This window comes from Pygocentrus nattereri, chromosome 14 (genome assembly GCF_015220715.1).
Source record: "Pygocentrus nattereri isolate fPygNat1 chromosome 14, fPygNat1.pri, whole genome shotgun sequence".
Lineage (NCBI taxonomy): Eukaryota > Metazoa > Chordata > Actinopteri > Characiformes > Serrasalmidae > Pygocentrus > Pygocentrus nattereri.
This window is the reverse complement of record NC_051224.1, coordinates 24,377,029-24,437,976: the sequence shown is the minus strand read 5'-3', so window position 1 is coordinate 24,437,976 and position 60,948 is coordinate 24,377,029. Positions and strand designations below refer to the sequence as shown.

At 41.2% G+C, this 60,948-nt stretch overlaps 2 protein-coding genes across 4 annotated transcripts; both read left to right on the top strand.

The window, feature by feature from the left end:
- Positions 1 to 305: 305 nt before the first annotated feature.
- Positions 306 to 37,418, top strand: LOC108437998 (TBC1 domain family member 10A). Of its 2 annotated transcripts, XM_017715470.2 has the most exons (11): positions 306 to 737; positions 6,253 to 6,416; positions 17,070 to 18,011; positions 20,005 to 20,104; positions 20,552 to 20,659; positions 22,609 to 22,715; positions 22,940 to 23,054; positions 25,090 to 25,155; positions 25,929 to 26,118; positions 29,701 to 29,855; positions 32,874 to 37,418. In XM_017715470.2, the coding sequence occupies exons 3-11, from the start codon at positions 17,092 to 17,094 to the stop codon at positions 33,777 to 33,779; spliced, it is 2,667 nt and encodes an 888-aa protein (XP_017570959.1). In that variant the 5' UTR covers positions 306 to 737; positions 6,253 to 6,416; positions 17,070 to 17,091; the 3' UTR covers positions 33,780 to 37,418. The 2 variants fall into 2 exon arrangements, with proteins under 2 accessions (XP_017570959.1, XP_017570958.1); XM_017715469.2 differs by lacking the exon at positions 6,253 to 6,416.
- A 12,048-nt stretch (positions 37,419 to 49,466) lies between these two features.
- zgc:153733 (uncharacterized protein LOC556313 homolog) lies at positions 49,467 to 55,519 on the top strand. 2 transcript variants are annotated; one of them, XM_017715503.2, is made up of 4 exons: positions 49,467 to 49,609; positions 51,288 to 51,379; positions 53,687 to 53,990; positions 54,710 to 55,519. In XM_017715503.2, exons 2-4 carry the CDS (start codon positions 51,299 to 51,301, stop codon positions 55,150 to 55,152), a joined length of 828 nt encoding a protein of 275 aa, XP_017570992.1. In that variant the 5' UTR covers positions 49,467 to 49,609; positions 51,288 to 51,298; the 3' UTR covers positions 55,153 to 55,519. The 2 variants fall into 2 exon arrangements, with proteins under 2 accessions (XP_017570992.1, XP_017570993.1); XM_017715504.2 differs by having other exon boundaries at positions 51,238 to 51,379.
- The last annotated feature ends 5,429 nt before the right edge of the window (positions 55,520 to 60,948 follow it).

The following is a 60,948-nucleotide window of genomic DNA, read 5'->3' as shown; positions in this document are numbered from 1 at the left end:
ATATTTATTGCTTAAGTATAGTCTGTATTTAAATACTACCTCTGACTTCTAACCTACAGGTACTGTTCATACACGTATCCTGTATATACTCGCCCTGCACCTATTTTCTCTGTGTTTTTGTCTTTGCACTGTTTTTTCACTCTATTCTCAATCAGTGCACCGGAGAAGCAGCCAGTGTTTTGTTATACTGTACAACCTCGACTGGTATAATAACACTAAAGTGTAATTGAATTGAATTACGCTTGTGAATCGGTCCGAATGATTCTTCGAAAAGAGCCGACTCGTGCGAACGAGTGGTTCATGACTCGGTCATCGCTATAGGAACTGAGTTTTTCGGGCGGGAGGTTAGAGATACACAAACCGGCTAACATCCACTTTTGGTGGATTTTTTTGTGTTTCGGCAGAATAAACAAACTGGGGATAAGTTATACGTTCATATTTAACGGCCATTAGTTTGTTTTCCTGTTAAAACCGAGCGGAACGAGAGAATTTACACCGATGCCAACCGGAACCCGCAGACGTGCTAAGCTAAGTTAGGATAAGCTAACCTGCAAACAACACTACGGCAGCGAAGCCGCGCGGAGGAGACTCGCGTGTTTACTCCGGATTTGTTGCCTTTTCCTCGGCTGAATTTCCATTTCGAGGAAGAAGGGAGACTTGCTAGCCGGAGCTGTGGCGGGGGAAAGCGGATAAACCCCCCCCGCTGGGCGGAGCTCACGGAACCAGCAGGACTGCGGGTGAGTTTCGAGGGCGAGTAACGGGAGGAGATCCCGCGGTCTGGGCCTGGTACTCAGACCAGCAGCTCATTAAGAAAACTGGGGCTTACTGGGTCTCTGGCTGTCACGGGTCTGCTCATTATTCAGTGAGTCTGTAGTCAATCTGTAGTTTGGAGGCTGTGTATGGATAGATAACTGACTAAGCCCCACGTTGTCCAGCCAGACAGGCAGGTATTAAGCCGGAGGCTGGCGGAGTGCCAATTTACCACCTATCACAGTCTTAAAAAAAGAAGGTTCTTCAAGGGTTCTTTAGTAAAGGAAGTTGGTCTGTTTAGATCGAGTTCTGCGTGGAACCATTTCACACCTAAATGGTTCTTTGCATTGGTAACTGGATTTTCAGATTGATGGAGAATGTGTTGCATGTAGATCTGTGTAGAACCTTTTTTGAAAATGGTTCCAAGAGACACCAAAAAGCTATTATTACGATGGCTCTATTTAGCAACAAAAAGGGGCTCTTTCATTGTTTTGATGGATCGATATGGCCCAATACTGCACCAAAAAGGGATCTTCTACTGTTATAATGGCACTGTGTAGCACCAAAAGCAGCACTTTTGTTGTATTGATGGATCAGTATGGGTCAATACAGCACCAAAAAGGGTTCTACTGTTATAATGGTTCTGTGCAGCACCAAAAGAGGCTATTTTATTGTTTTGATGGATCAATATGGGTTTATACAGCACCAAAAGGTTCTAATACTGTTTTACTTGCTCTGTATAGCGGCCAAAGGGGCTCTTTTATTTGTTATGATTTACATTTGCGGCATTTGGCTAACGCTCTTATCCAGAGCGACTTACAATTGGATCATTTTACACAGGTAGTCCAAGGCAGCGTTAGGAGTCTTGCCCAAGGACTCTTATTGGTATAGTGTAAGATGTTTGCCCAGGTGGGGATTGACAGTGTAGGAGGCAGAGGTGTTAACCACTACACTATCCCAACCACATGATGGTTGTGATGGTTCTGAATGGGTCTATATTGCACCAAAAATTATTTCTGTTGTTATAACAGTTATGTATAACATCAAAAAGAGTTCCAGTGTCATTTGAGATCATGAGATTTGGACCATTTTATATAGAACAATATACGACAGGTTCTCAATGAATCCGAATAACTGTTCCACCAAGTAAAGAACAGTTTAAGCAAGAAATGCTTGAATAACATTTACACTTTACAAAATAATCCTTGAAGAACCATGTTTTTGAAGGTTGTCGTTTAGTTAAATAGCAGTTATTATAAGTAGTTATTCTACCTCATATGTACTGTTCTAAGCTGGTGCTCAGCTCAGCCCTGTTACTTCCTCTTGGATCAACGTTGTACACTGCCTGTCCAAAAGTTTGTAGACGCTTCTTCTGAAATGAATGGTTTTAATAGTGAGTTTGTCCCCCTTTTGCTGCAGCAACAGCCTATACTCTTCTGGGAAGGGATTACACTGGAAATTGCTGTGAGGATTTGATAGAGCATTAGTCAGTATTGGAGACTTAGTTCTCGATCCCAGCCCATCCTAAAGGTGTTTGAGCTCCATCACTCCAGAGAACACTGCTCCACTGCTCCACAGCCCAATGCTTTATACCCCTCTAGCCCATGCTTGGCATTGGTGACCTATCTGCTGCTGCTCCAAAGAATCCCATTCTATTGGTCAGTGCTCTCCTATGGATTCAAGCTGTGTTGTCAACATTGGCTGCACCACGAAGGAGTTTAATTCACTCACTGGAGGCTGTGGCTAGCATAGCTCGGATGCATTGGGTGAAGCAGTATTGCTAGTTTTTGTGCTCTTTCATTATGTTTACTTATATAAACTAGGGCAATATAGAGATGACATCATGAAGCGGCACCTTGATGCTGCTTCGCCCAATTCCTTACATCTCAACTAGGGCTGAACGATTTGGGGAAAATATCTAACTGCGATTATTCTGACTAATGTTGTGGCTGCAATTTAAATTGCAATATTTTAAAAATTGAGATTCAGGCTTGATTTATTTTAACCAAGAACAGCAGAATAACCACCTATTTTGGCTTGAGGCTCGAGCCCTGAACATAGTGAGCCAGACTGCCAGTAAGTTGTGGTTGTGATGTCACAACACATGGAGGTTTGATTGCCTCTGATTGGTCTAACTCACCTACAGGCATTTCACAAACTGTCATTAGGCTCTGTTTCCCCTCTTAAAACTTCAGTTTTGCTGGTGTTCACACACACAAAGGGTTTTATAGTAAAGAAAATGGTTCTGTACAGAACCATTAACTCTCCACGACCCATGTGCACGCTTAAAAAGTTATTTGCATGGTGAAATGGTTCATTAGATTTATGGAGAACGTGCTGTACATGATTCTATATAGCACCTTTTGAAAAGGGTTCTACATAGCACCAATAAGTTCTTCTATTGTTACAGGCTTGATGTCGTAGCAGTAGCAGAACCTTTTCTGGTGCTTTATAGAACCCTATGCAACACAATCTCCATCATTCTGAGGAACTATTTCACCATGCAAAGAGCCATTTAAGTAAATGGGTCTTTTAGTGTTTTTGGTTCCATATAGAACCACTGTCTTTACTGAAGAACCATCTTTTTTAAGAGTGTAGGTTTTATTGAAAAAAATTTGCAGTTCTAGCGATTTGAAAATTGCACTTAAACTGCAATTTCGATATATAAATGTTTCATTTCGGTCCTAATCTCAACTAGCCTCGTCTCAGGCTTATGAGCTTGGAGACCACAGCCTACACCAATGAATGAGTGCTGTCACAGTGGTAAGACTCTTTTTAAACGCTTCTACTTCCATCTAAACCCCCCTTTACTTGTCATTTAGTCTGCCAGTATTGTCTTCATTAGAAGAGCTTTGGTGATGACTGCACTCAGGCAGCTCTAACTTGGGTGGAGTCGCATTGAAGGCTGACCACAAAGTGCTTGTACTGCCATTACGCAGCTTATGAGAATTTTCAAAGCTCTTAGTGTAGTTTGTTTGTTTTTTTTTTAATACCAAAAAAACACTGTCTTGCACCCGCAAAACGTACATACTATCTCATCTGTCAAGGAACTACTTCCTCTTCACTTCTTTCAGACAGTTATATTTGTCATGGGGAAGTTCAGGAGACAGATGCTAAAGGGGAAATAATAGTAAAAAAAAAAAAGTGACTCTGTTGCTTTTTTTTTTTTTTTTTTTTTTTTGCGGTACTGCCTTGAAGGTTGTAGAGCTGTCCTCCTTGTGTAGTGGTGAGGTCACTCTCGATAGTTGCTTCCATCTAAGTCAGATTACTAAACATACAGTTGACAGTTGTTTTCAATTCGTCTTTAAACTCAATCATTAAGGATGTAGTGATTTCAATCAGGGCTGTCCGATATGATCATGTTTTTTGTATCGTGATCAATAATGTCCCAGTAATCCTTTCTAAGCATATTGTGGATTTTATCTGTACTTAAACACTGAGCTTAATTGGTCCTGTGTAATTAGATTCAGTGAAATGTGTTGAACACAAAGCTACTCTGTCCTGGTTAGCAGCACTGTTTAATGTTGAGGAAGTGGTGTTAGATTGAAGCTTTGATGTTTATGAAATGGTGTAATTAAATTTGCACTTTCATATTTGGCATCCATGTAAACAAATCAAACCTCTTTGGTTGTTTTTGAGTTTTAAATAGCGCAGCAGGATGCAGTGGAACAATATCGACATAAACATAGAACCAATCAGTGAATAGCGACCTCGTTACATCATCCAACTGAGTGGTTCTGTGGCCCCAAGTATCAGTCTGAACCCGGTTTTTAAGTGTTTTATGTCAAACCATGTCTATGTAGCAAAACCCTCAGTAATGATTACCCTCCGTGCTCAGAACCGTTTGGCACTGCCGTGGAAAAGACGCCAAACCTGAAAATATGGCCTCTCTTCCACTGTCGAGCCTGTAGTTTCTCAAGGCCATACTGGGCCGTTCCTCACTGGATTCGTGAGATTGGTTACGGTTTCCTTTTCCATGTTGTGCTGCTAAATCAGAACCAGGAAATACCCAAGAAAACTGCACAAATGAGTGGCTGACTGCTAACACTCATGTTAGCTTAGCTTAGCAGGCTACAGCTTAAAGCACTACAGAACACTACAGTACTGGTCTGATTTCGGTTTTCTGTCACTTCAGCACCGATCCGTCAACTTTGGCTCTTGCTGTTATAAGGTTTGATCATCTATACCTGTGATAGCAGAACAGTTAGTCGAATCGGACCTGCACTAGGGTGTTTGGGTCTCTTCAGCTAAGCTAAGTTAACTAGGAGAGAGGAGCTGGTTAGCGTTAGCTTAGCTAGGAGGCTCCAAGTCCAGACGCCAGAGAAGAGGTTTGATTTCTAAACAAAATAGCTAAGCTAATGCTAACCAGCTGCTCTCTCCCAGTTAGCAGCACTATTAAACATTTAAACAGTTGTTGGCCAGAAGCTCAGATGTTTAATGAGTGGTTTATTAAACTTGTGCACTGTTTTCATTTATTTGGGCTGTTTTGGGGTTTGAAATGTGCCACAGCTGCCTGCTGCACTAATATAAACAGTAGTCAGAGAACATCTAGACTGTTGCATCATCCCTCCGAACTGTTCTGTGGCCCTGAGTACAGTTAGCAAAGCACTCTATGTTGAACCTGCTGTGGAAAAGTGACCTGTGCATGTTGTCAATAGTCTTTTGTGAGAAAAGACGGAAGATACGACTCATTTCTCTCTGCTGTGAAGAGTTTTTATAGCAGCAGTTTGACGAAAGAAATGTGTTGAAATTAAGGCTGTACAGTAATGTGTCCTTTGTTAAGTGTCATTGTGACATGCTTTGCAATACTGAAATCTAGAGTGAAACTGCAGATTATCACTGTAATTAATTAATCAACTAATCTAACGATTATATATGTTTCAATGTGAAACATTTAATGGCACAGGGAGCCTGATTTTGGATCATTAAACTGTCATTGCCTTTGCTTACTGTGCTTCTTACTAAGAAAGAAAATAGAAACACATAAAAAATTTTTTACTATCCAGAACCACCAGAGAACACCTACACGAGTCTTTTGAGTTTATATGGAATGTTGATAATAATGAAAAATATAATGAAAATAGGAAAATCTGAAAAGTTTTCTTTTGGGATGATTTTATCTCAGGACCCTGCATATTATGTATCCCTCCACCATGAATGGAGTTCTCAAAACTATCATAAAACAGCGTCTCAGTCATCAGGCAGTGAATTTATAACCATTTCATGTAGGAACTTTCAGTGAGGGAGCTTTTAGAGGTGGACGTCTGGTTCCTATCACCACCACTGCTAACAATTCTGCCTCACATTTCACACCAAACCGCTTTGAATGACTCTGTTTACATCATAACCACTTAATTATGCTGAACATTTTACAGGAAAGATGAAATTCCCCTTTAATGCTGTATATGAAAAAGCTTGTTTGTTTTAACTTTGATGGTTTAGTGAAAGTAAATGAGCTGCGTAGATCTGAGGTCTGTGTTTATTTTTTGCTCCTCTGCACAGGCTAAATCTGAGTGAACGCCTGCTGAGCTGAAGGGAATGAACTGAGTAGCCTTTTATCGCTCGTCCTCGTTTTCTCCTTTCCCCTCTGCTGAGTCACCGAGTCATCAGGAGCAGCTCTGTGATTAAGCGAGATAATTTCTCTTACGGCGTAAAAGTGCTGCGCGGTACGTAGTTTGTTAATGGTTTTGTGTTATTGGCCTGTTCAGTCCTAATATTGCACTGAGCTTTAACATGCAAATAAGCCCTTCAGTCCAACTCAGAGAGCTGTGAGCATCCTGGGCTCTCGAGATGTGTTTCTGTGGGTGTTTTGATGAGTCAAGGTATTCATGTAATCCAACAAAAGGAAATCATTAATTTAACGTAACACAGGCCAGTGTTTAACTGTGTTACATTATTGATTCACTGTTGTTTTTAATATATTGATTCACAGTATTTAGAAATGTTATTGCAGCATTAGTAATGCACCAGTACTCGTATATAACGGTGTAATTACAGTACAACAGTTTCTCCATATTGTCCAGCTCTATATCTAACCATTTCACTTAAAGGGCCAGTATTGTAAAATTTTCTTGTATTGAAATTTATCTAATATCTTTTCCTTTAACACCACTTACACCTGATTCACATGTGCTACATTTGCGTGGCATAAGCGATGCAGCAGTGCGAGCACTGCAGCTCGAACACGCCAGTTTTGCATAGGTACAGTGTTTGCGTTGCAGAACAAAGCAGCTAGAAAGTAATACAAACATTCACTTTTTCAGATGGATGGATGGTCACATCATTCACACTGCTAAAAAATGTAATTTATGAAAGTGCACGATATATTTGTTTATCCTCGACAGCCTTCAGATTTCTGATTAGGCAAACGTTTTAAGCCTGGTAGGCCAACTGGAAAATCTGCAGCATAGAGTGCTTAAATAGTATATTGTCTCAAATGAAATTACAAAATACAGTTGTTGAGGTTTTATTCAGTCTGCTGTTCAATTTTGGTTGAGTTTCACTGTGTTTTGCTGCTAAAATCACGCCGTTCCGCGTCACTCACGCCACATAGAGGTCACAAGTGCGAGTCGGGCTTTATGATGTTTGTGTGATTTTATGTACAAAAAACACTTTTCCCTTCTGATCATTACTGTTTTTTCTTATTTGCTGTCGCACTCATGAAATTTTAGCTATCAATCAATTGCCACATAAATAGTTGTGATTAACAATTTAATTGTCTCTTCTTGGTCATTGGTCAACTTAAATAATGTCAGTTCTCTCAAATCACTGCGATTAGGAAGTCATGTAATAATTGTGACAACCTGGTGGAAATAAACGCAGGTAACTCAACGTTCATGTAGTGCAAATATACTAAGGTCGCACTTTATTTTGGATGGTTCCAAAATTGCACTGAAAGAGCCGTGAGGGCAGTGACACCCAACATGCTCAGTCGAGTGTGGGATGAGTTTGACTGTGGTGCTGATGTTGTCCTTACAGCTGGAGGAGGTTCATACTAAGCACTTGTAAAATTACATAATAAACTTTATGCTCATTTAAACCATTAACAGTTTATTGCATTGATCTGTAACGATTTACAAGTGAAATGAATAATTTTGAAATCAGGTGAATCTTTTTTAATCACCCTGTATGTGTATTATTAGAGATAAAAAAATAAGATATAAATGTTAGCTCTATCCTGCACATAAACTCTTTTTACAAAAATGAACAATATTAACATTATGAATAAACAAAATGGTGCTTCTTGCTCAGCCATCTGCTTCAGGTGACACAGCGGTCCAGGACTACAAACCAAGAGGCTTCACAGCTTCTCAGCTAATACTGACAGTGAAAGTAATATTTAACAAACTTCAGCAGCATCTGATGGCCATAAGGTTGAAAACTTGAGTGTAAGACACACACGTGACTTTGAGACGTGAAGTCATTACCATTTTTGCCAAGCTCAGAGAAACCACTATGCACTTTACATGCACTCGCCTTAATCTCTGTAAGATTAGACAGCCCCATTGACATCTATTTATACATTAGCTGTTATTGTTTCGCCCAATAAATATTTCAGTTGCCGTATTACAGAAACGTCCTTTCTCTTGTCGTGAGACCTGACAGCTCGATTGTTCACAAATTTGTGTTACAGAAGTAAATTTGATCTTAATCTATGAATTTTCTTTCTGTGAAATTTCCACTTTTTTTTAAATTTGAACTTACTCGATCGAAATCGACAGTTAAAGGTCATGCCTGTTACCTAGCAACCGACCATACACACACATCTCACAGTGAAAGCTGCATTTTACAGTATAAATAAATGTAGCTCATTATGCTGGTAGTGAACACAGCTGCGTTTGGTTGTTAAACGGTGTTCTAATTAAAAGTAAAGTGAGGTTCCAGAGTAATATGGCATAATATAGCATCCAAAATGGTTTTATTTGATAAAAATATTAATTAAAAAACTATACCATGATTTATGCTGAAAGTGTAAGAAATGTGAGAGAAGTTTTTCACCAAAAACTACGCTATAGGTGCCTTTAATTCTTGATATTTATAACACTTCACTTTTTAAATATTGTATTTTGGTGAAAACATTTTTCTGTGTCTCATAAAAAATACTAAGCTTCAATAAGTGGGTGGATAACTTGACATTTGAATGTTTTCAGAGCTGTCAGGCTGCTCACTGCCCTCTTTCACATGGTTTATCTTTTAATGTTCAGTTCAATTTGATGTATTTAAGCAACCTGGAGCTGAAGCACTTTATATTACTTCAGGCTTAGGCCCAGTCCCTTTTCTGATTTTTACTGGTTTTCAAGTGTCTCCTTGCCTCTTGGAACTGAGTTACGGGGGAGTGGTTTAAATCTTCCCTCTGAAATGAGGCGCTCAAATAAAAAGAGCAACCCTTCATTAACAGCTCCTAGTGCTGCTCTGTAGCCGACCCTGCCAGCCTGCAGTGACGGCAGAGGAGGGTAAAGTTCAGTTCCTTACTGCTGGGCTTTAGTTATTTTTTTGGGTATTGTGTGCCTTTAAAGGGGGGCAATTATTTATTATCACCCCCCGCCCCTCCCCAAATTCTTCAGTGATATGAAGCTGAAGTCAGTTATTCTCCAACTTCTTGTTCGAATTTTCCCATTCCACCTTAAATAGAGCAGCAGTTACATTCTGGCACCTCCAGGCATCAGAACTGCTAGACTATTTAAGGTGGAATGGGAACAGGAGACATCAGCACTACTAATGATTTTCTTATGCTTGTTATGAAGAAAAGGACTATGATGCATTGAAACGACATTAAACTAAGAAAATACAGTGGTATTTTAAAATACAGTGGTAATTTTACAGTTTAAAATACAGAAAATACAGTGGTAATTTTTTTTAACAGAGAAAATTCTCACATTTGTCTCACATTTCTTTGGTCTCTTGTGCTCCATCTTGCCGGTTTTTCTGTTTTTCTCATATCACTCTGTTTGAAGTCTCTGAAAAACCTCTGTTTGGAAGGTCATGTAGCCCAAACACTTCACCCCACCGTTCTATCTGAACAAAAATGGGGACACCCCACCCCTAGATGAGAACACACACAACTTAAAATTTAGGGCTCTGTGGTAGGGGTGAGGGATGAAATGGGACTGGGCCTTAGCTTCCATATGTGGACATTAACCTCTTATTCTCCAGGGTATATTTTGGTTTGTCCATCTGAATTTATGTGACCAAATCATAAGGCCAATTATTCAGTAACTGCATGAAATAAATGCAATTTTTATTAAATTTAATTATTTACCCCCCCCCCCCCAATTTAACAGAAAATGTGTTTATGTTCACACATATTGCTCTATGCTTACAATTTACTGAACGCCAAAAATCTTAGACGCTCTTTGTATTGTTTAATTAAAATAATTTTTACAGAGCAGATCACTGAAGAGACGCCATCTGTTTATAGTTTTTCCCAGATTTGTGGAAAGCTTCAGCTTCTTCTATTATAAGGGTTTAAAATTACATCACCACCTATTTGACTGGAAAGAAGACAGTTAGAAGACCTTTTGAATGTAGCTTATGAAATATGAAAGTTATGAAATATGACCAAGTGCATTTTGGAACCACAGGTGGTCTCAAGGAGTTTAAGAGGCTGCAGGACTGAACAGTGAACAGTATGTTTTATCCCTTAACAATGTCTACATTTACATTTACAGCATTTAGCAGACGTTCTTATCCAGAGCGACTTACAAGAAGTGATTTGTCTATCTAGAGAAAGTATCTTTGCTAGCTACCAATAGCTTAGAGAGAAAGCTTGTCCTGAGCTCAGATACTGCTAGAAACAAAAAGTCACTGTTGATACTCAGAGAAAAAAAAGTTGAAAAAAACATCCTCTGGAAGAGAAATCTGCATGAGAGAGTTAGTTATGCTATGTGAGTCGGGAACGATAACTGGCCATCCAGAATCACACCAAGACTTCTTGCCTCTACAGACAGAACAATCGGAGAGTTCTCGATTGAGATGGCAAGATCATGATGAGGACCTGTAGTTGCAGGGATGAATAGCAGCTCAGTCTTGCTAGGATGGAGCTTCAGGTGGTGAGCTGCCATCCATGAAGAGATGTCAGACAGACATGCCGTGTTGCGACTGGAAACCTGTGTGTCAGAAAGCAGAAAGAAAGCATTAGTTGGGTGTCATCAGCATAACAGTGATAAGAGAAGCCATGAGATGATATTACATCACCAAGAGAGCTAGTGTAAAGAGAAAAGAGAAGAGGACCCAATACCAAGCCTTGTGGAACACCAGTGGAGAGCCTGCATGGAGAGGATGTGAACCCTCTCCATGTTATCTGATATGAGCGATCCTCCAGATAGGACTTGAACCACTTCCATGCATAGCCATTGATTCCATATCAGACTTTTTTTTTATTATTCCAAAAAAGTGAGGACAGTTCATTTTTTTCGTGAATTGTGTTGTTTAAATAAGAGATGGGCCTTGTAGGAGTCCATGCATCGCATGATGTGGTAATGCTGTAAATGCAGGTGCGTGTGAGTGTGAGTGAAATGTGAGAAGAAATAAATAGATCAACCACGACCGCTGTGAACCTGATGCGCTCAGTGTTGCGGCATGAGTCTATTCGCTCTTTGCGTTTACTGAGCTTCTCTGAGTGATCTGGGTGTTTATAAACTGATGATTGTGTTTTATAATAGCTCCCCACAGGTTCTTCATTACTGTAATTTGCTCATGACAGGAACTGTCGAGTTGACATGACACAGTAAAAGTTCGAAAAAAAGCCACAGTGGACTAGTTATAGCTACTCAATAATGTTATATTTAACTAATAACTAAATAGAAACCAACACGTCCTGTAATGTGTTACAGTCTGTCAGAATGGCTGTGTGGATCATATGAACATTATAGAGTGCTTTAAGTAAATGACATGCCACAGTTGTCCCATTATTATGTTCGCTATTCGCTGGTCCTAGTACGAAACCACACGCTTTGGAGTCTCGGCAGATAGTTAATAATTAGCAGTTGATAACTTGTGTTTTCTTTCACAACTGTGCCATGTGTTAGTGACCAGACAGACAACAGCACATGGCCAGTGTTCCTCAGACACACATCTGCCCTCCTATTATGCTTGGTAACTGAGGCATTACTGACTAAATAGGTTTCAATGGAAAGAGGAGATAACAAATCCATAGGCTAGTTAATATAGACTGATTTATAAACATATTATAAATATAGACTTGTTGTGCCATTATTTGTAGTGAATGGCGTTGATGTGTGTCTTAGATGTATAAATGGATTTTAAAAATACATTTATTTAATAAATAATAATAAAATGCAACACATCAACCCCTTTGGTGTAAACCAGGTCAGTCATGAAGGAGGTCATTAATACTGACATGACTTACATAGTGAAGACTCCAGTACAGTCACTCAGAGGACTTCTGGTTCACATTAAAACTATGGTTCTTCATGGGTTCTTTAGTAAAGGCAGTGGTTCTATATAGAGCTATGAACCCTTTGCATGATTAAAGGGTTCTTTGCATCATGAAATGGTTCTTCAGATTGATAGAGAATGAGAAAATATAACCTTTTAGAAAAAGGTACTTCCATTGTAACAGTAGAGGAACCCTCTTTTTTTAAAGGTTATCTATAGAACCATGTACAGCACATTTTTCAATAAGTTAGGAACAGAAATGCTTCTTCAGATTCATGGAGAATGTGTTGTATATGGTGCTATAGAACCATTTTCAAGAAGGTTCTTTCTATGTAAAACCATACGCAACACATTCTCCTTCAATCTGAAGAACCATAAGTTCTACATCGAACCAGTTCATGCGTAAATCTCTGCGTGGTGAATGGTAAATCAGTTTCCCTTTAATAAAGTAAGAACAAAATAATTCTAAATTTAAATGTTAATGTAAACAGTGCAGTCTGTGCTCTGTGCTCTGCTGTCTGTCTAAACTCTGCCGCAACTAAATTCTTACAATCACAGGCCTTTATTGAAACGGAGGAAAGTCAGCGTCTCTCCGTGCTCTGTGAGTCTCGCTGTCCTCTGAGAGCAGATATTCCGCCACAGAGGAGGCGCGCTCTGATGGAGCAAATAGGAAAGTGGTGAACGTTTGTGGCGACCCTCTCTATGAACAGTTAAATGGGAGCGATTTGGTGTAAACACTTCATTTCAACTTTATCCAGCTGCCCTCTGTGTTCAGAGAACTGCCTCCTGAAACTGTTTCCGAGTGGAGCCAAGCGTTCGCATAGAACAGAAACCTGTTTGGAAATGCTCTCCTGTGTTCGCCGAATTTGACCACACCAACGACCTTGATGCCGAGACACAGATGCAGTGTTTAAAACTGTAAGCATTATTTGGAAAGTGAACAGGGTCGCTGTGAATAATAGTTACTTGCTTCTCTGTTCCAACTCCATCAACGATTCAAGAGAACCTGTATTTCGAAATACGAACGTTACAGCTCGGCTCACAACATGAAATCGGACATAATTTAACATTAGCATTAGCTGACTAGCTCGCCAGCACAGCTACCGCCATGTCTCAAACTAAACACTTCTGTACTTCACATAATACACTAATGAGTGCACTTATAATGGTATATTTTTACACACTATTTAGTGAGCAAGAATGCGGTCTGGGACACGCTTATCTTACCGAGATTAATCTTCACCCAGTGAGTTTCCTCTTCACATGCTCCAGCATGGAGGATGTGCTCCGTGCCAGCTGAGCTCGGCTTTACAATTACAGTAATCGGTAATATCAAAACGTTCCTAGAAAGACGTGTAATTACGTCGCCAACTAATCGACTACTTAATTAGTTTGGTTGTCTATTTAATTTGACTAAATCGACTAATCATTGCACCACTACTATATAGAACCATTTTCAAAGTTCTCTCTATGTAGACTTAGACAAGACTTTGTCATTCAAATTAACACGTTTACACTGAGCATGAGAATGAAATTTCGTTGCCTTGGCTCAGAGTAGGTCAGTAATACCATGTAGTGCAAAGTGTAGTGCATATGTAAACATGTAAACATATGTATGTCAGTAGATAAATTATTTTTAAATAAGTATATGTACAAGAGTTTTTTCATGGTGAAATGGTTCTTCAGATTGACGAGGAATGTTGCATATGGTTCTATCTTGAACCATTTTTAAAAAGGTTCTATATGGCACCAGAAATGGTTCTGTGATTCAGTGTCAATGTCAACCCTTTTTACTGCTATATAGAACCATACACAGCACATTCTCAATCAGTCTGTTTTTGCAAATATTCCACACAAATGGTTCCACACAGAACTCATGGTTCCCCACAGAACTCATGGTTCTAAATAGAACCCTTGAAGAACCAACTTTTTGAAGCATGCACTTTGTTTTGTTGAGCAATGTAAACCGTATTAATGTGAATAGCGAAAGCTGCTGCTTTGCTCTTTACTGTTTTAAGACTGCATGCTCTTTTTACTGTTAACGTTCTAAAGGTTTTTGCGTCTCGTATGGAATTTCTATTCTCGTTGTGGTGTTGAATGAGGTCTCAAGAACTCAGGAATCTTTGTCTTTTCTGTTGACCCCTGAGTTTGTTGCTCAAGCCGTTTGACTTCCTTCTCCACCTACAGTTGCTTCAGTCACAAAGATTTTCCATCGTTTATAAAAGTAAACAGGCCCACACCTTCAGGCGTTCGGCTGCTCGGGAGGGTTATTTTTAATGAAATGGGAAGTGTTTGGTGTGACGTGGGCGAACGGGAAGGAGCATCAGCGCCGAAAATCATCTGCTGTCCTTATGTGGATGTGAATGTGGCTGTTTTAAAGCGAAACGCCAGATAAAACTTCCTCTTTGAGGAGTTATTGTTTCAGAAGGTGCCGGATGGCCTGTAGGATTAGTGATGGTGGTGAGAGGCACGACGTCTGAAATAATACTAGCAGTTATTTCTGTCCACGTTAGATTTATTACCTCTTAATCATACACACTTAAAAAGATCGTTCTTCAGTAAAGAAAATGGTTCTGTACAGAGCCATGAACGCTTAAAGAACCCTTTGCATGATTAAATGGTTCTTTGCATCATGAAAGTGTTCTTTAGATTAGTTCTTCTAATATGTCGAGCTTGACATTGTAACAAGAGAAATACCCTTTTTTGTGCTATATGGAACACTCTTCAAAAAAAAAACAAATCTGTAGAACCATCTACAGCAAATTCTGCACATTCCTTTTTAAAAAGTGTTCTATATACACTAGCAAAAAAGGTTCTTCTGTTGTTATGATGTCAAGCTTTTAATAATAAGGGAACCCTTTTTGTATATGGAAGCATATACAGCACATTCTCCACCACCAATGGTTTCAGAGAACTATTTAATCATGCAAAGGGTTCTTTGAGTGTTAATGGTTCTATATAGATCTATCTACTAAAGAACCCTTGAAGAGCCATCTTTTTAAGTGTGGGCTGATATATTTGTGTGTGTGTGTGTGTGTGTGTGTGTGTGCATAGATAGATAGATGTACATTTAATCTATTTGAAGAACACTTTAATCATGCAAAGGGTTCGTGGAGTTTCCATGATTCTATATAGAACCGTTTTCTTTAAAGAACCATTCTTTTTTAAGAGTGTAGAAGAAACACCGACGTACGTTGTAAAAGCTTTGAATGTGGCTGTTTTATTGGTGCAAGAGTGAGATATATTCATGTTCATGTATTGCATTTATAGTAGGTTATTTTGGGGGCATTTTTTGCAGTTGTGATTGAGTTTTAAGAGGCGCAGGCTATAAAGACTAAGGCTTTGTTCAAATCTGATTCTTTTGTTTGACTGTTCCCATTATCTTTTAAATGTGATCTGTATGCGACAGTCTGAACAGATCAGCTCCTAAACTGACCCACGTGAGCAGAGGAGCAGAGCTTCACGCTGCTTCATGCGGCTCATCCAGAGGTAAACAATCACAAACGCCAGTCGCTCCCAGAGGTTCAACTTCATCTTCACCAGCATCAAAGGAGCATCATGAAGCTTCATTGACTGACAGCTGGGCTCATCACCCTGAATTTATTTGAGCTGTAAAAAGGGCACAGTCACTTCTTTGGTTCATGTCCTTGGATTCTTTAAGCTTTGCTTTCCAACCTTTTAACTGTTCTGACGCTGCAGCCTCATTCTCCTATGGCCACGTTCGGACATTTCTTTCAAACACTGAGGTGTTTTAGATGAGTCTGTTCTAGTTTCTGTGCGGAAATATCACCCCAGGTGTTTATGAAATTATGACACATGTGGAGCTGGATTGACTTTAAAAAAAACAACCAAAAAAAACCCATGAATTCCGATCTGGCTGTTCAATCTAAGTCGCATTGCCGCAGATCAGATACGGATCGGATTTCAGTACCACATATGAAAGCGTCTCAAATCTGAATTGAAAATGTCAGATTCAGTGTGTTTGTCTGTTCACACTGACACACAGACACACATCTGTCACATATGAAGAAGAAAATCATATTTGTACCTTTTCAAATGTTTTAAAGCAGAACAGCAAAATAAAAGCCTGGAGGCAAGACGGCGTGTGTGGAGTCAGTACAGCTTGGACAAGATCATTTCAGTGGGTTATGGTACTGTTGGGTTACACCCCAGTGACAGTTTAGTACCTTTTCTGAGAGTGTACTGTTAAAAAATAAATAAATAAATAAATAAATGTAAAATTCATCCCAAAGTTCTTCATAGCCATTTTAAATATGATGCCATAGTTTTGCTGGTGCATTGTGTCTCACCAAATCATAGGAAAACAACATATTGTGTATATAATGGGAAAATATCCAATCAGGACTGTCATCAGGTAATATTTTGCCATATTGCCGACTCTTATTAGTAGCAGCAGCAGCAGCAGCATACCAGCTTCTCCCTTCTCAAAGCGAAAAACGCTCCTGCAGCAATGACTAAATCAAGGCAAATTTTGCAGATTACTTGCTAAGAAGATAATCTGCTAGTTTAATGCATCTGTTACTGCGGCAGTTACTAGGATCGTAGGTCTCTGAGCTCAGTTGAAATTTATTGCGCTTGCTTAAAGAAATGATGCAGTACGTCTTAAAATGTCCCATGACATCATCTCGAGGTTTCACCATGTTTCACTTTGATTATTTTGGTGCAGTTATTTATAGAAATGCGCTAAATATATAAATGGAAGTAGGAACTTAAAGGAATATAGTACTTTTTGAGATTTTTACATCTTGAGAATTTTGTTTTGGCCAGAAATTGAGTGCATGAGTGCTCTTAGAAATTACTGAGTGATGCTTACTTCTCTCTCTCTCTCTCTCTCTCTCTCTCTCTCTCTCTCTCTCTCTCTCTCTCTCTCTCTCTGTCTGTCTTCATCTTTATATCAACAGAGTGTAGTAGCAGAGGGCAGCCATGGCCGAGGTGTCCACCCTCACCCCATCTCCTCCGGCGATGGCAGAGCAGCCAGTTTCCTCGCATTCTCTCCCTTCAGAGTCCCCTAAAACCACCCCCATCCCCAAATCCGCTCTGTATGGGGACCGTGCTGTGATGGGCAACCCCACGTTACCAACTGGACTCAGAGAAACCACTGTTTCTCTGTCGTCCTCTGCAGAGGTCACTGCTGCTCCTGATGCCCCTTTTCCTACAAATTCGGAGAGCGCCGCTGCTTCACAGGCAGAAGTGACCGCAGCTTCTTCTGAGGCATTAAAGCAGCACAGCATTGGAAACGAACCACAAGAAATAGCAAAAGAACAACAGATGCCATCTTCTCCAGGACTTAATCCCAGCCCTAATCTCCACCCCAGTGCACAGGCTAATAATCCAACAGCCTCTTCAGATGGCCCTCCTCATTATCCTCCCCCTCCTGTACCTATGGATTCAGAAAATAAGGAAAATACAGAAAATGGCTCGGGCACAAACCCCGCAATCTCAGATACACCACTAGAGGTCGACAAAACGTCTTCAGAAACACAAATAATAAAGCAGCCGGATCGGAACCCAAACCCTGTTCCATTTCCAGACCCCAAGCCCAGCACCCCAAGCTCCAAAGACCCCCCAGAGTCCCCCTTTACCCCCTCCAAAACAGAGCCACCGTCTCTTATAGTGCACGATTTGGCGGCTTCTCTTGCCCTTCCTCCCGTTCACACTCGCCCGGCTCCAGATACGCTCAGCTACCTGGAGTCGGCCAGCATGATGTCCGGCACGCTGGAGTCACTGTCCGGCCTGGGGGAGGATGGCAGCTCCATCGGCTCTGATTCTGAAATCAATGGGCAGATTCTGAGGCGGACAGATAAATACGGCTTCCTTGGAGGAACGCAGTACACCGAGGGCGGGTAGGTGGCGATATAATTCAGTAACGTTTACCAGCTGAGATTTTATCCATGTTAAGATGAAAAAGTTCAAATTAAAGTGTAAATATCTGACTATCTGTGTCATGATACACATATCAATACTCTTTTTTTCTATATGGAGGTTGTGAGACGAAACATGCTGTGTGCCAGAGTTTTACTTAAGCTTTTAGTTTTATTTCACCCACCCATTATGTTCAAATGTAAGGAACAGCATTATTGTTCCTGTAAAATTTTTATGATGCTATGTTTAACCATCATCAAACATTATCTTTAGCTCAGTTAATATCAATTTAATCAGGTTTCTCACACATTACAGGTCCCTTTACAGACTTCTAATATTTCACTCGTTTTTCATTTAAAAAAATAATAATTTCTGTCAAAAACTAGATGTACAACAGTTTTCGGTTTCTTTGGTTTAGACTTTAACATCTTTGGCATTTTCTATTAAGGGGATTTGTTGATTAATACAAACAAAACATCTCTTTTCTAAGACTAAGAATGCTGAGAATTGAAACAGTATAGCAGTTTTTATGTTGGAAAACAACATCCATCCATCCATTTTCTAAGCCGCTTCTCCGTCAGGGTCGCGGGGGGGGTGCTGGAGCCTATCACAGCAGTCATCAGGCGGAAGGCAGGAAAATAACATCAGAGTTTTATTTTGGTCAAAATGTGAAGACTGACTTTGTTCAATGTTATCGTTATTGATTATAAGCGATTCTGCCATTTCACAATTGATGTGAATTGCTGCTCTCAGATCATGGTCCACTCATGCATTTGCAGTTGTTTCACTTGCCTGTGTTGTCTTTGGCTCACAACACAGGCTTTGTGTAGACCCCACAGGACCCCCCACCCCCACATGAGCATCCAGGTTCAAACACTGTTGTGGCTGCACTAATTGGTAATTACAGATACAGTACAGAGTCTGGCTGTGGCCCCTCAGAGTGACCAGACTGAGATACGTGGAGTTATTAATAGTTTGCACACAATAGATCTCTCTATCTCCTCATCTCTTCATCTCGTCTCTCCATCTTCTCATCTCTCCATCTCATTTCTTCGTCTCTCTCTCTCTCTCCTCATCTCTGCGTCTCATCTCTCCATCTCCTTGTCTCTTCGTCTCTACGTCTTTCCATCTCCTCATCTATTCATGTCCGTCTCTCCATCTCCTCATCTCTTCATCTCATCTCTCCATCTTCTTGTCTCTCCATCTCCTCATCTGTTCATCTGTCTCTCCTCATCTTTCTCTCATCTCTCCATCTCCTCTTCTTTCTATCAGCTTTTCTCTCCTTGTTTCTCCTTCACCTCATCTTTCCATAACCTTGTCTCTCCCACTCTCCATCTTTCCATCTTCTCATCATCTTCACATGTCTTTATTCAGTCTCATGTCTCACTTGCTTTGCTTCTCTCTCTCTCTTGTTCTCTCTCTCACACTCTCTCAAGTATCTCCTGCTCTTCCTCTGTCATCTCTCTCTTTCTGTCCTCTTATCTCCTCTCTGACTCACACATTGCTGAGAGCTGTTTTCTGACTCATCGTCTCTCTCTCTCTCTCTCTCTCTCTCTCTCTCTCTCTCTCTCTCTCTCTCTCTCTCTCTCTCTCTCTCTCTCCTTTATCACACTCTTATCTCTGAGTGAGTGATGAATGTGCTTTCCTGTTTCGCTGTTCCTTTAAGCCTGTTTTATTCCCATAAACCTTTGCTTCATGGTGGTTAAAATTCATGTAATGATTCATTCTGTAATGATTTACACGTTCCTTAAATATCATGCAGTCTGTACAGTTCTGACTTTGTTTTGGTCCCCAATATTAAAACCAAATCTTTGTTTACCCCTCTCTCTCTCTATCTCTATCTCTCTCCCTCTCTCTATCTCTCTCTTTCTCTCTCTCTCTGTCTCTCTCTCTATCTCTCTCCCTCTTTCTCTCTCTTTCTCTCCTGCTTTCTATTTCTCTCTCTCTCCTTCTCTCTCTCCCTCTCTCCCTTAGTGAGAAGGAGATCAGTGTGGACGTGGCGAGGCACAGAGAGATGAAATGGTTGGACATGTTCCGTAACTGGGACAAATGGGTCACTCGACGCTTCCCTAAGGTCTGTTCATTATTAACTCATTAAATTGAAAAAAAGAAAATGATGCATTATTTTGCACGAGAGAGCAGAATAACTGTTGATTCATCTGTCAATTGGTGTTTGTGAGGTCAGAAAGGCTGTATGGATCAACATTATAGAGCTTTTTTAAATGAGACAGTAGAAGCCATATCGCCCCCTACACTTCCTGTAGTTTATTACAGTCTGTCAGAATGACTGTGGATCATATGAACATGGGGGCTTTGTAAGTATATAGCACATCAACAGTAAACATTCACATTTATGTTGTCAGCTTCCTCCGTTAGTGTTTTGGCCATCATTAGCATCATTACTTATCCTCATATCCTCACTGTTTCTTAAGGAAAATCGAGGACACTGACGGTCTGTTTAGGTTGTGTTTCTGTTTTGTTTATTTAGTGTCTGTGTGTGTGAACTTGTCTGTCTGTGTAGGTGAAACTGCGATGTCGTAAAGGCATCCCCTCGTCTCTCAGAGCTAAAGCCTGGCAGCTTCTATCTAACAGTGAGGAGCTTCTAAGGGACAACACTGGGAAGTTTGAGGTATGATCAAGAGGACTCCCATATTCTACATTTGTTTTTTTTTTCCCTGATCTAACACATCTTTCCGTGCTCAATGCAGTCTCAATAGTTAGCTTACACATATAATAATATATGACTCATGTGTCAAACACAAGGCCTACAGGCCAAGTTAGGCTCATGACACAATAAATTCAGCTCGCAAAATTATTTTAATTTTCTGTTAACATTATCCCATTTCACCATGAGCTGCACTGCGGATCCCACCATGCAGTGCAACGTGATGTGTATTCCCACCCCCTTTCCAAACAACGATTTATGGGACACCACCAAAAAAACACACAAAAAGATGCCAGGTCTCTAGTTCAGGCAAACTGGTAGTGTAAAAAAAAACAAAAACCTACTGTACACTGGGAACATTTAAAGGACATTAACAAAGACTACATTAGCTGCAGATCAATAGTTTTATGCAAAACCTTTTGTTTTAATTTAAACATTAATTATTTTTATTTTATTAAACATTTCATTATTTTTGAGTCCTTCAAGTATTCATTGCTTTTTTTTGCCATTGTAGCTTTGGCATATTTATAACTAACAGTGGCCAGTTGGGGTCGTGGCAAAATGTTAAGTAAAAATTAAATAAAAAAACAGCAGGCCCATGAATTTGTTGAGATTTTTAACATGGCCTTTTTAGTGGTTGAGTTTGACCCCCCGATATACAGTGAGTCAGGTGACAGATTGGGCAAAACACAAGATAGGTGTTTTACATTGTGGAAAGTATAGTGATAAAGGACTTGCACTAGACCTGAGGGCGAAACTGTAGTATTCATCAATTTTTTTTGAGATTTTGGCTAAAATCATTATGCCATTCTGTTCTTCAGTCTGCTGTTAGCAGTAAAGGCTTGAACTGTAAATAATTTACTTGCTGCTTAGAGATGGAGAAGCAGTCTAGCCATTCACTCACAACAGCACTAACTGTTTTCAGTGTTGAAATTATAAAAAGTAAAAAAGCCTGGATATGAGGAAAACATCACATGACAGGATGTTATGGTACGAAGGGTACCATATGGCATGAAAAATAGTAATCATTAATAATTAGGGAGGCAGGTGGAAAGGTGAAGATGCAAGGAGTAGAGGTCGTAAAGGTGGATGGCTTCAAATATCTTGGGTCAACCATCCAGAGCAATGGACAGTGCAAAAAAGAGGTGAGGAAGAGGGTGCAGGCAGGATGGAGTGGGTGGAGACGGATGTCAGGGCTGATGTGTGACAGAAGGATAACAGCAAGAGTGAAAGGGAAGGTTTACAAGACAGTAGTGCGTCCTGCTATGATGTATGGTTTGGAGTCTGTGGCTCTCTGAGATTTTCGTTGGGAGTGACAAGGATGGACAAGATTAGAAATGAGCAGATCAGAGGGACAGTGAAGGTGGAGCAGTTTGGAGATAAAGCCAGAGAGGTGCCGGGTAGAAGAAGAGGTAGACCTCAGAGAAGGTTTATGGATGTAGTGAAGGTGGACATGGAGATGGTTGGTGTGAAAGTAGAGGAGGCAGTGGATAGGGCAAGATGGAGGCAGATGATCCGCTGTGGCGACCCCTAAAGGGAGCAGCCAAAAGAAGAAGAAGAATAAGTAACAATACGGATATATATAAGAAATATATCGCTGCTGTCTGAAGAAAATATATCTCCTTTTTTTTTTCTCTCTCTCTCTCTTTTCGACATAATTTGAAAATACCCGTCGCCATTTACATTGTGTGTAAATTTAATGAAGAATGGACTAATAGAATGGCCAAAATGACTTGGAAAAAAATTCTGGTTCCATTGACTTACATTAAAAGTAAAGTATGTTTTTCTTTTTCCTGTCAAGTTACAGTTTTGAAGATGTGAGGTTTTCTTTTGAGAACAGCGATATGGTGCTTATTGGTCATTAATCTGAGATTTGCTAATTTGTTTCACCCCCTTTTCCTCTGATCTTGTAGGAGCTGGAGAGAGAGCAGGGTGATCCGAAGTGGTTGGACATCATAGAGAAAGACCTACACAGACAGTTTCCTTTCCATGAGATGTTTGCTGCTCGCGGGGGCCACGGGTAAAGTGATTTTCTTGTAATGAGAGAGAAGGAAGCATTGTGTACTCCAGTAAGACATGGAGAAAACTGCAATCAAACCCAAAAGAAAAAAAAAAGTTTTTGTTCTGCATTTTTGATCTGAAATGTCTCATCAGCCATATAAAAGCTTTTTGTGTGGTAATTGTGTTGGACTGTTTTCTCCTTTGTTTCATATGTCTTTGCTGTGTGCGTCTATGTGTTAACAGTCAGCAAGACCTGTACCGTATCCTGAAGGCCTACACCATCTACCGGCCGGATGAGGGCTACTGCCAGGCTCAGGCTCCTGTGGCTGCAGTGCTGCTGATGCATATGCCTGCAGAGGTGAGAAACACGCACTGCTCTTCAGAGCAAGGAGTGGGGAAAAAATGGCGAAACAGAATCCTGGAGAATGACAACCTATACAGAAATGGGACAAATAGAAAAACGATCAGGACATGTAAACAAACGGGCAGGAAAAAATATTACAGACAGGCTTTATTACAAATGAGACCGGATTAAATTATAATAATAGCAGACAGGATGATGATTGAGGATATTTGTAGTAAATACTAGGGTAAACATGAACACGCAACTGTACTCAGCACCACAAGGTTATTTGTGAATATATGGCCTGAGTACAAACATAGCAATTTAAACAAGACAACGCAGATTTATCTGTGTATTAGGGATGGAAGGTGTAATGAGGTAAATAGTGATGATGATTTCCTGTGTTGCAGATTTGATCATATTGTAGATATTGTGATGACAACAACAATTAGTTATAATAGTCATCATTATTATTGTCATTATTTTATTAGTCGTTGTTGTTATATCAGGTGCCCTTGATATATACAATATGGATAGTAATAGTAATAATGACAAATATTTAAAAAATTAACCTTATGCATGTTTTTTTGTTTTGTTTTTTTTTGGTTCCCCGTTTCCATTTGTTTGGTTTTATGCAACAATAACAGTCATCATTTTCCAGCCTCTCTTTATTCCTGCATGCACTGCACCTTTAAGATTGATTACATGTAAATGACCTCTCTTTTGATTGGTTGCCCTGTATTGTGATACATTCAAAAAGCTGTGCTGGCTGAAACAGCCTTTACACCCTTGTCATATGTGGGTGTGTATAAGCTGCTTTAGGTAGAATAGGTGAAAACATGCAAATGGGTCGGCTTTGGTACATCACAATAAAAATGAATTCAAAGTGAGCTGTTTTCAAGGTTTCCATATGCGGACTGTGCTTTGTGGACTGTGCTTACATACTACATGAATTTTATTATTTATTTATTTTTTGGGAAAAAAGGAAGTTGTTTTTCCGTGTTATGGGCCTTTTAATTATTTTAGTTTTTTGCTATATTGTGATGTATCTGGATTCTTTTAAGACAGTCGATAATATCTGATAAATTTGAGTTCATGCATCTTACCCTGAGTGTCTAAGGCTGTGTTCACATGGCCAGGCTGAAGTGGTACAAATTTGATCTCTTGCCCTAATGTGACTCAGAGCTGATGTTTTCAGAGCAAATCTGATCTTTTTCAAATCCGACCCGAGCCGCTTCACGTTACAAGCCTTGTGGCTCCAATTTGATTTTTTGCTCAGATCCAATCTCTCTGACTTGATGGTTCACACTCATATAGGTAAGTGATTCAAATCTGTCATTAATGTGAACGAACCGGCGTCCTGAAATGACCCTCATGAGCGCGTCCTACTCAGTAACGTCATATAATGAGTCACGAGCATCATCAGCACAAACTAACGAGCAGAATGAGCTTCGCTGAGAAGATAATGAACTCTGATCAGCTTTGAGCTTCATTATCAGAGCGAGACGAAGGAGAAAAAGGTGAGATGAGCTGCTTTTTCACCGTTTACAGACTTCTGTTCGGTGCTGTTACCATGGTAACGCTGACTGATGTAGCATGCGTGGAAAAAAGCACATGAATTCCGATCTGAGCGTCACATTAAGGACACATGGCCCTGAATCGGATCCGAATACGTATCCAATCTAGGACCACATATGAAAGTGGCTCAGGTCGAATTAGAAAATATCAGATTGTGTGTCACACAGCCCTGAAAACATCAGATCTGAGTCATATTAGGGCAAAAAATCGTATTTGTGTCACTTCAGCCTGGTAATGTGAACGTAGCCTTTAATTTGTTCATATTAATGACAGATTTGAGTCACTTACCTAAACCAATGTGAAGCATCATGTCAGAGAACAAAAACATTTATTTGAGGCTTGTAATGTGAACGTGTCTGCGGTATTTTCACCAAATTTCCCTACTTAGCCTTTGAAAGGTACAGTTAGAGAAAATGTTAGATTTGTGTTCAAAGTTTGTTTTTTAACACTTGTCTTGTTCTGTGTGTATCAGCAAGCCTTCTGGTGTTTAGTGCAGATCTGTGAGAAATACTTGCCTGGGTACTACAGCGCTGGACTGGTGAGTTGTTTTACGTTGATATGTTGATATTATAACAGTGACCACTCTGAGCTGTTACATCCCCCCTCTCTGATGTGCACCACAGTCCAGACTGGGTTTGCTGTTGCTGTGCTAGGCTGTAATCAGTTGTTTGATCTCTTTAATCTGTTGTTTTACACATGTACACCAATCAGGAATAACATCACCTCCCTGTTTCTATGCTCATTGTCCATTTTATCAGCTTCAGAGATGACAACTCATCTGCTGCTGCACATTTTGTGTTAGTCATCCTCTAGTCCTTCATCAGTGGTCACAGGACGCTGCCCACAGGACGCTGTTGGCTGGATATTTTTGGTTGGTGGACTATTCTCAGTCTAGCAGCGACACTGAGGTGTTTAAAAACTCCAGCAGCACTGCTGTGTCTGATCCACTCGCACCACCACGTCAGTGTTACTGCAGTGCTGAGAATGATCCACCACCCAAATAGTACCTGCTCTGTGAGGGTCCATGGTGGTCCTGACCATTGAAGAACAGGGTAAAGGGCTAACAAAGTATCAGAGAAACAGATGGACTACAGTCTGTAACTGTAGAACTACAAAGTGCACCTATATAGTAAGTGGAGCTGATAAAATGGACAATGAGCATAGAAACAAGGATCGGTGTATACTAGCTTTTTAAACACACAGTGGGGACCAACACTGCACACTTGTGTTCTATAATGAAGCAACCTGAATTGAACAGTTAGGAAGCACAGGATCTCATACTGTTCTGTTTCTTTTGTTCTCCGCTCGCAGGAGGCCATCCAGCTGGACGGAGAAATATTTTTCTCTCTTCTGAGGCGCGCGTGTCCCATGGCCTACCGTCACCTGAAGAAATTTAAGATCGACCCCATCCTCTACATGACAGAGTGGTTCATGTGCATCTTCTCGCGGACGCTACCCTGGACCTGTGTTCTCAGAGTCTGGGACATGTTCTTCTGTGAGGGTGAGATAATTATAGTAATATAATCATTGTTATTCATGTGGACAGAAATTTTGATTTAATGCTTTTTTTTTCCTGTTGATAAAAGCTGTAGTTTTAGTGTTGGGGATGGAGTGGCTGCTGGTGGACCGCTTGTTGGTCTATATTTTTTTGCTTTTCGGTACCGTCAGTCCAAAGAAGGAGCACGAGACCCGCATTCACAGCATCCTCAGTGATTCTGTCCAGTCACACAGTTTAACTGTGAGCCCTTAATAGGGTTGGATCTTAACATTTGAGGGCTCTGAGGGACCTCCCACCCACATCAATAAAAAACACAAAAACTAAGGATAACAATAGCCATGTTTAATAAACTGTTAATACCTTATAGCTAATGGCTCAATCAGAATTGTCTAATTGAGGCTGTGCGGAATACAGTTTCTATCTGATTGAACGAGGTGGGTAATCCTGTAAATAATCAGTTAAATAAAAGAATAATATTTGTGTAAATATCTTGTATCTGATTAAATTCATTACATACATGTGCGTCGCGTCATAGTGAAAAATGTATACCTTTCAACATGGTGGAGCAGAGGAGGCGAAGTTTATGCACTGATCTTTAAAAGACGGTGGTGGGACGTATGTCCAGCTTATGTGTCTTAGAACATGACATCTTTCTTTTGGCCTTCTTTAATAAGGACATGTGAAGGACGTTTTCCTGAGTCTGAAATAATTGCAAAGTGATTAAAAAAAACAAGCACTGCTCACTGCTGCTCATCTCACTCTTACTGGACTCACGTGACGTTTGCTGTCATGGTAACGTCTACACTAAGTGGTTCTCTACACATGCACGTCATTTTGGATCACGTTACTTGTAGTGAGCATGTAAATGGAGATTTTCTATCAGATTGTTGCATAGAGTGAGAATAAACACCTCACTCTTAATCTATGATCAGAATGTGTTCAATCAGAGTGGAATCAGTGTTTCATTTAGATCAGGAAAAAAAGTTAACAATGCTAAAGTAAATGCTGTAGAACAATATTTATCTAAGGGGGACTTGACACTTTTAAACAACAAAAAATCTAAATGCATAATGAGAGATAAATATATGTATATAAATACCAATAAAATACATTTTTATGTTTTTTTTTTCTTCTTCTTTAAAATAACCCCTGACTGATTCGGCTATCTTTTTGGCTACTCAGTAGGTTAACTAGCTGGGAAAAAGCTTTCTTAGCTGGATGATGTTTGGAACATGAGAAACATGATTTTTCATTACTTAATCCAAACTAACTAATTTAATAAGCTAGTTTGACAACTGATTCATTCCAATGCCAATCTTCTTTCTAAATTAAGTTACATTCATGCATTGAATGTACAATGTACTTTTTTGCAAAAGAGGTCATTCTATGAAACGTTAGACTATAAAAAAAGAAATGCAAAAGAAAACTTAACTGAAGAGACTGGTGTTAAAGTAAAATCCAATCTGAATGTTTTGGCTTGTTAGGCGCCTCTAAGCTGAGAAAAAGGGAAAGCTCTGGTTTATCAGTTGGATGATCAGTTACACGTTGATGTGGAATTTGGCTCCACAGGTCTCGGCCTCCAGCAGTTTCTACAGCGTTGACTGGATTTAGTGTTGTTTAAAGGGACACTGTGATCAAAATGAAATGATTGCTGTGTCTGCTGTAAACATGCCTACTCGCAACCTACAGTGTTGCTTGCAGGAGCCTCGAGAGAGAGTTTCCAGTTTAAAGGCTAAAACAAGTTAAATTCCCTTCTTGTGTTTTGAAGGTGGGAGGCACTCAAATGCGTTTGTTTGTGGTGTGTTTTTTTTTTTTTTTTTTTTTTTTTTTAAGCTAGATAGTGAATACAGAAGAAAGGTAGGTAGATGAAGCCTTAGATACACTACACTGCTTTTAAAGTCCCGACAGATTATAAAAGACTGGATTTTCCACACTATCTGATTGGTTTTGGCTGATTTTTTTGGTTGACTTTTATTGGGAATTTTGGGAATCTCACACTGAACGACTCAAATCCATTTATTGCTGCTGTTTTGTATGTATTGACCAGGGTAGATTTTGGTTTGTCCATCTGAATTTACATGACCAAATCGTAAGGCAGATTATTCAGTAACTGCATGAAATAAATGTCAATATTTTTTTTCTTTATTTTTTTTTTGTTAAAGCTCCCACAAATTAACAGTAAATGTGTTTTCACACATACTGCTTTACGCTTACAGTTTACTGCTGAAAGCCAAACACACTTTGTATCATTTTATAAAAATAATTTTTACAGAGCAGATCACTGAAGAGATGCCATCTGTTTATAGTTTGTAGTTTGTAGCCCAGATTTGTGGAAAAATGGGTCGACTTTCAGTAGGAAAAAAAATGGTGAGTTAAGCTTCTTTTATTATAAGGGTTTAAAATTACATCGTCTATTTGACTGGATAGAAGACAGTTACAGCCTCAAGGAGTTGAAAAGGTTAAGTGAGGATTGTGGATGTAAAGATGTGATCAATGGGATAGTTTTAGATTTACATGCACTCGATTGTGTTGGCGCCTTAAATTGGAGTTCCACCGATCTATCTATCGATCTATCTATCTATCTATCTATCTATCTATCTATCTATCTATCTATCCACCCCCCCCCCCCCAAATTTCTGTTTGAGATGTATACAGAGTCATTGAGATTGGTTTAATATGAAATGGTTCATTTGTAGAGAAACTTAACCAACTTAGATTTTTTTTACAGTGGTGGTGATGGGGACCAGATATTATGATGTCTACAATGCAAATGTTGCCAGTTTATTTATTTTCCAAAGTCACCAGTGAACCAACACGTCTTCTGATTTTTTAATATGTGCCGTTGATGATTGTAAATTAGTGGTCAATCTGAAAAATAAGTTTAATAACTTTTCTTTGGGCACTGTTTTGCCTTATAGCACACTTCTTGTATAATTCCACCATAAATTGATTAAAAAGTTTAGCATAAAACCAGCTGTGAAAGTGTCTCAGACATCAGGCAGTGAATTCATAACCATTCCTTGTAATGACTTTCTGTAAGGGGGCTTTTAGAGGCATTGAACTCTTCAGACGTCTGTTTCCTATCACCACCACTATAAACACTTGTGCCTCGGTAAGTTTCTCTGAAATGAAGCATTTTACACCAAACCACTCTGAATGATTTTCTTCACATGTAATCAATTTAATAATGCAAAGATTTAGAAAATTTGATGGATTTTCCTTTTAAACTTGATTTGTTAAGAAGCTACATGGCATCAAAAAGGGTTCTTCTGTTGTTACGATGTCAAGCTTTTAACAGTAGACGAACCCTTTTTAGTGCTGTATAGAACTCTTTCAAAAAGGTTCTATTTACAAACATCTACAGCACCCTCTCCACCATTAAATGATTCAGAGAACTCTTTTATCATGCAAAAGGTTCTTTGAATGTTCATGGTTGTAGAACCATTTTTTATTATTAAAGAACCCTTCAAGAACTACTTTTTTTTTATTTAAAGTGTGTACAGAATGCTGCCTAACATGATGAATAACAGGGTGAAGTCTAGTTTTAGGGTGGAACAGCCCTTTCACTGTGAAATGTCTGTGTAGGGGTGAAGATTGTGTTCCGTGTCGGGCTGGTGCTGCTGAAGCAGATGCTGGGCTCAGTGGATAAACTGCGGGAGCTGCAGGGCATGTATGAAACGATGGAGCGCCTCCGAAATATTCCTCCAGAAAGCATCAGAGAAGACCTGCTGGTTCAGGAGGTCAGTACACACACATATCATGCTTTTAGCACATACACACACACACACACGCACACAGAAACATCCTGAGACATAAACCTTATTGGTTAAAATTCACTGTTTTAAATGATATGAAACCAGTTTGATTGTAAGGAAATGTTTAAAAGGAATCAAATATGATGCCCTAATACAGATGGTACAGCTAGGTTTTAAATAATTTGTAAGAGGTTGTTTTGTTTTGTGTAGTCAAATATAGTTAATTATGTTACTTATTTGCCAAGGGAAAAGTTTATATTCTCCAATTAGGCGTAAAATTATGACCACCTCCTTGTTTCTATGCTCATTGTCCATTTTATATAGCTGCACTTTGTAGTTCTACAATAGACTGTAGTCCATCTGCTTCTCTGCATACTTTGTTACCCTGTTCTTCAATGGTCAGGACCCCCACAGAGCAGTTTTTGATGTGTTGCGCTGGTGTAAGTGGATCAGACACAGCAGTGCTGCTGGAGTTTTTAAACAGCTCAGTGTCACTGCTGGACTGAGAATAGTCCACAAACCAAAAATATCTAGCCAACAGCGTCCTGTGGGCAGCGTCCTGTGTCCACTGATGAAGGAATAGAGGATGACCAACACAAACTGTGCAGCAGCAGATGAGCTACAGTCTCTGACTTTACATTTACAAGGTGGACTGACAAGGTAGGGGTGTCTAATAGAGTGGACAGTAAATGGACACAGTGTTTAAAACCTCCAGCAGCACTGCTGTGTCTGATCCACTCAGACCACCATGTCAGTGTTAATGCAGTGCTGAGAATGATCCACCACCCAATAGTACCTGCTCTGTGAGGGTCCATGAGAGTCCTGACCACTGAAGAACAGGGTAAAAGGGGGCTAACAAAGTATCAGAGAAACAGATGGACTACAGTCTGTAACTGTCGAACTACAAAGTGCACCTATATAGTAAGTGGAGCTGATAAAATGGACAATGAGCGTAGAAATGGTTGGGATAGTGTAGTGGTTAACACCTCTGCCTTCTACACTGCAGACTGGGGTTCAATCCCCACCTAGGCAAACACCCTACACTAAACCAATAAGAGTCCTTGGGCAAGACTCCTAACACCTCCTTGGCCTACCTGTGTAAAATTACCAAATTGTAAGTCGCTCTGGATAAGAGCGTCAGCCAAATGCCAGAAATGTAAAATGAAATGAGGCCTGATCTGTGTGTGTCATTCTCATATATATATATATATATATATATATATATATATATATATATATATTCAGGTGTTCCGATCACTTCCATGGCCACAGGTGTATAAAACCAAGCACCTAGGCCTGCAGACTGCTTCTACAAACATTAGTGAAAGAATGGGTCGCTCTCAGGAGCTCAGTGAATTCCAGCATATAGGACCAGTCGTGAAATTTCCTCACTATTAAATATTCCACAGTCAACTGTCAATGGTATTGTAACAAAGTGGAAGCGACTGGGAACGACAGCAACTCAGCCACAAAGTGGTCAGCCACGTAAAATGACACCGTGGGGTCAGCGGGTGCTGAGGCGTGTAGTGCGCAGAGGTTGCCAACTTTCTGCAGAGTCAATCGCTACAGACCTCCACACTTCCTCTGGCCTTCCGATCAACTCAAGAACAGTGCGTAGAGAGCTTCATGGAATGGGTTTCCATGGCCAAGCAGCTGCATCCAAGACGTACATCACCAAGCTCAATGCAAAGCGTCGAATGCAGTGGTGTAAAGAGCAGACTGGACTCTGGTGTGACGAATCACGCTTCTCCGTCTGGTAATCCGTTGGATGAGTCTGGGTTTGCGAAAGGAACTCTCAGTGCTTCAGCAGACCAAGAGATTTTGGACAGTTTTATGCTCCCAACCTTGTGGGAACGGTTTGGGGATGCCCTCTTCCTGTTTCAACATGACTGTGCACCAGTGCACAAAGCAAGGTCCGTACAGACATGGAAGAGCAAGTTTGGTGTGGAAGAACTTAACTAGCTTCAACCCGATAGAACACCTTTGGGATGAGTTAGAGCGGAGACTGCGAGCCAGGCCTTCTCGTCCAACATCAGTGTCTGACCTTACAAATGCGCTTCTGGAAGAATGGTCAGAAATTCCCATAAACACACTCCTAAACCTTGTGGAAAGACTTCCCGGAAGAGTTGAAGCTGTTATAGATACAAAGGGTGGGCCCACATCATATTAAACCCTATGGTTTAAGAATTTGATGTCCCTCAAGTTCAAGTATGCGTGTGAAGGCAGAAGAATACTTTTGGAAATGTAGTGTATATTGTGTGTGTGTGTGTGTGTGTGTGTGTGTGTGTATATACTTGTTTATTTTTTAAATTTATAGTAGTGTTAGACATGGTGAGTTGTATTTAGTTTAAAAATAACGTTATTCTTTCTTTTGGTTGAGTGCAGTTGGGCACAGTGTTCTTATTCGGTCCAGAAGGATTTATTTTTGAAGGACTCTAGGAGCGTAAGGTAGCGAACTTCAGTAACCCAGCTGGCTTGCAGAAAAACAGTAGAGCCCGAGCAGCCTGTGTGCTGCATGTTTTCTCTTTTGTTTTGGAATAAATTTCCATTAAAATGGGAGTTATGGTGATATTTTAAGGTCTCAGAGTGTGTAGATTTGGACACTTTCTTGTGGTATTATTTAAGCTTTAGTTTTTTCTGGCATGAATTTCAGCCTATACACATGCATATATATGTATGCATGCGTGTATGTATGTGTGCGCATGTGCATCCATCCATCCATCTATAAATATGTGTGTGTGTGTGTGTGTGTGTGTGTGTGTGTGTGTGTGTGTGTGTGTGTGTGTGTGTGACTACATGACTACAATTTTGCCACAGCCCTAGCTGTCACACATACATGAAACACTTCCATCCTAGTTGTTTAAAAACCTGGCCTCTCTCTCTCTCTCTCTCTCTCTCTCTCTCTCTCTCTCTCTCTCTCTCTCTCTCTCTCTTTCTCTCTTTCTGTCTGTCTCTCTTTCTGTCTGTCTCTGTCTGTCTGTTTGTCTCTCTCTCTCTCTGCAGGTAATCACTCTCCCGGTGACAGAAGCCCTAATAGAGCGAGAGTGCAGCGTGCAGGTGCGGAAGTGGCGTGAGTCTCGAGGTGAACTGACCCACCAGCCCGGCCGCCGGCTCCATGGTACGAGGGCCATTAATGAACAGAAGCGCCGTGCGGCCTCCATTAGCTCTGGAGGCAGCTTGTCATTCCTGGGCAGCTCTGTGCCGCCTCCCGGTCCCCTGCGTGCCTCCTCCAGCCTGTTGTCCCTGCCCGGCTTCCGCAAGTCCAAAACACCCTTCTCTCATGCCAAGAAGGGCTCTTTTTCAGGGGCTTCAGGCCAGGAAGCCTTTTACCTGCAGGGCTTTGGAGGTGGATCTGCTGCTATGGCTTCGCCGCCTTTACCTGGAGCCTCCAGGCCACCTCCAGCTGCAGCAGCTCCACTTGCTGGTGGATCAACAGCGAGGCCGCTAGTCCATCATGGACCAAGCCCACTAGCGTCAAAACCTGTATCAGCACCACCATCTGAACCATCTGCACCACAGCCAGGGCCAGCAGTGCCCCTACAAGCGCACACTCCAACCCCAAACATGCTACAGCCCACCCCCAAAGTGGTCTCAGAGCAGGTTACCCCCACCATCCCCTCACCCACAGCCAACAACGCCCCTCTACCACCCTGCACGACAGAAGACGAGGGCAAGAAGAAGAAGAAGAGCAAAGAAGACAAGAAGAAGGAGAAAGAGGAGGAGAAGCAGAGGTCTCGGGAGAAGAAGGAGCGGGAGAAAGCCGAGAAGGAGAGAGCGAAGAAGGAGAAGGAAAGAGCAGAGAAGGAGAAGAAAAAGGAGAAAGGTGGGAAGAAGAAAGATAAAGAAAAAGGGGCAGCAGCGGAGCCTGAGGAGAAAAACGGAGCTGCAGCGGCAAAAGATTCAGCGTAGTCTTTGGAGCGTCTTCTTTTTGCTAACGGAGGGAACAAAAGAATCAGGCAAGGGTGATGAAGAGACGGAACAAGTGAGACGGAAGGGGGGGGGGAGGAGAGACGCTCCTGTGTGAGGTCCATTTCATCTCGTGAAAATAACTGGATCCTGCATTATGGACTGTTTTTGGCCCCGGGCTACACCTCCCCCATTGACTCGGCAGCAATCTGTCCACGTTACTGTGGCTTATACAGGGGATATTTCACTATACATGCAGTCCTACTTACATCTCTTGATATTCACATTCAGTTTTATGTTGTTTCTTTTTCTTTTTAGCCTGGTCTTACAGCAGAGCATAAAAGCTCAAGGACAGATCAGCCGTAGCGGAGTGATCGTGTGCTGGTCTGGGTGCTGTAGCTGTGTAAATAGGTCAGTTGCGAATTGACTGAGCATCCCCATTCTGCGCCCATTTCCTCTGTACTGTATGTAATGCTGTAGGTTACCTAGGTAACCTGACAAAGAAAAAAAAGAGAAAACCCTGAAATCTTCACCCTACTAAAGCAGGCAGTGACTATAGTGATTGTACTAGTAATAATAACGTTATTAATGGATGTGGAGGGAGATCTATTTATTGTAGTGTCGTCTTTTAGCGTGTGCGTTTATATGTTTGTGCCTTGGTAGTGTAGTGTAATGTGTCCATGGTGTAACTGCAAACTGCTCTAATCTCTTCTGTCCCCCCTTCACTCCTCCGAGTCTCCTCTATTCATTCTAATGAAAGAAATTGTGAGTGTTAGGTGGTTTGGACACTAGGGGGAGCAGAGGACCTGAAAAGACTGAATGAGGATTGTTAGAAATGGTACTTTGGTCAGATTTGTTGGTATCTTGTCTGATGGAAAAGTGAGAAAATATGCAACAAGAGCCACATTTTTGAGGGTTTTGAGGGACTTTAGATATTTTTGAATATCTTTAAAAGGAGAATTCCACCCAAATCTTTAAAATTTCACTTCATTTCCACTGTTAGGACATACTCAGTCATTCAGAATGGGTCAGTGTTCTTTACAGTGATAGTGATGGGAACTAGGCGTCATTATGTCAGCAACACAAATGTAGTCAGTTATGTGATGTTGGTAATGGTGATAGAGAGGGCTATGTTGCCTTACAACACCCTGTGTGGATTTTAACATGCAATTTAGGCCCACACAGTTTTTTAAATTGCCCTGCATGTGACTTTGCCGTGAATGCATTTTCATAATTAAGATTTAGGCTCAAACTATGATAAAACAATGTCTCAGGGGTAAAAACTTTCTGTGAAAGGTAGCTATTAGAGACCTGGTTCTTATCAGTTTGTTTCCACCCCAATTAAGTCTGCATTCACCCCAAAACCACTTAGCACAAAATATCTCATGGCTGTCCCCAAATTTTCTGGATACAAGTGAAATTATATGACGCCCTGCATGTACTTCTCATCATGAACACATTTTAGCCCGAGATCTTTTTAAAGCTGTTGCAAAACAGAGTCTCAGTCATCAGGCAGTGAACTCATAACCATTTCATGTAGTAACTTTCTGTGAGGGAGCTTTTAGAGGTGGGCGTCTGGTTCCTATCACCACCACTGTGAACAGTTCTGACTTTCTCTAGAATGGAGCATTTCACACCAAACCACTCTGAACAACATCTTGTCAGTATAATTATAGACACTTTACTAAATTGGTGGAGTTCCCCTGTGAGTCTACAGTCGATTTGCATTTCAAGAGGCTTTGATGTCTTCTCACTCACTCACTGTCAGCAAAAATGTCACTAAAAATAAGTACTTTTTTCAACTTCTCTTCCCTTCTTTGTTTCTAAATATGGGCTAAACTGGAACCAGTGTGGAAAAGTAAGAAACGGAGAGGAAATTTTTCGTTTCGTTAAGTATTAAAAGCTTAATCTGTAATGTCACCTTAAAGGGGAGAGTTTAATTTACTTGACTTTGGTTGGTGGAATTTTATTTATTTGCTTATGAAGGATTTTGTCTGATGTTGCACTGAGCTTGTAGAGAACCACTCATTCTAACAGCACCACTAATTTTGACCGCTTCAATGTGTAGTAGTAGAGTCCAGGCCTGTCCAGTCTGGTCTGGAGCACTGTAGCTTTAATCTTCAGAGGCTTTCACCTTTTGGCCTGTAGTGTATTAATGTACAGAGTTTGTTAATTTAACCAGATGAGTGATTATATTATGTACTATTCCAGTTCTTTATCTTATTTTAGACTCGATCGTTATTTTTCTATGCAAGATTGCAGCAGCCTGGTTGACTGGAATATCAGTGGCTTATCGGAATGAGGTTGATTGTGGCGCAGGTTTATTTTTAAATGAATCGTTTTTTTAAGTTTTATTATGGCTCTTCTTTTTATTTTCATGTGCTGAAAGTTGTTTTTGCACATTTTCGTCTCACCCCACATCCTGGAGAACGAAGCCAAGCAGTACTTATTTATTTTAGTATTTTTAAAATCACAACTTTTATTTTTTCCAACTGTAGAAGCTTTTCAAGGTAAGGTTGGTTTACTTCTTTCTCACCTGAAGTATGGTGATTATTTAAGGTGGGCAGTAGGAGGCTATGGTCCAAATCTGTACTGTAAAAAGATCTGGGAGGCATTTTCTGTGTTTAAAGGAAAGGGGGACTCGCTAAAGGGGGATGCCCTAAAACAGCCCTAAATCCAGTCTCATTGAACCACTGGACTGTTTTGAGTTTTGAGTTGCCAGCAGTTTCTGATGTGATTTAAACATTAATACGCACTGTAGTTGATTGTGTAACTCCACCTTAACGCACTCACTCCTCAGTATTATCTAACAAACAAAGACGTGTTTGGGAGCTCTCGGATGATGATGTCGACTTTGACACCGACTCGCTGAGATGTTGGTGTTTTCTTGTTGAAGGAGGGACTTTGTGGTAATTAGTCAACATATCCTGTTGATTCTTACATTTTCCCCGCCTGTTTTTTGATATTCTGGTCTGAGCTGCTGTTCGCCGTACCTCCTTTTCGCCTGTAGGTGGCGCCTTTTCATAAAAGAAATCCAATGCTTCCTCCAACGGCGCTGCTAAAAAGGCTGAAGGCGAACAAAGAAAGTCTATGCAAACCCTAAAACTCCTAAAAGCCCGCAGGATGTCAGTGTCATGACTGTTTCATCTTTTTATCTCTGACAGCACTGAAAACAAGGTGGCTTTGGAACCACTGATGGTGCAAAGCACAAAACCTTCATGCTCCACTCTGCTGGTTCTGGGCACCACCTCGGTCAGCACACCGGAGTGGGGGGCACAAACCCCGAAAAAGGATTATTTGCTGTCCAGGTATTCAAGCAAAAACCCGGTTTGTCATATGCATTTCCGCTTTGGTCCCTCGTTCATCGCCGTTTGTTGCTCTTTTGTAGGGTTTTTGGTTGGATTAATCGTTTTAATTCACTGTTTTATTTTGATTGTTTTTTTGTTTTTTTAGTAGTTTCCTCTCTTTCCATCCTGCTGTGCGTCTTTTTTTTTTTGTTAAGTTTACAAACCATTAAAATAAAATAAAATCATGCCTAGTCATTCCTTAAATGCAGAAGAGGAAAAATGTACACAGTGTATTTAATTAATGATTACAAAAATGACAGTTGTGATGAATAATAAACCGTAATATATTAAATCACTCCTCCTGTGTGGTTTGTGAAATGGTCGATCTTTATTGATATTCATCATCAGAATGAACTGCCTGAAAAACAGACTTGTGTTCCTGAGAAGAAGCTTGTTGCGAGACTGTAAGTACAGAGGCTCTATACCTGTAAGACCCCCTTTACGTTTGGTTGGTCACTTCCACTCATTACTTGGCAATCATTTAACAACTTCATCTGTTCAACCTCTTTGTCTGCGTTTTGCATATTGCTATTAATCCTTTCATCTGCTCCATCCATGTCCGCCCTCCATGATTATCTTCCTAGCAGACACAAATCACATTCCCAGTGACCTCCTGCATGGAAAGGAGGTTCAGTTGTACTGGGAGGGGTTTTAATTTTTTTGGGAGGAGTTTCGGTTGTATTAAGAATGGGTTCAGTTATATTGGGATGGGTTTCGTTTGTAGGAGAGATTTGAGAAGGGGTTGTATTGGAAGGGATTTGTAGTTGTAGGGGTTTTATTATAGTGGGAGTAGTTTTGGTTGTACTAGGAGTGGTTTCGGGTATATTGGGATGGGTTTCAGTTGTAGTAGAGTTTTGGTTATACTGGGATGGGTTTTGGTTGTACTGGCAGTGGTTTTGGTTGTAGTAGGAGAGGTTTGGTTATACAGGGAAAGGGTTCTGTTGTGTTGGGAGGGGTTTCAGTTGTAGTGGGAGGGCTTTGGTTATACTTGGAGGGGTTTTGGTTGTACCGAGTGGAATTTTGATTAAGTGATACTTTATGAAGTTACCCGGTGTAAATGATGTCATAGTTACAGGGCTGACCTACAACCCCAATTCCAATGAAGTTGGGACATTGTGTAAAACATAAATAAAAACATAATACAATGATTTGCAAATCCTTTTCAACCTATATTCAATTGAATACACTACAAAGACAAGATATTTAATTATTTATTTTAATAAACTTAATTTTAAATTTAATAAACCCCAAATCCAGTGAAGTTGGGACGTTGTGTGAAACATAAATAAAAAACAGATACGATGATTTACACATCCTTTTCAACCTATATTCAATTGAACACACTACAAAGACAAGATATTTAATGTTCAAACGTATAAACTTTATTGTTTTTTGCAAATATTCACTCATTTTGAATTTGATGCTGGCAATATGTTCCAAACAAGTTGGGACAGGGGCAATAAAAGACTTGGAAAGTTGAGGAATGCTCAAAAAACACCTGTTTGGAACATTCCACAGGTGAATGGCTTCTCTGGGCCTGAGCTCATATGAGATGGACTGACACAAAGTGGAAAAGTGTCCTGTGGTCTGACGAGTCCACATTTCAAATTGTTTCTGGGAATCATGGACGTCGTGTCCTCGTTGGGGCCAAAGAGGAAAAGGACTGTCCGGATTGTTATCAGCGCAAAGTTCAAAAGCCAGCATCTCTGATGGTGTGGGGGTGTGTTAGTGCCCATGGCATGGGTAACTTGCACATCTGTGAAGGCACCATTAATGCTGAAAGGTACATACAGGTTTTGGAGCAACATCTGCTGCCATCCAAGCAACGTCTTTTTCAGGGACGTCCTGCTTATTTCAGCAAGACAATGCCAAGCCACATTCTGCACGTGTTACAACAGCGTGGCTTCGTAGTAAAAGAGTGCAGGTACTAGACTGGCCTGCCTGCAGTCCAGACCTGTCTCCCAATGAAAATGTGTGGTGCATTATGAAGCGCAAAATACGACAATGGAGACCCCGGACTGTTGAGCAACTGAAGTTGTACATCAAGCAGGAATGGGAAAGCATTCCGCCTACAAAGCTTCAACAATTAGTGTCCTTAGTTCCCAAACGCTTATTGAGTGTTGTTAAAAGGAAAGGTGATGTAACATAGTGGTAAACACGCCCCTGTCCCAAATTTTTTGGAACATGTTGCAGGTATCAAATTCAAAATGAGTGAATATTTGCAAAAAACAATAAAGTTTATCCATTTGAACAGTAAATATCTCGTCTTTGTAGTGTATTCAACTGAATATAGGTTGAAAAGGATTTACAAATCATCGTATCTGTTTTTATTTGTTTTACACAACGTCCCAACTTTATTGGAATTGGGGTTGTACATTACATTGCAGTGCATGCTGGGGGGAGTGCAATGTCACTCTGACTTTCCCACCCCAGCAGTATGAGACAGCAGTTACACCTCAGTTCTACACCGTTCTAAGCAGTTCCACACCTGTCATATCACCGGTCACGCTAACTGCATTTCAACCAACATAAACACTGAGCATCATGTTTTAATTAATTTGCAGCAAAGAAAGGATGACAGGTGTCTAGTTTTAGGAGATAAGTAGGTTTAAAAGACTCCTGGGGATGTTTACATTTAGAATATAACTATATTTATAATATAGTTCCTGTATTTTACTGTTGATGTTATTGCATGTATTGACTTAACAGTGGTGGGTTTGAGTTACAGCACATCGATTCAAAATAAGCTGAAAATCTGTAATGTAATTAGACTGTAATGATCCACACTGCTCAGAAGAGTTTGGTCTGCAGCTCCTCCCAGAAGGATGTGGTTCGAAAAAGGTGGTTTGCTGAATGAGTGGATTCAAACGATTCTCTTTTCTTGCTTTAAGGGGAATTCCATCAAATTTTTTCCAAAATTTCTGTATAATTCAATGGTTGAGCTGTAAGCGAAGTCATTCGGAGTGGTTTGATGTGGTTCCTTTGTAGAGAAATTTACTGACTCAGATGTCTTTACATCTGATGATGATGATGGTGATGGGAACCAGGAGTCGCCATGACTACAACACAAATATAGACGTTTTATTTACTTTACAAAACCACCAGTGCACCTACACAAGTCTTCTAAGTTTATATGGAATGTTGATGATGGGGAAAATAGTGGAAAATCTGAAATATTGAGTTTTCTTTGGGGACTATTTTGTCTCACTTTGCCCTGCATGCTATGTATCAATCCACCATGAATGGATTTTAAGGCCAAAATCTCCTTAAAATTAACATAAAACAGCGTCTCAGTCATCAGGCAGTTTTTATATTCTGTTTCTTTCTATAATCCAAAATGATTTCCACCAACAGAATCATTGTGAGATACCAGATCATTAGTGTAGAGAGAAAAAAAGTCACTGACACAGTACTGAGCCCTGAGGCACACTTGTGCTCAATGACAAAGCTAGCTACCGAGATATTAGCATATTATTAGCGAATTTTTTTATGCTTGTTATGAAGAAAACAACCATAATACATAAATGACATTAAACTAAGATAATGCAATGTTTATTGTTGTTTTTTTTTAACAGAGAAAATCCTCACATTTGAGGGTTTCTTTGGTCGCTTGCATAGGCATGACACTGTTTGAAATGTCTCTGAAAAACCTCTGTTTGGAGGGTCATGTAGCCCTCCAAACAAGAATCAGGACACCCTAGACGTGAATGTGCAAAACAGGGGTAAGGGCTAAGTGGTAGGGGCGAAGGGTGAAATGAGCACACTGTTTTCTTCCACTTAAAAATGCCAAACCCAGTGACACACAGCCGGGTTAACACTTAAATCCAGTAACTTTTGAAAGAGCTTGGTGATATTCGTCATATTAAAACAACATAATTGTTAGCAAGATCTCTGTCTCAAAATGTGATACAGAGCTGGATTAATGGCATAAACTGATCGACTAGCACGATAAAGCAAACTGATGTGAATCCAATACTGAAGCTGTATGTGTCTTAAGCTGGGTTGGGATAATTCACTCATGCCTTCGTAACAACTATCGTAAATGCTATGGGTCTAAAATATGAAATTTGACTATGAAGGTATTAATAACTGTTAGGTACAGGCATGATTTTTTCAAGTGATTCTTTAAAGTGATTTCTATACACTATATGGACAAAAGTATTGGGACACACCTTATTCGTTGAATTCAGGTGTTTCATTCAGTCTCATTGCTGCAGGTGTATAAAATCAAGCACCCAGCCATGCAGCCTGCCTTCACACACATTAGGGAAGGAAAGGGGTTGTTCTAAACATCTCACTGAATTCAAGTGTGGTGCTGTAATAAGAATAAGACCGTTGCAACAAGTTCAAGAAATTTCTTGCCTTCGAGATGTTCCGCAAATAACTGAGTGTGTATTATTGAAGAGTAGAAGTGTTTAGGAACCACAGCAACTCAGTCACGAAGTGTCAGACCATGTAAAGTTAGAGAGCGGATCACTGAGTTCTGAGGAGCATAGAGCATAAAAGAGTCCAACACTCTGCTGATCAATAACTGCAGAGTTTAAACTCCTTTGGCATTAACGTCAGCACAAAAAAATGCGGCAGGAGTTTCATGGCTGAGCAGCTGCATGCAGGCTTTACATCATGATAGAGTGGAGTATGATGAATCAGCTTCTCTATCTGTCAGTCTGATGGACGAGTCTGGGTTTGGTGAATGCCAGGAGAACGTTACCTGCCTGACTGCACTGTGCCAGCTGTAAAGTTTGGTGGAGGAGGGATGATGATATGGGGTTGTTTATCTACTCCTTAGTTCCAGCGAAGGAAAATCTTAATGCTTCAGCACCAAGACATCTTGGACGGTGTTACACTTCCGACTTTGTGGGAACACTTTGGGGAAGAACCTCACAGTTCCGTTTTCTGGAACCACGAAACGAGACTGGACGTTTGCATCGTAGTTTCAGTCTCAGTTTCAGGATCATTATACGCCTAATGACCTGTATATGAAGTAGACGCTTGAGGCAGCTCTGTATCCCCATATATACTGTACATGAACTGGCATGTACTATGTATAAACTGTAGATTGAATTTATAAATTATTCATATTTATTGGTATCTATTATCACACTCAACATTCCATCCTCTGAAACTACCATCTCAGACCAGTGTTTATTCTAGCACCTCACTAACCTGCATTATTACCTCACTTATCTGACTGTTCCCTCACTTACCTGCCTTATTACCACACTTATCTGACTGTTCCCTCACTTACTTGCCTTATTACCTCACTTATCTGACTGTTCCCTCACTTGCCTGCCTTATTACCTCACTTATCTGACTGTTCCCTCATTGGCCGGCCTTATTACCTCACTTATCTGACTGTTCCCTCACTTACCTGCCTTATTACCACACTTATCTGACTGTTCCCTCACTTACTTGCCTTATTACCTCACTTATCTGACTGTTCCCTCACTTGCCTGCCTTATTACCTCACTTATCTGACTTTTCCCTCACTTGCCTGCCTTATTACCTCACTTATCTGACTTTTCCCTCACTTACCTGCCTTATTACCTCACTTATCTGACTGTTCCCTCACTTACCTGCCTTATTACCACACTTATCTGACTGTTCCCTCACTTACTTGCCTTATTACCTCACTTATCTGACTGTTCCCTCACTTGCCTGCCTTATTACCTCACTTATCTGACTTTTCCCTCACTTGCCTGCCTTATTACCTCACTTATCTGACTGTTCCCTCACTTACCTGCCTTATTACCCCACTTATCTGGCTGTTCCCTCACTTACCTGCCTTATTACCGCAATTATCTGACTGTTCCCTTACTTACCTGCCTTATTACCTCACTTATCTGACTGTTCCCTCACTTACTTGCCTTATTACCCCATTTATCTGGCGGGTCCCTCACTTACTTGCCTTGTTACCCCCCTTATCTATTACCTCACTTACCTGCCTTATTAACCCACTTATCTGACTGTTACCCCACTGACCTGTCTTATTACCCAACTTATCTGACTGTTACCCCACTTACCTGCCTTATTACCCAACTTATCTGACAGTAACCCCACTTACCCGCCTTATTGCCCTACTTTTCTGACTGTTACCTTTCTTATCTTATTACCTCACTTATCTGACTGTTCCCTCACATACCTGCCTTATTACCCCACTTATCTGGCTGTTCCCTCACTTACCTGCCTTATTACCCCACTTATCTGGCTGTTCCCTCACTTACCTGCCTTATTACCTCACTTATCTGTCTGTTCCCTCACTTGCTTGCCTTATTACCCCCCTTATCTGATTATTACCTCACTTACCTGCCTTATTGCCCCACTTTTCTGACTGTTACCTTTCTTATCTGCAATATTACCTCACTTATCTGACTGTTCCCTCACTTACCTGCCTTATTACCCCACTTATCCGGCTGTTCCCTCACTTACTTGCCTTATTACCCCCTTATCTGACTATTACTTCACTTACCTGCCTTATTACCCTTCTTATCTGACTGTTACCCCACTTACTTGCCTTATTACCCAACTTATCTGACTGTTACCCCACTTACCTGCCTTATTACACAACTTCTCTGACTATTACCCCACTTACCTGCCTTATTGCCCCACTTTTGTGACTGTTACCTTACTTGTCTGCAATATTACCCCACTTACCTGTCTTATTACCTCACTTATCTGACTGTTACCTTACTGATGCCTTTCTTTGCTGCTATACACCCTTAAATATCTGCCACACTCTGCACTTTAACTTAAGACACATACTTTGCACATTATAAGGTTTACAGGTATGACTGTGAGTGTGTATGAGTGAGTGATGGTAGGAATGGATGTTTTTTGTTTTATTTTATTTTATTCTATTCAATACATGTAAATATTTGTCTGATATTGTGCTCTGTGAGCTCCTGTAACCAAAACCAAATTCCATGTATGCGTAAGCAAACCTGGCCAATAAAGCTTGATAATGATTCTGAATTATTCAGCATCTACTATGAGACTAACGTGTAAGTTCAGTAGTTATGTGAGTCTGTGGATCCTCATATGTAGGGTAAATAAATATCCTTCAAAACGGCTTCCTTTGCCTTCTCTGTCAGTGAAAGTCATGTGTGCTAATGAGTGTTTACAGACGGAACTGAGAAAGTGAGGGAGTTTCCATTGTGATCTTAGGCTGTGGTGACAATGCGCTGGTCTGCAGGCCGTCTTTCTCTACTGCTTTCATCGCTCTCTTATCCTCTTCCCTCATATCAACAACACAGCGATAATTCTGTGTAATATATCAAAATAATAAACCATGAAGTATTTTAGTATCCATAATAGTTTGGGGGATTGTTTTCTGATACTTTGTGACTCACTTCTATCTGGAAGTAAGGACTAAAGTACATTGATGAAGTACATGATCATAACTTTCAAGTGACTAGACGACTGGGAGACCAGGCCAATTTAGATATTAAATGCCCTGTCAGGCTCCGCTCACAAACATATTCTTTCCTAGCTGCAGGTTTAATACACTTCACAAAACGAAAAGACTAATTTGGATTTGATTCAATTGAATTGGACTAACCTCTCCATGGATCACCACCTTATCGTGGTGGAGAGGTTTGTGTGCTTGAAGGACCCTAGGAGCTATGTTGTCTGGAGCAAAAGCTCCTGGTAGGGTCTCCCATGGCAAACTGGTCCTAGGTGACAGGCCAGACAAAGTGTGATCCATAACCACCCCTATGAGGACAACAAAGCAGGACTTGTGTACCCTGCCCGGATCAGGGTTACCGGGGCCCCACCCTGGAGCCAGGCCTGGGGGAGGGGCTCGCCAGCGAGCGTCTGGTGGCCGGGCATTCACTCATGGTGCCCGGCCGGGCCCAGCCCGAAGGAGATACATGAGTCCCCCCTCCCATCGACCCACCACCGATGGGAGGGGCAGTAGTAGGGGTGCGGTGCATTGTGGATCGGGCAGTGTCCGAAGGCGTGGGCCTTGGCGTTCTGATCCTCGGTTGCTGAAACTGGCTTTTGGAACTTGGAACATTACCTCACTGGCGGGGAAGGAGCCTGAGTTGTTGCGCGAGGTTGAGAGATACCGGCTAGATATAGTCGGGCTCACCTCAACACACAGCTTGGGCTCTGGGTCCAATCTCCTTGAGAGGGGCTGGACTTTATTCTTTTCTGGAGTTGCCCATGGTGAGAGGCGGCGGGCAGGTGTGGGCTTTCTCATAGCCCCTCGACTCGGTGCCTGTATGTTGGGGTTTTCCCCGGTGGACGAGAGGGTAGCTTCCCTACGCCTTCGGGTTGGGGAACGGGTCCTGACTGTTGTCTGTGCTTATGCACCGAACAGCAGTTCAGAGTACCCAGCCTTCTTAGATTCCTTGGAAGGGGTGCTTGAAAGTGCTCCTCCTGGAGACTCGATTGTCCTACTGGGGGACTTCAACGCTCACGTGGGCAATGACAGTAAGACCTGGAGGGGTGTGATTGGGAGGAATGGCCTCTCTGATCTGAACCCGAGTGGTGTTCAGTTTTTGGACTTCTGTGCAAACCACAGTTTGTCCATAACGAACACCATGTTTGAACACAAGGATGTCCATAAGTGCACATGGCACCAGGACACCCTAGGCCGCAGTTCAACGATTGACTTTGTTGTCGTGTCAGCGGACTTGCAGCCATGTGTACTGGACACTCGGGTAAAGAGAGGAGCTGAGCTGTCAACTGATCACCACCTGGTGGTGAGTTGGATCAGGTGGTGGGGGAAGATGCCAGTCAGACCAGGCAAACCCAAACGTATAGTGAGGGTTTGCTGGGAACGTCTGGCAGAAGAACCTGTCAGATTGATCTTCAACTCACACCTCCGTCAGAACTTCGACCAGATTTCGGGGGAGGTGGGGGACATTGACTCAGAATGGGCCATGTTCCGCTTCTCCATTGTTGAAGCGGCTGACTGTAGCTGTGGTCGCAAGGTAGTTGGTGCCTGTCGGGGCGGTAATCCTCGAACCCGGTGGTGGACACCCCAGGTGAGAGATGCCGTCAAGCTGAAGAAGGAGTCCTACCGGGCATGGTTGGCCTGTAGGACACCAGAGGCAGCTGGCAGGTATCGACAGGCCAAGCGATCTGCGGCTTCAGTCGTTGCCAAGGCAAAAACCCGGGTGTGGGAAGAGTTCGGTGAGGCCTTGGAAAGTGACTTTAAGTCGGCTCCGAAAAGATTCTGGCAAATCGTCAGGTGACTCAGAAGGGGAAAGCAGTGTGCCACTAGCACTGTATATAGTGGAGATGGTGTGCTGCTGACTTCGACTGAAGACGTCATTGGGCGGTGGAAGGAATACTTTGAGGACCTTCTCAATCCCACCAACACGTTCTCCAGTGAGGAGGCAGAGTCTGGGGACATGGGAATAGGCTTGTCCATTACTGAGGCCGAAGTCGCTAAGGTAGTTAAAAAGCTCCTTGGCTGCAGGGGTGGATGAGATCCGTCCCGAGTTCCTCAAGGCTCTGGATGTTGTGGGGCTGTCTTGGCTGACACGCCTTTTCAACATTGCGTGGACATCGGGGGTGGTGCCACTGGATTGGCAGACTGGGGTGGTGGTGCCTCTTTTTAAAAAGGGGGACCGGAGGGTGTGTTCCAACTACAGGGGAATCACACTCCTCAGCCTCCCTGGTAAGGTCTATGCAAGGGTACTGGACAAGAGAGTCCGGCTTATAGTCGAACCTCGGATTCAGGAGGAGCAGTGCGGGTTCCGCCCTGGTTGTGGAACACTGGACCAACTCTTTACCCTCTCCAGGATTCTGGAGGGTTCATGGGAGTTTGCCCAACCAGTCCACATGTGCTTTGTGGATTTGGAGAAGGCATTCGACTGTGTTCCCCGGGGTATTCTGTGGGAGGTGCTTCGGGAGTACAGGGTACATGGCTCTTTGCTACGAGCCATTCAGGCCCTGTACAAACAAAGCAGGAGTTTGGTTCGCATGGCCGGCAGTAAGTCAGACTTTTTCCCAGTGAGAGTTGGACTCCGTCAGGGCTGCCCTTTGTCACCGATTCTATTCATAATTTTTATGGATAGAATTTCTAGGCGCAGTCAGGGGATGGAGGGTGTCCGGTTTGGTGACCTCAGGGTCACATCTCTGCTGTTTGCAGATGATGTGGTCTTATTGGGGACATCAGGCCGTGAACTTCAGCTTTCACTGGATCGGTTTGCAGCCGAGTGTGAAGCGGCCGGGATGAGGATCAGTACCTCCAAATCCGAGGCCATGGTTCTCACGCGGGAAAGGGTGGAGAGCCCTCTCTGGGTCGGGGATGAGCTCTTGCCTCAAGTGGAGGAGTTTAAGTATCTCGGGGTCTTGTTCACGAGTGATGGTACAAGGGAGCGGGAGATTGACAGGCGGATTGGTGCTGGGTCAGCAGTGATGCGGGCTCTTTACCGGTCTGTTGTCGTAAAGAAAGAGCTGAGCCATAAGGCAAGGCTCTCGATTTACTGGTCGATCTACATTCCCACCCTCACCTATGGTCATGAGCTTTGGGTAATGACCGAAAGAACGAGATCGCGAATACAAGTGGCCGAAATGAGTTTCCTCCGCAGGGTGGCTGGACTCTCCCTTAGAGATAGGGTGAGAAGTTCGGTCATCCGGGAGGGACTCGGAGTAGAGCCGCTGCTTCTTCACGTCGAGAGGAGCCAGTTGAGGTGGTTCGGGCATCTTGTTAGGATGCCTCCTGGACGCCTCCCTTGGGAGATGTCACAGGCAAGTCCACCGGGGAGGAGACCCCGGGGAAGACCCAGGACACGCTGGCGTGACTATATCGCCCAGCTGGCCTGGGAGCGCCTCGGAATCCCTCCCAGGGAGCTAGTGGAAGTGGCTGGGGAAAGGGAGGTCTGGGCTTCATTGCTCAGGATGCTGCCCCCGCGACCCGAACCCCGGAGAAGCGGAAGATGATGGATGGATGGATGGATGGATGGATGAATTGGACTAAATTGGACTGGACTAATGTTGAATTGATCTGAATTTAATGGAACTGCACTAAATTAAATTGACTGGACCGGACTAGATTGTGAGGTTCAATACACTTGACAGAACACTGGTTTGAACTGCACTGAATTGAATTAGACTGAACTGAATTGAATGAACTGAACTAAATTGTACTGGACTGAACTTGAAGTAAATTGAATTAATTGAACTGAACTGAATTGGACTGAAAAGAACTGGACTGGACTAAATTTGAACTGATCTGAATCAAACTGAAATTATTTGAATTAACTGAATTGGACTGGATTGTGAGGTTGAATGTGCTTCACAGAACACAAAGAATGATTTGAATTGAATTAGACTGAACTAAATTGAATTGAAATGGACTGAATTGGACTAAACTAAACTTGGCCTTATCTGAACTAAATTGAATTGAATTTAGATCAGTTGAATTGAACTGAGCTGGACTGGATGAAACTTGAAGTGAATTGAATTGAATTAACTGAACTGAACTGAACTGGACCAGATTGTGAGGTTTAATACATTTTACAGAACACAAAGACTGATATGAACTGCACTGAAATGAGTTGAATTGGACTGGAGTAAACTTGAATTGATCAGAATCAACTGAATTCAATTGTATTCAATTGAATTTGTACAGGGTTGGACTGGATGGAACTGGAAGTGAATTTGATTTATGTTGAAATTGACTGGATGGTCAGGTTTAATCCATTTTACAGAACACAAAGACTGATTTGAATTACACTAAATTAAATTGAACTGAATTGAACTGGACTAGACTAAACTTACATTTATCTGAATTAAAATTAAATAACTGAATTGAATTGAAATGGAAGTGAATTGAAGGAACTGAACTGAACTGGACCAGATTATGGGTTTAATACGTTTTTTAGAACGCAAAGACTGAATTGAATTGCGCTGAATTAAATTATACTGAATTTGAATTTAACTGAACTAAACTGAATTAGACTGGCCCGAACTTAAATTGGTCTGAATTAAACTGAACTGAAATGAACTGAGCTGAATTGGACTGAACTGAGCTTGACCTCATCTGAATTAACCTAAATTGTATTAATTGATCTGATCTGAACTGAACTGTCTTTTAACCACGTTCACTCCTTGCATTCCTCAGTACTGTTTGTTTACTTATTTATAAATTGGAAATACATCTATAACATTGTTATTACTCTTGTGAAAGCACAAATTTAAACATGAGACCATCAAGACTAGATTCTAGTTCTTCAGCACTTTGCATTGAACAGTGGGTGATGTCAAAAGAGGTAGGGCGCCGACAGCCAATCCCAGCACGGATGGGCGGGGCTTGTCGGATCACAGGTGGAGGGGAAAAAAGTGTGGCTGTAGGAGGTTTTTGTTACCAGGAAGTGGGTCGTGTTATTTATATTTCAGCAGAGTGGAGGAGAGAGGCAGAAACAGGACACCTGGACGACATCCCACAATCCACTGCACTCACCTGAGGATGGACAGAGACGGACACACAGCGCCTCGCAACATACGGCTGGGGCTCTAAGGGGCACAGTAAGTTAAACCTGCTGCTTATTCCCTCCTGGTCTCTGTTATAGAGGCAGTACAGAGTGTCTCACTTCCTCAGCCTCTCAGAGGAGCTGATAAAGAACTGAGAGTGTTAAAGATGTGCAGGCCGAGGCTGAATGTGGGGCTGGTCATGTATGACGAGTATAACAGGTTATTATAGGTCTGCTGCTGTAGTCAAGCTAGAAAATCGAGTCAGTGTTTTGACCCTAAGAGGAGCTGAGTGTGTGTGTGTGTGTGTGTATGTACATATATACACACAAATGAATGTACACATATACTGGACTGTGTATAATATATACATATTACAGGTTTATTACGCAGTAAAGCCCAAATTACCCTCTTCTCTACTGTTTATTCACTACGCTTAAGCACATAACTGGAGGTCTTATGTGAAAATGACTATAAATGCCTTATTAGGTGTTTATAATGCATTACAGCAATCTAAGACCTTGCTCTGCAAATTATTCTCCATAAATTATCACTGTATAAGTGGTGATATTTTATTCCTGTAGGTTCTATATGGTGTCAAGTGATTTCTGGAGTTTATTACGTTAAGTTTCCAAAGAAGTGAGCTTGTATCACACATTTATGATCAGGCATAACATTATGGCGTTTTTACGCTTGTTGTCCATTTTATCAGCTCCACTTACTACATAGGTGCACTTTGTAGTTCTACAGTTACAGACTGTAGTCCATCTGTTTCTCTGATACTTTGTTAGCCCCCTTTTATCCTGTTGTTCGGTGGTCAGGACCCCCATGGACCCTCACAGGGCAGGTACTATTTGGGTGGTGGATCATTCTCAGCACTGCCGTAGCACTGACGTGGTGGTGGTAGTGTGTTAGTGTGTGTTGTGCTGGTATGAGTGGTGAGGTTAGAAGACAGCTGTCTCTTGCCTATAGTCAAGCATGGTGGTGGTGGCATCATGGTCTGGAGCTGCATGAGTGCTACCGGCACTGGGGAGCTGCAGTTCATTGAAGGAAACGTGAATTCCACCATGTCCTGCGACATTCTGAAGCAGAACATGATCCCTTCCATTCGGAAACTGCGCCGCATGCCAGTTTATCAACACGATAATGACCCCAAACACACCTCCAACATGACAACTGCCTTGCTGAAAGTACAGGCGATGGACTGGCCAAGTATCTCCAGACCTAAACCCAACTGAGCACATGTGGAGCATCCTCAAGGAGAAGGAGGAGGAGTGCAAGGTGTCTAACATCCACCAGCTCCGTGATGTCATCGTGGAGGAGTTGAAGAGGATTCCAGTAGCAACCTGTGCAGCTCTGGTGAATTCCATGCCCAAGAGGGTTAAGGCGGTGCTAGATAACAATGGTCGTCACACAAAATATTGACACTTCGAGCCCAGAGGACAGTAGATCTTGTACTGCTATACAAGCTGCACATTGACTACTTTAAGTTATAGCCAAGTTTTATTTCTATAGTGTTGTCCCATGAAAAGGTACTCACTTTGGACATACACAGATACGTGTGTGTGTGTGTGTGTGTGTGTGTGTGTGTGTATATATATATATATATATATATATATATATATATATATATATATATATAAAACAAATTTTGGGGTCTGTTTATTTATTTATTGTTTTCACAGTAAGTTTTAAAGCTAGTGCTTTCTGCACTCTGTGCCTGGCTCCACTCCAGGGGGCGCTGTGATGAAGATCCATGAGAAGATTCTGACGCACTACCTGTCCTGTACTTCACCTGTGGATAAAGAGGGGTATCTGTACAAAAAGGTGAAACACTTCTTTTGTTCTCATCGTAACGTATTCAGATGGATTTTATTAAGTAACCGTTATTCAGTTATTCAGTACTTTATAATATATACCAGAGCTGCCTGAAGTCAGTCAGAATATGACCTGTAATTAATGTTTGTCTTGGCCTGTGAGAACAGCGTGTTTTGACTCCAATGTTCTTGTGACATCATAAAAATCAGCACATTTACATCTATTCACCTGTTCAGCTTACAGTGGTTTAGCCCCGCCCACTCACACTGAAGTCATAAGGAGTGTTTCTGGCTGGACTGGTGGAGATTAATTTTTAAAGGGGAATTCCACCAGTTTTTCAAAATTTCTCCATAATTGAGTTTTTGAGATGTAGACAGAGCCATTGAGTTCTGACTTTGTGCTGTATAATATCAACATTTCACCTGTTCTGTTCATTTTTTCACAGCTTTTTTCTTTCTTTCTGACCCTTTCTTTGTCCCTTTGTTTGTTTATTTTTGTTTTGTTATTCTTGCGTCTTTCCTTTTTATTTTTTGTTTGTTTTTCTTTGTCTTTTCTTACTTCATTCCTTTGTTTTTTTGTTTCTTTCTACTTCCTTCCTTCCTTATTTTCTTTTTCTTTCTTTCTTTCTTTCTTTCTTTCTTTCTTTCTTTCTTTCTTTCTCTCTCTCTCTCTCTCTCTCTCTCTCTCTCTCTCTCTCTCTCTCTCTCGCCCTAACAACACAGATATAGACATTTTCTTTACTATCCAAAACATGTAAACATGAATTATGACTTGTACATAAACACAGCTAAATAATAATAAATAACAGAAATGAAATGTGAGAAAAGTGTAGCATATGGGCTCTTTAATCTATTTCCTTTTATTCTATGTGGAAATGATGGACACACTTGATATGCCACAGCACTTTTTACCGCATCGTTACTAAACATAGAGCACCGCTCAGAAGCCGCCTGTCCTATTTCTTCATTAATAACACAGCCATCGTTTATGAGGTAAATGAGGTTTTTGAAGGCTAATAATACAGCATGGTGTCCTGATCCTGCGGCTCCAGGAGGACATGCTTCACATTCCTTAAAACCTGCTCAGCGTCTGCATAGTCATCGTCCTCTTCGTCGTGCTGGGTTGTCTTTAACCTGCCTGGTCCCTGGTGTAAACCTGGTGGTGTGGATTATCAGTGGTTCTTGCTGTCCTACAGGTGTGATTCTGTCAGGGCCCTAAAACAGAGGGACATTTTTCCAAGATTGTCCACATTATTTCTCACATGACCACTGTGTTTCGAGGTTATGGCTGGAATGTCTGATTAGGGAACAGAAGTGTTGTTTAGTACCGTTTTATCAAAGTCAAAGTGACAATGATGCAATGATCTTAAAAAGAAGGTTCTTTAAGGGTTCTTTTGTAAAGAACCATGAACACTCAAAGAACCCTTTCCCTGATTAAAGAGTTTTTTGCATGGTTGACTGCCACCATCAATTCAATGTTACCTTAACTGCAGTCCCACCTTAAAATCTTTGCTACCGTAAATCCTCTACCACTCTAAATTTACTGATACCTTACGTTTGTTGCTACCTTAAATCCACTGCAACTTTAAACTCATTGTTAGCGTAAAATTGACTACCACCTTAAATTCAGTGCTAACTTAAATGCACTACCATCTTAAATTCTCTGCTACCTTAAATTAACCAAATCCTTAAATTCACCGCCACCTTAAATATCCTGCTACCTTACATACGCTGCCACCTTTAAACCACTGCTCTCTGATGCATTAAATCCAATGCCTCCTTAAATTTGTTGCTACCTTGAATGCTTCAGTGCTACCTTAAATTCATAGCCACCTTAAATTCACGATTAATACTGTCATTACTATTGTTATTGCTGTGCATTAGGCTTTAAGCCTATGAGTCTGTGTGTATTGTGTATGAGAACACTATTCCTGTGTAGGAGAAACAGGTGTACAAAATTTGATGGTTGCACGTCAAAAACTGTTGGCCGTGAAACGTTTTCTCCTGCATGCTGTAGTCGTGCTGTAGTCGTGCTATGGTCAGGCTGTAGGCAGGCTTTAGATGTGCTGTAGTTGTGCTGTACTCATACTGTAGTTATGCTGTAGTCGTGCTGTAGTCGTGCTGAAGTCATGCTGTAGTCATGCTGTAGTCAGGCTGTAGCCATGCTGAGGTCGTGCTGTGGTCGTGCTGTGGTCGTGCTGAAGTCGTGCTGAAGCCGTGCTGTAGTCGTGCTGTAGTCAGGCTCTTGTCAAGCTGTAGACATGCAGTAGTCAGGCTGTAGTCCCGCTGTAGATCTCTGATGGTGTCTGTCCTACAGAGAGAGCGGAACACCTCCTACCTGCGACGCTGGTTTGTTCTGAAGGGGAACCTGCTGTTCTATCAGGAGCGTCCTGCTGACCGCAGTCTGCTGGGTGTCATCATTCTGGAGGGCTGCGCGGTACAGGCTGGAGATCCAGACGGACTGTTCTCCTTCTCTATAGTGTTCACTGGGCCGGGTCTGCGCACATACAGACTGTGTGCTGAGGACCTCCTAAGCCAGGAGAGCTGGGTCAGTGCCCTACTGACTGCCAGCCACGTCTACACCTCCCTGTTGGTCAAACACCTAGAGAGGCTTTACGAAGGTCAGTAAGCCTTTTTTTTAAACATGTGAAGATTCATTTTAAAAGGGGAATTCCATCAGTTTTTCTAAATTTCCCCATAATTGAGTGTTTGAGATGCAGACAGAGCCAGTCAGAGAGATCTGGTGAAGTTGTTTATGAAACTCATCTGAGGTTTTCAGACTTTGAGCTGTATAATATCAGCTTTTCACCTGTTCTGTTCATCTTTTCATGATTTCTTACTTTCTTTTTGACCCTTTCTTTGTCCCTTTGTTTATTTTTGTTAGTTATTCTTCTTTCCATCTTTTTTCTTTTATTTGTTTTTCGTTATATCTTTTCTAACTTCTTTCCTTTTTTTCTTTCTGTTTCTGTTTTTCTTTCTTACTTTCTTTCTATTTCCATTTTTGTTTTCATTTTCTTTCTTTTCTTTTTGTTTCCTTCTTTCCTTTTTTTTCTGCCTTGCCTTCTTTCTTTCTTTTCTTCTTTTTTCATTTTCTTTTTCTATTTTCTTTCTTTCTTTCTTTCTTTCTTTCTTTCTTTCTTTCTTTCTTTCTTTCTTTCTTTCTTTCTTTATAATATAGCCATTATATACACTAATATAGCCATTTTACTTACAATTCAAAGCCACCAGTGAACCTACATGTGTTTCGAGTTTATATGGAATAATAATAATTATTATAATATTAATTATATAATAATAATAATAATCTTGCTTGTAAACTTTTTGTGTTTTAATTGAACAGAAGCTAAACAGGAGAAAGACCTTGGTGACCCCTCCCACTCCTCCACCGTCATTGGTTCATGCTTTAAGGCCTCCAGCACTGCCATGGCCTCCTTTAACACCGGCCCACCCTTCTTCATCCAGAGACCCCCAGCTTTTCCCAGAGAGAGGAGAAGCTACAGTGCGAGCGCCGCGCTGCAGACCCCCGCCGTCCCAGCCCCCCTCAAAACTGCTAACAAGAGATCCCCCAAACTCTGGCCAAAGAGGAATGCCCACGTTACGCCTCTGAATGGCCCAGCCCCACCCCACGGAGAGTGGCCTTTAGTCTGCTTTGATCCATTAGAGGAGTTCAGTAAACTGCATGAGTATTATGGAAATGAAGTGAAGCAGCTGAGAGCTGATTGGCTGAGGAGCAAATGGGAGAAAGAGGGACATGTTGAAGAGGATCTGATTGATTTGGGCTAAAAGAGCCAGATAAATAGAAAATAATGTCTCATTATTTCACAATATGTGCTGCCTTATTTGCTTTGAAAGGAAAGTTTGACAACCCCCTCAAAGTTACACCCCCATGTACACCTCAATGTAGTCAATCGAACATCCTAACTACACTAAACCTCCTATATCCTATATACTGTCCTAACTTTAGGATGAACCCCAATAGGGTCCTAACTTCTGCTCTAATGAAAAGCGAATCACTCTTAGGCGACTGTGGCATGAAGGCCCAGCCAGAGTAGCTTTTAATAGTATATATCTGAAATGCTCAAAAAAACAGAGCAGTGATTAGTTAGTTCTATTTGATCTGTATTAAATTGAAAACAGTAAAGAAACACAATATTTGTTGTTTTTTTTATCTCATGAATTCTATTGTTTTTCTGTGAATATATGCTCATTCTAAATTTGATGCAACAACACATTCCAAAAAAAGTTGGGAAAGTAGCCTGATTACCGCTGTGTTACTCTCAACCTGGCCTCTCTGGCTTTATCTCCAAACTGCTCCACCTTCACTGTCCCTCTGATCTGCTCATTTCTAATCTTGTCCATCCTTGTCACTCCCAACGAAAATCTCAGCATCTTCATCTCCGCCACCTCCAGCTCAGTCTCCTGTCTTTTAGACAGAGCCACAGTCTCCAAACCATACATCATAGCAGGACGCACTACTGTCTTGTAAACCTTCCCTTTCACTCTTGCTGCTATCCTTCTGTCACACATCAGCCCTGACACCCGTCTCCACCCACTCCATCCTGCCTGCACCCTCTTCTTCACCTCTTTTCTACACTGTCCATTGCTCTGGATGGTTGACCCAAGATATTTGAAGTCATCCACCTTTATGACCTCTACTCCTTGCATCTTCACCTTTCCACCTGCCTCCCTCTCATTCACACACATGTATTCCATCTTGTCTCTACTGACCTTCATTCCTCTCCTCTCCAGTGCAAACCTCCACCTCTCCAGATTCTCTTCCACCTGCTCTCTACTCTCACCATAGATTACAATGTCATCTGCAAACATCATGGGACATGGAGCCTCCTGCCTGACCTCATCTGTCAACCTTTCCATCACCATTGCAAACAAGAAGGGGCTCAAAGCTGATCCCTGATGTAACCCTACCTTCACCTTGAAACCATTTGTCACTCCAACTGCACACCTCACCACTGTCTCACTATCCTCATACTTGTCCTGCACCACCCTAACATACTTTTCAGCTACACCTGACTTCCTCATACAGTCCCACAGTTCCTCTCTTGGCACCCTATCATATGCCTTCTTTAGATCCACAAAGACACAATGTACCTCCTTCTGACCTTCTCTGTACTTCTCTACCAACACTCTCAACGCAAAAATTGCATCTGTGGTACTCTTTCTGGGCATGAAACCAAACTGCTGCTCACTGATCTGAACCTCTCGCCTTAGCCTTGCTTCAACAACTCTTTCCCATACCTTTATGGTGTGGCTCATCAACTTTATACCTCTGTAGTTACTGCAGCTCTGCACATCACCCTTGTTCTCAAAAATGGGGACCAACACACTGTTTCTCCACTCATCAGGCATCCTCTCACTCTCCAGGATTTTGTTAAACAACCTGGTTAAAAAGTCCACTGCCTTCTCTCCTAAACATCTCCATACCTCGACAGGTATGTCATCTGGACCAACTGCCTTTCCATTCTTCATCCTTTTTAAAGCTGCCCTCACTTCCACCTTACTAATTCTCTGCACTTCCTGATCCACTATCTCTCCCCCCGTTGTCCTCCGCTCTCTCTCGTTTTCCTCATTCATTAGTTCTTCAAAGTACTCCTTCCATCTACTCAACACTCTCTGTTCACTCACTAGTACATTTCCCTCTCTATCCTTTATCAGCCTAACCTGCTGTACATGCTTTCCAGCTCTATCTCTCTGTTTAGCCAAACGATACAAGTCCTTTACTCTTTCTTTACTGTCCAACCTCTCATACAGCTCATCATAGGCCTGAGCCTTTGCCTTTGCCACTATTCTTTTCTCTATATGACTAGCCTCACAGTACTCCTGCCTACTTCCTTCATCTCTCTGGTTATCCCACTTTTTCTTAGCTGCCTTCTTCTTCTGAATACTCTCCTGGACTTCCTCATTCCACCACCAACTGTCCTTGTCTTCTTTCCGCTGACCAGACGAAACATCGAACACATTTTTGCCAGTTTCTCTCACCACCTTAGGTGTAGTTTCCCAGTCCTCAGGTAGCTCCTCACTGCCCCCAAGGGCCTGTTGCAATTTTTCCCTGAACTGCCTGCAACCATCCTCGTCCTTCAGCTTCCACCATCTAATCTTTGGCTCTGTCTTCACTCTCTTCCTCTTCTTTGTTTCTAATCTCATTCTACAGACAACCACCCTATGCTGCCTATGAACTGACCACATTCAAAATTACACCATCAACCTCCAACTTCAGGCTCATGATGCTGTCTGACACTCTCTTTACATCCAGAACACTTTACACAAGCTGTTCCTTTAGGATTATCCCTACTCCATTTCTCTTCCTCTCTACACCATGATAGAACAGTTTGAATCCACCTCCAATGTTCCTGGCCTTTCTTCCTTTCCATCTGGTCTCCTGGACACACAGAATATCTACCTTCCTTCTCTCCATCATGTCTGCAAGCTCTCTGCCCTTACCAGTCATTGTCCCTATGTTCAGAGTCCCTACTCTAACCTCCACACTCCTGCCTTTCCTTCTCTCTCGCTGCCTTCTAACCTGCCTTCCTCCTTTCCTCTTTGATGGTCTTCGACATACAGTAGTCCAATTTCCACTGGCACCCTGCTGGTCAACAGCACCGGAGGCGGTCGTTGTTAACCCAGGCCTCAACCGATCTGGTATGGCAATCATATTTGTGATCCGCATGATAGTTTTACGCCGGATGCCCTTCCTGACGCAACCCTCACCATTTATCCGGGCTTGGGACCGGCACCAGAAGTACACAAAGTACACCCCTAAAGGCTGGTTTATCAAATGCTGTAATTAAATAATAAAAATCATAAAAGTAAAATATAATAAGGTACCAATAAACTGGTAAGTCAATAAATGATTAAAATGACAATATAACAACTTATCAAGTAACAGAGCAGATAAGGGTAAAATAAATAAAAACAAATTAATGAAATAAAATAATTAGATGTAAAACAATACATTGACAATAATAGAATAAATAAAATAAAATAATACTATTAAAAGAAGTAAAAAGAATGATAAATGAAGAGATAAAAGTAAGCTCTGCAGAATTATTATAATTGTATTATTATGAACTTCATAATTCGCCACACGTTTTCAGTGGGACGTTTCCGTGCTGCAGGCAGGTCAGACTAGTGCCTGCACTGTCCGATTACACAGCCATGCTGTTGTAACAAGTGCAGGATGTTGGTGTTGTCATATTGAAATAAACATGGACGTCTCTGAAAAAGATGGTGTCTAAAAGGCAGCGTTTTTGCTCCAAAATGTGTTCAGCATTAATGGTGTTTTCATAGATGTGCAGATTACCCACTTAATCCCCCCCCCACACACACAGACTGTGTCAGATGCTGGATTTTCAACTTTACACTGGTAACAATCTGGATGGCCCTACTCTTCTTTGACCTGAACAACACAACAATAAGCACTGTCCATCACTGCATCCATGTAAGTTAAGACTGTACTATGTACAGCAGAAGTCATAAACAACCAGAAACACCGCCGGCTTCTCTGTGCTAGAGTTCATGTGATGCTCAGTGGAAACGTGTACTGCGGTCTGACCTTCCAGATTGTTTATGGAAATAATGATTTGTTAAAGTACTCCTGAGCCCACGTGTTGATATTCAATACAGAAACATGATTGTTTTTAATCACACTGTCGTATGAGGGTTTTGTGGTTTTCAGCCTTGCAGAGATTTCTCTGGATTCCCTGAATCTTTTGATGACATTATGCAAATCAGAGGATGAAGTACCTAAAGTCCTCGAAATCACTCACTGAGTAATGTTACTTTTAAACTTTTTTTTGCTGATGCAAAGTGTGGTCAACTCATTTTCAGCCTTTCCTGGAAGCTCTTTTTATAGCCAATCATAATTGCATTACCTGTTTAAGATGTTTTCTGAACATTCAAAGGTGTTTCTAATCTTAAATTAACTCCATGTGTCGCAGCAATTTTCAGAATGAGCTTGCATTTATGAAAAAAATAAAGTTGATAAAGCATTAAATATCTGTTTTTTATACCTCTTTCACTAAGTAGATCATAGATTGTTATAATTTTCTTGCATTTTATCTACTGTCTTTGTTTTTGGACTTGGGTTCGAATGTTAGACTAGCTAACCACAATTTACATGGATTTACAGGGATGTAAAAAAGTACTGAAAATCCCTACTCAGCTACAAGTACTGTCACTGTAGTGATAATTTACTAAGTACAGGTAAAAGTATTAGTAAATAAAATTACTCAAGTAAGATTAAATGAGTAGTTCATTCAAAAAGCTACTTAAGTACTGAGTTACTTCGTTACTTTTTTATATTTCCAACCCCTGTTAACTAAAGTAGCTCAGACACTGTAATAAAATATACTCTATAGATTTCCAGTGTAATAAACAGAATCATTATAAAAGAAAGAAGCCCGTAAACATGGTACCTGTTTAGCTCAAATCAGCTAGCTTGGCTAATGCTCCCTCAGGCTGGAGCTGAATTGTGAGAACAGATCTCAACAGGTTTGGTGTTTGGCTGCTGATAATAACATCATTTTCCTTAGTTCATGTTGAATCTGTTCCTTGTGTGTGCTGGTTCAGTCCTCCTCTGTCCTTTTCCACTAAACTGGACATCTCTGTTGTATTTTTCCTGCCAGAGCTGCTGTTTTTTGATTGATTTTATCTTTAAATTCAACTGCTCTTCATTCTTATTGTTTTCTGAGCTGACACGCTCATAATTTATTCTCACTCTGTAACGTTATGAAAATTAAAGTTGCGAAGTAAAAGTATTTCATTAAAAATGAACTCAAGTCAGATTAAAAGTACTCTTTTAATTCTTATTTAATTCCAAAAAGTACCGTTACAGGGAAAACTGTACTCAAGTTCATAACTTCATCATTTGATTGCATATTTATATTTTAGCCGTGAGTTGGTTGTTTGGTAGTCCTAGTTCAGGATTTCCTGAATGTGCACCACAGTTGTGCCTTGAACTTGCTGCCAGTGCGAGGATTTAAGTGACCGTGCCTGCTACGTTATAGGAGAGGTGGCTGACCCACCGACTGGTCTAGGTACTCCAATTTTTCCAGTCATTTGTTTTTTGAGTGAACATATTTAGTGGTCGAGGAAAAATTGGCGACACTGTTGTTGAGATCTATTATCTGTGATTAATATTTGGAGCATGTTAACTTTTGAGCTTTTATGAAAACTGCCAGTCAAACATCTGTTGAGTAACTTGGTTAAGTAATGTGTTTTTAAGAATCTTTGTTCCTGGACAAAATACTTTTCTTTAACATTTAAATGTGAACGTTAGACCTTTGATTCTGGTTTCCTATTTAAAATGAGTGAATTTAGAGTTTGCGTGTTTTAGCAAGTGTGATGTTAGTCTCCTAGTTTCGTCTCATTTGTATTTCAATTCATAAAATAATACAAAATTAGATTGGCACCTCTTAATACAGGACTGAAAACAGGATGTTTCTGTAATAGCTTTATGCTAACTGCAGCCTAAATCATCACTCAGGGGTTCAGGATCTCTAATTGCTTTGATTATGTGATTTCTGGCTCTGTGTGACTCCGCTATCTACAAACATGGACTAC

Coding starts and splice junctions, on each gene's coding strand:
- LOC108437998 (XM_017715469.2), top strand. CDS start 17,092: ATGGCCGAGGTGTCCACCCTCACCCCATCTCCTCCGGCGATGGCAGAG. Junction 20,660..22,608: donor ACAACACTGGGAAGTTTGAG/GTATGATCAAGA, acceptor CTGATCTTGTAG/GAGCTGGAGAGAGAGCAGGG. Junction 22,716..22,939: donor GCTGCTCGCGGGGGCCACGG/GTAAAGTGATTT, acceptor ATGTGTTAACAG/TCAGCAAGACCTGTACCGTA.
- zgc:153733 (XM_017715503.2), top strand. CDS start 51,299: ATGAAGATCCATGAGAAGATTCTGACGCACTACCTGTCCTGTACTTCA. Junction 51,380..53,686: donor AGGGGTATCTGTACAAAAAG/GTGAAACACTTC, acceptor TCTGTCCTACAG/AGAGAGCGGAACACCTCCTA. Junction 53,991..54,709: donor CCTAGAGAGGCTTTACGAAG/GTCAGTAAGCCT, acceptor TTAATTGAACAG/AAGCTAAACAGGAGAAAGAC.